The 72089-nt window shown below is 40.1% G+C and overlaps 1 pseudogene; it reads right to left on the bottom strand.

Annotated features, from left to right (window-relative positions):
• Positions 1-34914: 34914 nt before the first annotated feature.
• LOC145099664 (bifunctional protein FolD 1, mitochondrial-like) lies at positions 34915-56613 on the bottom strand (annotated as a pseudogene).
• Positions 56614-72089: the final 15476 nt, after the last annotated feature.

The raw sequence follows: 72089 nt of genomic DNA, 5'->3' as shown, positions 1-72089 counted from the left end.
CTTTGCCTTGCCACGATCCCCTGAAGTACCTGAAACAATAAACTGAAACTGTAAGCCTGAAAGCTTAGTGAGTTACCCTCAAAATACCGATACACATACAGTCCACATAACGATATCAACAATATCATAACATTACAAACTGAACAGAACAACATGCACTGGGTCCACAGCTCTTCAAGCTGGACTACCCCCTGGGCCCTCAGTACGAGTCTGGAATGCCTACCGGGCCCTCAGCTCGTATCTGGAATGCCATCGAGCCCTCAGTACGAGTCTGTAATGCCTACCGGGCCCTCAGCTCGTATCTAGAATGCTCCCGAGTCCTCAGTATGAGTCTGGAATGCGTACCAGGCCCTCAGCTCATATCTGGAATACTCTAGGGTTTGTTGGCTACCGCACGGAGCAGTACAACCACAACCCATCCCACATAACATGTCGACATGTATGATGACTAATGCACATACACATAATCATACAGTATCACAGGTAGTCCTACAGATCTACCTGACTAGCATATCAACTGGCATTCGTCACTAACTCAACTCAACATATCAATAACTACCAGGATGTCAAATCCAATGGGCCGGCCTTGGTACCTTAGACCCCTTAGTATAGTGAGGATAACTCACCTTGCAACTGCCGAACCGAATCACAAGAGCACAATCCCAAAGCACCGCCTCAAACTCCAATACCTATATCCGTCAATAACCATTGACATAAATATCCAAATTACCATAATACCCCTGAAGGTCAAAGTCAAAGTTCTCAATCAAAGTCAACCTTCCTGATTAACTCTACTCGCCGAGTCAACCCGTCGACTCACCGAGTTCTCATATCCAGAAAACTCTCATAGCACGACTTAATTCGCCGAGTCGCCCCAAGACTCGTCGAGTCCAACGATCTCTGAGTTCCATCCTGACCAACTAACCGAGTCCCCAACCGAATCACTAATCCAAGGCTTTAACTGAAAGAGGTTAGGTTCTACGAGCAGACTCGCTAAGTCCAAGAACAGACTCGCCGAGTTCACTACAATCTTCAATAGATTCGCCGAGTTGTTCTTCCAACTCGTCGAGTCCAAGCTCATCATCATAAGACTCACCGAGTCGCCCATGCGACTCGTCGAGTTACTACGCGACTAAATGTCTGATCTCTAGGCCGACTCGCCGAGTCATCTCCCAGACTCGCCGAGTCTATACATGCATTCTCATAATATCGAGTCATCGAGCTACTCCTTTGCTCCAAACAATAGATCTGGGTCTCTAGAATCCATTAGCAACATAAAGTTGCCACCTTTACGTGCTTCTTGCCCCAAAATACCAAAAAGCAAGATAGAAAGGGACTTAACTCTTGGGGAAGGGCTTTTACATAACAACTAGAAAGGCTTTATGCATCAATGATCCATATAGAACTCAGATCTGGAGTTTCAACTCCAGATCTAACTCATGCTTCAAGATCTCATCAATATTTCTCCAACCAAACCCTAAAACTCCATGAAAATGGAACTAGAAAGGAGAAGGCCAAGGATAATGATTCCTTACCTCCAAAATGATCTCCCATTGAAGTATAATCTGGATCTCTTCAAGTCTCCTTGATCCAAGCTTCTTGATCTTCAAGATTCCTTCACAAATCACACTAAATTGCTTCCAAGTCTTCTCACAAACGAAATTAGGGCTTCTGGATCTCAAAGGGTAGCAAAGAGGCTGAGGGTGGTTTATAATGTGCTTTATATAAGGCACAACCCTCAGGATTAGGGTTTTCTCCCTTCAGCACCAACTCGTTGAGTACAAGCTGTCGACTCGGCGAGTTGGCCACTTAAACCCGCGACAAATCCCACTCCGACTCGGCGAATAAGCATGCCTACTCGTCGAGTCCTTTTCCTTAATTTGCAATTTAAGCCCTTCAACAACACCTCTGGAATTTGGGGTGTTACAAATTCCTTCTTGGTCGTTGTTATGAGGTCATGCTTGAATTATGAGCTTTCTAGAGTTGGGAAATGGAATGTTATGGGTCTTAGTGACTTATCGAGCCATGCAAAGGATTAAAGTCACCAACTTTATAGATTAAGAGGCTTAGAAATGGTCAGATCTAGAAGTTAGACGTGGATCTTAACTGTTTAAAACCTCAAGAGCTTAGAGTCTGAAACTGGGAGTTACGCGGGACGTAATCCTAGTACGTGCGGCGTAAGGGGTCACGCACCCCGTTTCTGTGAGGACGTCGGGTACGCCTAACGTACATGTTTTGTACGCGCATCGTAACCTGGAGAGTTGACTTTTTTTTGAATTTAAGGGTTTTGTCAACTTTAGGGTCTTTGAGCCATGAGAAGGGGTAAAATGGTATTTTACCCTTTTGAGAATACTAAGAGAGGGATTAGTCTAGCCTTGATAGATGTATTGATTTAGAGTGTTTATTTCATTTGATTAGGCGGAGGCTAGACCGAATTTTTACAGAGTTGGAGATTACCGAGTTACCCGAGGTGAGTCTTCTCACAATACTTTACCTAGAGTGGTAATTAGAGTTATGTGACAGAGTAATTTGTATGTTTTTGCAAGATGTGATTTCTATGTGATTTATGCTATGTACGTTACAAAGTTTACAGAGTTAGGACCGGAAGGTCCACAGAGTTAGGGCTAGAGAGTCCACAGAGTTATGGGACTGGAGGGTCCCACTGAGATACATTGACTAGAGGGTCAAACAGAGTTATAGCCTCGAGTGGCTAATATGTGTTGTGTGTGGTATTTTGGGGAACTCACTAAGCATTTATGCTTACAGTGTTGTGTTATGTGTTTCAGGTACCAGTGAGGATCGCGGGAAGGCGCCGACATGATCAATACACACACGAGGAGTTTTTATGCATTATGATCTTGGGTTGTGTTTCTTTGGTTGTTATATGATATAATGAAAGTTTTATAATATATATGAATGAAAGTATGTTTTTGGAAATTGTAAAAATTGTTTTGAAAATTTGGGGGTTACAAGTTGGTATCAGAGCCTTGGTTCGAGGGATTCGGGTGCACCTTCGGGCGTATCTGAACTCAAACTAAGGATTTGAGAGATTTTCAAAATAAATTCCCAAAAATTTTCTCAAGAGTAAAAAGTTTTTGAAAGAGCAGAGCAGAGCAGTGTGTACGATCAGCCAGCGCCCGAACGGTGGTTTGCCAAAATAACCTTACATTATGAGTTATGAGATATGTTATGATATGATATGCATGGTAGAGTAGGCTAGGTATTCTTATTAGGACTAGAGTGGCCTGATTTGTGATGCCTTAGCCTAGGGATTTTGCTGCTAGGAGATGCTTGAGAGTGAATAGATAGCAGCGAGGAGCTTATGAGAGATCTGCTAGAGAGTAGACTATGTATAGAGAGAGTAGAGTACTTGGGGCTTGGGATCCTAGGAGGAGGACTTGGGGTGAATATTGATGCGGTGTGGATGGTAGTATTGGGCCCGTACTACTGAAGACACCGGAGCAGTGCGCAGCCCAAGTAAGAATCCTTGGGGTACCATGGAACGAGTAGGTTCAAGTTATCGAGTGCATGTATGTTCGAGCGAGTCTCTGATATGTTTTATGTTGTATTTCAGAGACATCATGGTTGGGACACGCCACAGACCAGGGACCAACAAAGTGAGTGATGAGGAGCTCTGCCAGATGATTCATGAGGAGGTGGCTGCGGCCATCCATGCGGAGATTCCAGAGATGTTTGGGTCTATCAAGACCACTATGATTGAGACTTTCGATGAGAGATACACGACGGTTACTGAGGCTGCAGCCGCTGCAGCTACCGTAGCTGTTGCTGCTGCCAGACCTCATGGTGGCGATTCGTTGCTGTTCTGGGAGTTCAGCAACACGAAGCCACCAGAGTTTGATGGGACGCAAGATCCGATTGTTGTGATGAGATTGGGTTTCTGATATTGAGGGATGCTTCTATACGTGTTCATGTCCAGAGCATCTGAGGGTCCGGTTCGCGCTGAACCAGCTTCGCTTGGGAGCGAAGGACTGGTGGAAGTTTGTGACGATGCACTTTTCGTCTGCTGAGCTTGTCACGGTGACCTGGGAGAGGTTCACTGCTATGTTTTGTGATGAGTACGTTCCCCTGGTGGAGAGGGAACGTTTGGCCCAGTAGTTTCTAATCCTCAAGCAGGGTACCGAGTCTATTACAGTGATCACCAGGATGTTTCATGAGAGGGCGATGTTCTGCCCTAAGCACGTGTCTTCGAGCACGCACGCATGAGTAGATATTTGAGTATTTTGTGGAGAGACATCTTCGAGCTCGTGGCGAACTCGACATACCGGACATTTGCCGAGCTTAAGGAAAATGCCCAGAAGAGTGAGATTGAGCTAGAGACTCAGGCTAGGGAGGAGGCGGAGTCTCAAGGGAGGAATCGGCGACCGACACAATCCCGGCCGGCTGCCAAGCGGGCTAAGACCGCCGATTCGAGATTAGGGAACCAGAAGGGCCACACTTGTGGCAAGTGCTGTAAGAGTCATGAGGGGGTGTGTAGAGCAGGGTCTTACTACAAATGTGGCAAGGAGGGGCACAAGGCTAAGGATTGCCCCAAGGGGTTTGCAGTTTGTTTTCACTGCAACCAGACCGGACACCGGATGGCTGAGTGTCCGCAGCTACGAGGGTCAGCTCAGGGAGCTTCTCAGGGATCTGTCCCTGCTGCTGTTCGAGCTACGGAGAGTCAGCCGGTGAAGGCCGAGGCATTGAAGGCTCGCAGGAGAGCTTTCTAGTTGACAGCGGAGGAGGTCCGCGCAGCACCTGATGTTGTGGCTGGTATGTATTCTTTCATCTGTTATTTTGAGTTTGTGGTGTTATGCTTATATTGTGATATGCGTAGGTACATTTCTTGTGTGTTCTGTACCCACTTTGGTGTTGTTTGACTCGGGTGCGAGTCGGTATTTTGTGTTGTTAGCCTTTAGTCAGCACATCAGTATTCGTCGAGAGGCGTTGAGTCAACCTCTGCGAGTTTCCGTAGCTAATGAGAGAGCAGTGTATGCCACCGATGTGATTCGAGGATGTGTACTCGAGATCTTCAACATTGAGTTTCCGATTGATTTGGTCCCGATTACTATGGAGATGTCTGTGTCATCGTGGGCATGGACTGGTTGAGCAGATTGGGAGCGATTATCGACTGCGAGCGACAGCTGATGACCATACGAGACCCTAGTGGGGGAGTTCTTACGGTTTATGGCCGACGAATCGAACAAATCGCCGATCCTCGGCAAGGGGTAACGGTTCTTGACCGTCAACTTGTTCAACTCCTAGTAATCAATGCACATCCGGTGTGAACCATCCTTTTTTTTTTTGAAAAAAAGGATCGGTGCTCCCCACGGCGAGCTACTCGGCCGAATAAACCCCTTCCCCAGTAGCTCCTAAAGCTGCGAGGATAACTCCTGCATTTCTGGAGGTGCAAGGCGATAGGGCGCCTTGACGATGGGCGCTGCCCCCGGAACCAAATCGATACGGAACTCTACCTGCCTCTTGGGAGGCACACCCGGCAACTCCTCAGGGAAAACATCCGGGAACTCCCGCACTATCGGAACCTCGTCAACTGAACTCGGTCTCTTTGAATCAACCCTCCTATCCATCACATACGCCACAAACCCACTGCAGCCCCGCTGTAGACTCTGCCTCGCTCTAGCGGCCGAACAAAATGCCGACCCAGAACGCGTACCCTCACCGTATACCGTAAGAAATCCCCCACTAGGGTCTCGTATGGTCACCAGCTGCTGCCCGCAGTCGATAACTGCTCTAAATCTGCTCAACCAGTCCATGCCCACGATGACACAGACATCCCCCATAGCAATCGGGACCAAATCAATCGGAAACCCTATGCCGAAACTCTCGAGTACACATCCTCGAATCACATTTGTGGCATACACTGCTCTCTCATCAGCTATGGAGACTCGCAAAGTTCGACTCAACGCCTCACGACAAATATTGATGTGCTGACTAAAGGCTAATGACACAAAAGACCGACTCGCACCCGAGTCAAATAACACCAAAGCAGGCATAGAACATACAAGAAATATACCTACGCATATCATAATATAAGCATATCACCACAAAATCAAAATAAACATAAGAAAGAATACATACCAGCCACAACATCGGGCGCAGCGCAGACCTCCTCTGCGGTCAACTGGAAGGCTCTCCCTCGTGCCTTCGGTGCCTCGGTCTTCACCGGACGACTCTCTAGAACTCTAACAGCAGCAGGGGCAGATCCCTGAGAAGCTCCCTGCGCTGACCCTCGCACCTGCGGACACTCGGCCTTCCGGTGTCCGGTCTGGTTGCAACGAAAACATACTGCAAACCCCTTGGGGCAGTCCTTAGCCATATGTCCCTCCTTGCCACATTTGTAGCAAGACCCTGCCCTAAAAACCCCATCATGACCCATGCCGCACTTGCCACAAGTCCGGCCCTTCTGGTTTCCCGTCTTCGGATCGGTGGGCTTGGCCCGATTGGCTGCCGGTTGGGACTTTGCCGGTCGACGATCCCTCCCTTGAGACTCCGCCTCCTCCCTGGCCTGAGTCTGTAGCTTTATCTCTCTCTTCCGAGCATTTTCCTGAAGCTCGGCAAATGTCTGGTATGATGAGTTCGCCACACACTCCCGTATGTCCCTCCTCAGAATACTTAGATATCGGCTCATACGTGCCTGATCGGTAGACTCGTGCTCAGGGCAGAACATTACCCTCTCGTGGAACATCCTGGTAATCACTGTAACGGACTCAGTACCTTGCTTGAGGGTCAGAAACTCCTGTGCTAAACGCTCCCTCTCCACCGGGGGAACGCACTCCTCACGGAACATAGCGGTGAACCTCTCCCTGGTCACCACAACAAGCTTAGCAGACGAAAAATGCGCAGTCACAAACTTCCACCAATCCTTCGCTCCCAAGTGAAGCTGGTTCAGCGCGAACCTGACCCTCAAATGCTCTGGACACGAACACGTGTAAAAACACCCCTCAATATCAGAAACCCATCTCATCGCAACAATCGGATCCTGCGTGCCATCAAACTCTGGTGGCTTCATGTTGCTGAACTCCCAAAACAGCAACGAGTCACCCCCTTGTGGCCTAGCAGCAGCGACGGCTGCGGTGGCCACAGCAACAACAACATCAGAAAGAGCAGCATAACGCTCATCAAAAGTCTCAATCAAAGTGGTCTTGATAGACCCAAATATCTCCGGTATCTCTGCCATGATGGCCGCAACCACCTCCTCGTGAATGATCCTACGGATCTCCTTATCACTAGCACGACTGCTCTCCGGTGTGTGGCGTGTCCTAAGCATGATGTCCCTGAAATACAACATACGAAATATCAGGGACTCGCTCGAGTATACCGACACTCGATAACTCAACCCTACTTGACCTCTGGTACCCCGAAAATTCTTACTTGGACTGCGTACTGATCGGGTCCCTTCAGTAGTACGGGCCCAATACTATTGTCCACACCGCATTAGCATTCACCCCAAGTCCTCCTCCTCAGGTCCCAAATCCCAAGTACTCTATTCTAAATAATCATAGGCTTTTCTCTAGCAGATCTCTCATAAAATCCTCGCTTCCATCTAATCACTCTCAAGCTTCCCTATCAGCAAGACTCCTAGACTAAGGCATCACAAATCAGGCCACTCTAGTCCTAAAAAGAATACCTAGTCTACTCTATCATGCATAACATAACTCATCATATATCATAGCATAACATATCTCATAATACTTATTGTAAGGGTATTTTGGGAAATCACCGTTCGGGCGCTGGCTGATCGTACACACGACTCTCCTCTGTTTGTTTCAAAACTCTCTTACTCTTTGAAAATTGTTTTATTATCAAAAAAAATTTCCTCATGTCCTTAGTTTGAGTTCAGATACGCCCGAAGGTGCATCCGAGTCACTCAAACCAAGGCTCTGATACCAATTTGTAACACCATAAAAGTTTAAACAATTTTTTCGCAATTTTAAAACACATTCCCATTCATATTTATTATAAAATGTCAATGTATCACATCTCAATTCATAAAACATATCCCAAGATCAAAAGAACATATAAAACTCCGCGTGTGTGTACGAATCATGCCGACGCCTTCCCGCGATCGTCACTAGTACCTGAAACACATAACACAAAACACTATAAGCATAAATGCTTAGTGAGTTCCCTAAAATACCACGTATAACACATAGTAGCCACTCGAGGCTATAGCTCTGTGGGCCCTTGGGCCCTAACTCTGTGGACCCTCTGGTCCTAGCTCTGTGGACCTTCCGGTCCTAACCCTGATATACACACAACATAAGTCACATAGAAATAATGTAGTGCAACACATCACATAGATAGCATACAAGATACTCTATCACATAACTCTGGTTACCTACTCAAGGTAAAGTATAGTGAGAAGACTCACCTCGGGTGTCTCGGTAAATCTCTGACTCGGTAAAATCTGGTCTAGCCTCCGCCTAATCACATGGATAAACACTCTAATCAATATCACTCATAACGGGTAGACTAAACTCTCTCTTGGCACTCTCAGAAGGGCAAAAGACCATTATACCCCTCCGATGGCTCAATGACCCAAATATTGACCAAACCCTAAAAGTCAACAAAAGTCAACCCTCTCCGGGTTACGCTGCGCGTACCAGACATGTACGCTAGGGGTACCTGGCAACCTCACAGAAACGGTGGAACGCGACTCCTACGCCCCGTGTACTGGGATTACGCCTGACGTAACTCCCAGTTTCAGTCTTCTTTGATTTTGGGGTCTTAATCAGTTAAGAATTGCGTCCAAATTCCAGATTTGACTTCTCTAATACGACTTAATCCATAAAGTCGGTGACTTTAAGCCTTTGCATGGCTGTGGAGGTCACCAACACCCAAATCACCCCATTTCCAACCTTTAAAGGTCCATATCTCATGGATGAACAATTTTTGACAACCAAGACTGGATTTTTATCACATAACAACCATAAATGGGCTAGCATGGGACAGATCTCAGCTTCTAAGAGCTCATTAACTCATAAAGCTATCAACTTAGGGACAAAAACCCTAAAACTTCTCTTACAAGGCATGAACAGAATAGATGTAAAGCTTCAAGCTTTTTACCTGAAAATGAAGCTTCTTTCACTGCTAATCTTAGATCTACAAGATTGAGCTCTAACTCTTCCTTTTCCCAGGCTTTCACTTTGCTCCAAATGGCCAAGAACACACTACAAGGCTCTCCTAGACACTCCCTTGCTATATGAACGAGATTTAGGGTTTAGAAATGATAATGCTCTGGGAAGGGTGGCCAACAAAAGGGCCATAAGCTTTCTTAAATAGGGAGGCTCAAGGAATTAAGGTTTCTCTTCTGGGCTGGGTACGCCCCGTGTACACATTGGTATGCCCCGCGTACTTGGAAATCCTTCACGATCAGAACGCGGACAAGTACGCTGAGCGTACACCCCAGTACGCCCCGTGTACCTGCCAACCAAACATCTTCTTATCAAGGGCTAAATATGAAAATCATTCAAAGAAGAAGGTTCACAAGGTATACCTGATTTTTGAGATGTTACAGGTTCACCATAGGGATGACTGTCACTAGTAGGAGATGCTTTATCTTTCCTTCCTTGTTATAAGGAATCATTTTTCTGTCTATGACCTATGTAGCACTTTTCTATGTAACTACCCGAGTACCGTAAGTACTTTTGGTTAGGTCTTTATGCTGTCAAAACTTTTCTACACCGGATATGATGTAAGACCCTATACAAGGTCAATTTTCCCAAATCTATTACATCTTAAATATCAATGATATTGACAGTCGGCTAATTTTCTGTGTCACTCTTTGTTTAAATACTTTCATCATAGTATCGTTGGAGTCTATCTGAAACTCACTCTAGTCAAGTTATTAGACTATGGTAATTTAGCTCCGGGATCATTTCCAATCCTCTTTCAAAGGTTGGAGCATGTTATCCACCAACCAATGGTACCCTGTTTTGGACGAAAAACGTCTTGTGACCATTCTATGAACTTACTTTTACTCTTTACTAGGACTGCATCATAGGGATGTAGGTCAAACCCTCGAGAACATACTTCTACTATTCACATGAATGATTGGAATACATCTAGGTCCAACCAGAATCACTCACGAACTCCTTTCTTTCGTATAGCAAAATCATGTCGTCATACGGAAATAGTCAACCGAGCAACGAAACCCCTATCCTTCATATCGACGCCGCTACATTCCAAGCCGCGGTAACAGCTGTCCTTGCATACCTCAACTCTGGCAACACAAACAAAACTAGAAAAGGGGTTGACAACTCCGATCGTTGTATCAATCCGGGAAGCCAACAAATGATAACAGTCACAGACTTGCAAAGCCGTAAAACCGAGGAAAGGAAACAAAAGCGTCAAGCCCAAAAGTAGCGCAAGCGATCCCAAAGACTTGCCATGCAATAGCAACAAGTGGCAACCCCTGCCATTTCAGCACCGATTAGACCATACGAGGGGAAGCTCCCGAAGTGTAACAAGTGTAACTTTCATCATAAGGGGGGTTGCCATGAAATGCAATGCCGACATTGCCACAAAATAGGGCACCATGCTCATAGCTGTGGAGCACCGACACGACCCATCACTCAAGTCCTTGACATTGGGGTCAGCCCGGCATGCTATGGCTGCGGTGAAATCGGACACTTTAAAAGGAGTTGTCCAAAAGGGAAGAACAACGAAAGCACTCGCGTCCACATAACTCCGACCCGACACATCACCTCCACCACCGATGATGGTGCAAGCCAAATATGTCACCAATGCGGTGAGATAGGACACCTCGAGAAGGATTGTCCAATAACAAAGAACTCTGGCGCAGACGGGAAGATACTAAGGATCACTGCCACAGGAGAGACTACTCCGAACCCACGATTAAAATACTAGGGCGTTTCGTTTTAGTGGACTTATATACCGTTAAACACTAGTGCAACTAGAGTCTTATCTTTTGCGAGATTCCGCCAGCCAAGGGGCTCTTGTGCAACATATACTTACTTTTTGTAGTATATCTTGTTCGCAGCAGTAGTCAACTAATAAACCTAAAGTACTGACACTCTATTAAAGGTTGCACTGTTGTGTTTTATCTGTAATGCCTTTATGATCTAAGTCTAATGCCTCTTATTCCGAGTAGTCCAGTGTTATCATACGACTTGAGTCAATTCTGTCACACCCCAAAACCGGAACGACGGAAACGTTCTGGGGTGGATGACGTCGTGTCAAGTATCACAACATATGCAGTATAGTAATCAAAGTACAACAACCATTGCATTAATTGTAATAATTTTACATAGTTTACATTGCATAGGAACAGCAAAGTAATACAGAAACCAATATAGTTGCAGCTCGGTACTAAACTGTCTTCAACAAAAGCTCCTGGGATGTACCTGTCTATTGCTGACCTGAGAATACAAGTTATTTTGAAAGCGAGTATCAGTATTTTTTAAAATTTTGGTGAGTTCATAAGTATTTAGTGTCATTTGTGTAAGTAAGCATTTTATTCAAAATAACTTTATAAAAAGTAGTTGTTTAGAGTCTACGGTGTACTAGCGTCCTTTCCAGAAAATCCTATATTTTCTAATTAAAAGCAATCTTCTACCAAGACTCGACAGTGTTATGTTTTTGAAGAGAAATTTTTCCTGAAATGCTATCATTACTAAAATACGGTATTTGCCATTAAAGAAAGTAGGAGAATATCACTAGTAAAAATACCAAGGGAAAATAACATATGCCTCAGCAGAAATACTGCTGACTAAGGCAAAAGAAATCATCGACTCCAGGAGAGTATCGAATGAATGATACGCCTGGCTCAGTCTAACAAAAGGGAACACAGACCCCAGACGGTATCGAATGAACGATACGGCTAGTAAGGTCTAAAACAATGAAAACACAGACCCCAGACAGTATCAAATGAACGATACAGCTAGCAAGGTCTAGAACAAAGAAACACAGAACCCAAACAGTATCAAATTAAAGATAGAGCTAGCAAGGTCTAAAACAAGAAACACAGACCCCAGACAGTATCAAATGAAAGATACAGCTAGCAAGGTCTAAAACAAAGAAGTAATCCTAAGAGTGTTGTTTCAAGAATACAGTGTTAAATTCTCGTTACCTTAAGGCCATGAATTATAAGGTAAACATGGAGATACTCGTAACCATACTGATTGACACTAGAGTACTTGACGCCCTACAAGCGTCGGAATAAATATGACATTTGTCACCCCTTGGCTTGGTAGGCCATGGACTGTAGCTAGTAGTCAGGGTGCGGGAGTGTCAGTCTCGTATAGATCTATACACACAATGCCCGCTCTCCCTATAGGAGACTCTGGTTACCAACTCGACGACGGGGAGATCCGTGTCTTGAAGATGCATCTCATATTCTGAATTCTATTAGAGGCGCTGGAGAAATGATATAGACTCGCGTATGAACTGACTCTTATGGAATTCTCGTACTAGAAAGAGTGAATAGAACCTCCTAACTATTCCTATAATAGTTACTAGTGTCTCTGATCTATGAATGATGAATGGAAGGATGCCCTTGCTACCCAAGGGAAATAAACCGGCTGATGTAAACCTTTATGTCTATACGTGTATACATGATATATAATTAATGTTTAAACGACCTTCGGACGGATATCCGATACCCACCAGACCACATCCCAACGAGGAAAAGGAAATAGGGCGAACTAGCCTTCCTAAGTCTTTTAAACATTATTTATATAACTATACAAGTACAGGCATGCATTTAACGAAACAGAAGTATAGAAGTATAGAAGAAAACATTGGTAAAACCTTTTGGAAAACCTTTAAAGATAAGAATTTACGACTTGATATAGTTATGTAAAACAAGCTTTGAAAACCGTTCATAAACACATTTATAATTTGATAACACAATATAAGTAAAGAAAACCTTTGTTTAAAACACTGCTGTAACTGGTTTAGAAGTAAAACATACAGCACGAGAGATAATTTGAGAAAAGATTTAAACAAGTAAAAACGTTTTGGAAAACCATCTACAGTATTATACTTGGTAAAACAACTGAAAGTGTGATAAATCCTTGTGCATGCGGGTTATTAATCACATATGATTGATAGCTAACTGGCATGTTTTAACTTGTATCCCCCCCCCCCCCCCGCATAAAAGCATGTAAAAACATTTAAAAGGTTAATTCAGGGGTATGAACTCACCTGTTGTAAGTGGATCGGGTGAAGGTGCCGGTTGGGTGCTTGGTGTCAAGTGAAGACTTGAACACACTTAGTGACCTATTAACATATGATGACATATGTTTACATACTCTTAGTAATTATAATACTAATTAAACACATAAACACATCCTAATGTGCGTAAAACACTTTGGTCAAGTGCTAGAAGGCTATTGGTTTGCAAATAGGGGAGTGTATGGCCTAGATAGGGAGTTTACTCTTCAAGAGTAAACTCTTTATAGAGTTTACGAACCTAAGACCATATCCCCATGAGTTTATGGCCGTAAACTCATGGGTGGTGTGCTTTTGGATGCTAAAAGGTCTTATATCACTTGTGGAATTATGCTAGGCTGATATCTAGGGCTTATGAAGGGTTTAAGGCCTCAAAATGATCATTTTTGGGAGTTTATGGCCCTAAACAAGGAGTTTACGGCCGTAAGCTCTTATATGCTCATTTCTTTGGTGTATTAAGGTCTTAAATGGTAGAGAATAAAGTTCTATGCATTTTTCCAAGTCAAATGAAGAAGTTAGGGCATCATTTGGGCACTTTTTGGGAGTTTACGGCCCATGGACCAATCCTAGGGGGGTTTACGGCCGTAAACTCATAAGTCCATGGTTTAATTGATGTTTAAAGCCCCTACTTCATTTGTGGTTGATTCTAGACATTTTCCCAAGCCTTAGGAGGTGTTTGAGGGCAATTCTAACACCTAAAAGGGTGTTCACGGCCCTGGAAGAGGGGTTACGGTCCAAGAGTGTTCTTGGGCCGTAAACTCATGTTTACTCTCCAAAATGCAAGGTTTTAGCATTCTAAGCTCGAAGGTGTAAGTCCACAAGTCATATTTAAGCCCTAGGGGCAATTTGGAAGGGTTTTGGGGCTTCAAAACCCCACTTATGGGTGTTTATGGTCCAAGAGTGTTCTTGGGTCGTAAACACATGATTTGGCCCATATTTGATGTCTTAAACACGAATTTGCATGTTAACTAAGCTACATAACAAGTTAGGATAGATTACTTACTAGTTTGGGGCTCGAAATGGGCGTTTTTGGATCGAAAGCAAGTTGTATATAGAGAGAGAGTGTAGAGAGAGAGAGAGAGTGGAAAGAGTGTGAATGGAGTCCACTCCCCCTTATATAGGGGTTGAGCTTGTGGCTCAGTCGACATCTACCCGATACTGATGTTAAACGGGGCTTTTGGTCGCACCCGATTAAATGGTCATATTTCGACTTGTTTGTAACTAAAAATTTTCAAGGGATTAATGAGGGTGTTTCTAATGTGTTTCAACCCTTACAAAGTCATTATAAAAGTCCCAAATTAATTAACCTCTTCCAAAAAGGTTAATGGACAATTAATAAAGCTGGTTTTTATTAACGGAAGGTGTGGTGAAAATGATGGGATAAATTTCGGGTTGTCACATCATCCCCCCGTTAGAGGGAATTTCGTCCCGAAATTCAGGTTTAGGCAAGGAAGTAATCAAGAACAATCGGGTAGAGGTATGAGGGCACTTCCTATTCGGTTGGTCCTCGCACTCCCTAGTGAACTCTGGCCTATGCTTGGCGTTCTAACAACCTTCACTTACGGGATGCGAATTCTGATTTGATCAGTTAGTGATTCCTACCGGTATGTCTACGAAGTTAGGGTTCTCAATGGTTTCTATCAAGACGAGTGGGATACAAAGAGTGACGTTGGGAAAACACTTATCAAGTCTAAGAAGTGGATTGATTTGGGGTGAAACTTGTGGAATTTCCGGAAGTAGTAGTGGTCTAATGAGGGTTGGACCAATTTTTGTGAAGAATGTCGTATGGTCCTAAGCTCTCGGGAGGGTAGGGCTTTTTGGTACTTAGAATAGAGTGTACTTCTATGGCGAGATCATCACTGGCGTGATCGCCATTCTGAAGTTCCAAACGTTCTTTCCTACTGGGAGTCTAGTCCTTCAGGTTGGTTCTTAGAAAGCTCGGGTTGTCCTTGGATTAGTGTTTCCTATCAATTGGCTTTCAGAGGTTTTCTAGATCATCGGATGGATTGCATGTTTACGGTTATCTGTTTGCTGCAGGGTGGCTATCTCAATCTTGTGCAAAATGAACCTGCACTTCTGATTCTTGAGATGTTTCTAACGGAAACTCTCAGGGTCGGGGAGATAGGGTTTCACCAGACGAGTGCTTAGAAAGTTTTTAAACTTTACATTATCGTCTAGTTAGCGCTTTCACCATATGATTCCTAACGGGAAAGGATCATGCTCTTACTTTCCTTGCTATTTCATGAATAGCAGGCTCTGCTCAGGGCTAACTCAATCCTTAGAGATTTTCTGAAGTGTTGGACAATCTCAGGAGGTGGTTCTACTATTTCTGTGCGAGATAGTATTCTTGGAACACCTATTAGTCCAGTGAATCTCTAAGACATGCCCTATTCTCTAAGGCGTTGGTTTATTTTAGTTGTAGAAAGCGCGTGCTCTTGTATAACCCATCGACTAACACCTAGACTGGTGTCAAGTCTATAATCTCTTCGGGATCTGGGTTATAAGGCTTAACACAACCTACTTTCACACTTTATTCAAGTATTCTTGGCTGCGGAGGTTATCCTGTGGTCCTTGGTATTCTAGTGTTCACTTTGGAGAATGCAGTCTATCGTCTACAGGGCGACGGTGACTTCTTCCACGTAAGGGGGCAGAGTGTCCTAGGCACCACTTGTTAGTAACAGGGTGGACGAAGTGCCTGAGTAGTGTGAGCATCTTCTGCAACTACTCTTCCGGGGGTTCTGAGTTTTCTTGATTTAGGTTAAGTCTAGAGGTATAGGGTTTCGTCACTCGGAACGTCTAATCTCTTCATCCACTCTTCTCAAGGTTTAAAGTATCGCAACTTTTGGATTTCTGGGATATCCGCTGAGATGCTTAATTCTGGGGATTAAGCGTGAGTGGATGGTCGTAGTCAATGTACTTGACTCTTACGACTCAGATTTCCTTACCAACTGAGGGTGTTAGCTACTATGTTGTCTTAACCAGAATGACAACAATTTTTGGATTTGTGGTCATTATAGTAGCTCAACCTGTAGTGGTTCTCTTGACTCTAGCTCATATTCTATGGGATAGGATGAAGGGTTTTACTATGAGGTTCGGGGTAGAGCTCATACTCGGCTTAACCACTAATACTTGGTGTACGCAAGCCGTATATAATTGAGGTCGGCAGAATGTTCAGTTGTGCGACTCCACCCCAGACCCACAACCCAACGAGGAATAGGGAGTAGGGAGGAAGCACACATCTTAAATCTTTTTGATCTCAATTATATACCACCCTTATGCATATACTCAGTTATAGTAGTCAGTCCCATGAGTTCTATCCTCTTGATTCACGAACCTGATTATGAGGTGCGAAGGGTCTTTCTGGAGGATCTACGGAGTAGGCTTCGGGTGGTCATCGTCTTCTGGAATGCTTGTAGTGTCTTTCGCTTCGGGTTCTATCCGTCTAAGAAGGGGTTGGTTAACAACGTGCGGTACCCTTCTCCTGGGCACTTCGGAAGGATTGAAATGAGAGAGACGACTGACGGATCGCATTAGTGTTCATTATTTTTAGGTTCGGAAGGAACTTAATTTGCCGAAATGGCTATGGTGAAAGTTCTTTTTACACAACACTAGGTAATTATACATGGTTGCACTAAGTCGAACCATGATTTATAGAGGCGTCGAAGTTGGCATACATCGACATGATACAGAATGAGGGCCGATAGGGCCATGTTCCGAATGGTCACACAAGTTCTAGGCGTCTCGGGTTTCGTCCCATGTATCACTGCCGCGGATACTTGGACCGATAGAGTCGACGCGGAACTATAGAGGGTCATGAGTGTTTCTGAATAGGGTACCTTTCATTAATGAATTCTCACGAGGACTTTCTATAATCTCCTAACATATACTAGTCATGTATCATTAAGGTGGGGAGGACTGTTGACCGAGCGACTCCGCCTTAAATCCACAACCAAATGAGGAACATGAAATGAGGCGGCATCACTCACTCTAGGTCTGTCCATCTCAATTATACATGGTCGTAACATATATATCTAGCCATTATAGTGTTACCTGATGAATTTTTTTTTTTAAATTTTATAACAGTGCTGCGACTTTCGCCTTAACGGGGAAGTAATTACATTTAGAATTATCCTTTTAATGTTTTCGGTTAGTTATATGAGATTGAGAGACGTACCAAAAATCTACCGGGTTCCTTGATGCTTCTCCCCAAGCATTAGAGTTAGACTCCTCTTGTGTCCTTGTCTTTTCTTTCAGTTGGGCAATCTCGCTTTAGGTGCCCAATCTCACCACATAGGTGGCATACTGGATTGATCGTCACATTGGTGGTTGATGTAATAAACTCAACCGGGGTTCTGCAGACGCGAGCGGTATGCCCCTTCATGTTGCACCTAGTACAACAGAGTTCCCGGCATATACCATGATGATGGTAGCTGCGTTTTCCACAACAGGGAAGGTTTCCTCGGTATGGTCTCCTAGGTGTAGGGATGGAAGGGTTGGCAAGGGTTTTGACTGTCTCAACTCGTTGCCCTTCGAAAGGTCCTTGAGTCGAGGTACTTCCTTCCTCGTTCTTGAGCTTTCTCTTTAGTGGAGTTGGCTGAGTTTCTTGGGTGGTTGGGTATGCAGGTGTTGGTTGCTGTTGTCCATTGCTAGGATCAGGAGTCCCGATAGGGCTCTTGCTAACATTGGCATTGTTAGCATTCAGATGAGCCATGACAGCTGCTACGACTGCCGAGACTACAGCTTGGAACGTAGCTTCATCGAATAGGAGAGTAGGTTTCTTGTCAATGGATTGGTTACGCTTCTTCAGAGGCATGGTTTTCCGACACAGAAAGGGACACAAGCTGATAAGAGATGATGGTTAACCCTGGACGTATCTATCCTTACTATATTAGGCATAAATTTTTCCCGCGCATCGGATATTGGTTGTCTGAGTGTCGACCTACATCCCTATGATGTAGTCCGGGTATTCAAGGTAGGAGTATGAGTATCGGAAAAATCCATAAGATGGGAGTCGTTCTTACTAAGTTACCTTTATATTGGGAAAGGTTCACTCTCCGGCTTGGAAAGATCTGAGAACAGTTCCGAACGAAGACCGCGGGAAGAAAGGCTCATGAAGACTTATGGCTAAACAACCTCAATAGAGGTGTGGGGATCCGCTCTAATCGTATTACTTGCAACTGGAAAAGGCGATTTACCTAACACATAGCGTGAGTAGTGTGATCACTAACTCACTAAATTGTATTATTTTATGGGTGTATTAGCGTGACGAACACAAGGAAAAGAAACTTCTCGGGTTCCATGTACTGGATCCCTCTGTCTACCTCGTATCTTTGACTGGGACCGACGTTGGTTTCCTTTGGGTAGTTACCTAGGGTTCTCTTTTCCTATAGACATATTGAATTTCTACTCCGTCTTACTTCCGATTCCGACTCTGGGTGTCATCACTTCATGATGGATGACTGGAAATCCAGGAAGTTTAGGCGAATTTCCCACCATTTCCCTAAAAAGGTATAGGCACTTAGTGATTTCAATAGTGTCGACCTAGTTCATTTATTTCCGAACTGGAAATCTTCTCAATGAACCTCTTCTAGGTCTGAATCAAATCTTCTGTAGAATACTGAAGTGGATAGGGTTTTATACAGGGTTCATGCGAGAATGGAAATGTCTAAAGAATCCTAAGAGACTATTAACATTTCACTGGGTGATCCATATTGAGTCATGCTACAATTACATAGGGTACACAAATCGTATATAGCTTAGATCCGATAGGCCTTTGAATATGTGATACTACTCTCTATCCACATCCCAACGAGGAAAAGGAAGTAGAGCAAAACCACACATTCTTAGTCTATGGGATCCCTATTATATATAACCTTGGGAGTGCACCCTCTATAATTGTAGGTATATCAATAAGGGATCTTTTTAGTTTTTCACACAAGGTTATCTATGGATCCTAAAATACCCCTATGGTATTTTAATTTCTTGTTTGATTCTTAACTTCTGGATATGATTATGGGATTAATGTGAGTCTTTTAGTATTCCAAAATACTCCCATAGTAGTTTAAACTTTATGTTTGGCTCAAGCATTCCTAGTTGGTAAGTTTCAGACCTGTTGCAACACCACTATCACTCCCAAGCACACGTTCATCGCATCTCGAATAAATGTAGTTGATCAGGTTACATATATATTGCTTACGATTACATAACTGCCCAGGTTTGACGGTAATGCTCAACATCCAAAGACTTTTATTCTTGTTCTTCTTGTGATACTTGTGTTCGAGTGTTTAGATTCTGGATGTTCTTATACTTTGGTAAAATATGGTTATATTTTAAAGTATATTTTTTGGTCAGAGTGTTTTATCCCTATGTATTTATAGGTTGTATATCTTTTATGAATTGATATACTTAGCTCACTATAAACAATGCTCTGATACCAATCTGTCACACCCCAAAACCGGAACGGCAGAAACGTTCAGGGGTGGATGACGTCATGTCAAGTATCACAACATATGCAGTATAGTAATCAAAGTACAACAACCATTGCATTAATAGTAATAATTTTACATAGTTTACATTGCATAGAAACATCAAAGTAATACAGAAACTAATATAGTTGCAGCTTGGTACTAAACTGTCTTCAACAAAAGCTCCTGGGATGTACCTGTCTATTGCTGACCTGAGAATACAAGTTATTTTGAAAGCGAGTATCAGCATTTTTATAAATGCTTGTGAGTTAATAAGTATTTAGTGTAATTTGTTTAAGTAAGCATTTTATTCAAAATAACTTTATAAAAAGTAGTAGTTTAGAGTCTACGGTGTACTTGCGTCCTTTCCAGAAAATCCTATATTTTCTAATTAAAAGCAGTCTTCTACCAAGACTCGACAGTGTTATGTTTTTGTAGATAAATTTTCCCTGAAATGCTATCATTACCAAAATATGGTATTTGCCATTAAAGGAAGTAGGAGAATATCACTAGTAAAAATACCAAGGGAAAATAACATATGCCTCAGCAGAAATACTACTGACTAAGGCAAAAGAAATCATCGACTCCAGGAGAGTATCGAATGAATGATACATCTGGCTCAGTCTAACAAAAGGGAACACAGACCCCAGACGGTATCGAATGAACGATATGACTAGTAAGGTCTAAAACAATGAAAACACAGACCACAGATATTATCAAATGAACGATACAGCTAGCAAGGTTTAGAAAAAAGAAACACAGACCCCAGACAGTATCAAATGAAAGATACAGCTAGCAAGGTCTAAAACAAGAAACACAAACCCCAGACATTATCAAAAGAAAGATACAGCTAGCAAGGTCTAAAACAAAGAAGTAATCCTAAGAGTGTTGTTTCAAGAATACAGTGTTAAATTCTCTTTACCTTAAGGCCATGAATTATAAGGTAAACATGGAGATACTTGTTAGGCGAGTCACGCCGAACAAATAAAGGGGTAAAATAACTCCTTAAACACTACTACTTTGTACTAGAAATGTAATACAAGGTAAGCAGGGTCGATCCACAGAGACACGGAACAAATTTTTATACCTTTTTGCGGAAGGTACAATAATGGTCACATAAATGGGGGGTTGGTATGCAATGATTTGAGCAAAAGTCTAAAATAATAAGTGAATAATGGATTAAGTAAGATAAATTCAAGATTTGTGAGAGCTCCAACTCTATGCAAGACAAATTATCAATGTGATTCCAAGGATGAAATGATATTTGTTCAATTCTATCTAAATTGGTACATGGAAATGCTAACAAGATCTAGCACCTCCCATTCACCACATTGATTAACCAAAATAAGCTCTTTGATTAATCCTAAACTTACCAATCTAATCTAAACATGCTCTTAGAATTAGGTTGAAAGATTACATTAAACTTTATGTGAATGTTCCCAACAACACTCAATACTCCTCATAAGCTCGGGAGCATAAGAATGTGTGAAAAGATTTACACTAAATTTATTCAATAGAAATCAAATTAGTGCTTGTTACCTAGTCCAATTTACAAAACAATTACGGATTTTGCAATTAGATAACTTGAATGACCTAACCCTAATTCAAATGGCCAATAAGAATCACAATTAGAATCAAACATTTGATTGAAACAAAATCAAATTCACTAGATAGAAATTGAAAGCAAACATCAAGTCACATGATTGAAATCACAACTATGAAGTCAAGACATGAAGTTGGAGAAACTAGGGTTCTAGCCACTCATGGCTAGAACAAGATCACAAATCTAGAAAATGAAATTAAAGTTCTTACAAAATGAAATCAAATGTTCCCAAGTGTTAATCAACTTCAAAATCCTCAAGAAATTCGCCTTCTCTGCTCCAAAAGTCGACCCCCCCAAAGTAAAAAGTCGGTTCCCCCCTTTAAGAATGGTGAAAAACTGCTTTAAAACCCACGTTTACGTTTACACGGCCCGCGTAAATTAACATTGTCATTTACACGGCCCGTGTATATGCAAAAATATATTGCGCATAAATCTACGTTTACACGACCCGCATAAATGCAAGGCTTGCATTTACACGGCCGTGTAAATCTCTGTAAAGCCAAAATCTTCATTTTTTTGATATCTTGCTCCTCGGTGCTCCGCAAGTCCCGAAATTTTGTCTACAACTCTTATTTACCTCCTCCAACAATATCCTAGCTCCAAAAGTCCCTGAAATATCACAAAAGTATGTGAATGAAATTGCCTCATGAAAAATCCCGAAAAATATGCAAAATGCATGAGTTTAAACCTAAATGCAATGCACTTTTATGGAATAAAGCTACAAAATGGGTGCATAAAATGCACCTAACAAATCTCCCCAAGCTTGAACCTTTCTTGTCCTCAAGAAAGAACAAGACAAATTTAAACCGGAGAAAATAAAATAAAAGAGAAGAAAAGAAAATCAAATTCAAAACTTTTGAAACTTAATGCAATAACCAAAACAAATATGTAAAGGATCCAACCCAATTAACCTCGTTTTTGTAGCATAGTTGAGAATGTACCTGTCGTGCCTTGAGTCAACTTGGCATAAGTCTCAAAATATTATATTACAGCAAAAACAAGACTTTTGGCCACTCCGTAATGCAACTCAACAGAATCAAAGATCACAACACTTGTTTCCTCTTAATAGCATGAAGTTAAATCATGGAACAAATTATGGTCTTACTCTCATGAAATTTTATGTGACAAAACATGCTCAATCATCTTTGTTTCACAAAATATAACAATGACCGACTCCAGCTATTTGTTGATTAACAACAATCTTTTTCTAAAAAATATCTTCTAAAAATTCCCTAAAATTTACCCAGATTGGTTACAAACTTCAAACCACTTACTCCAGTCATAGTAATTAACATTCAGTCCCAATGTCATAAGTTCAAATCCAAGTCCAAAGGAATCTTTTGGCAGCCAATCATTTTTCCTAAATATATTATTCAATAAAACTATAAACACAAATATACACAAACTTCCTAATTACATTTTCCTACAAATAAAGCTCATGGCTTTCTTTGAAATCCGTGTAATGGGCTTTCAACCAACACATCCAGATCAAATGACCTTAGTGTGCTAGATTTAAAAGTATCCCTCGGGTTTACTTGCCTGAACCTCAAAGGCTACAGATTAGCTTTATTTGGTTATTAAGTTCATGACTTTCTATGAAACCCGTGTAGCGAACTTTCAACCCAATCAGTCCCAAACAATTTTGCTTTAGGCGATTAGGTGTAGAACACCCCTCGGAGTTTACTTATTCAAGTTCCAAAGGTCATAGATTAACTTAATAACATTTTTTTGTTTTTTTTGTATTTTTTATATTTTATTTTATTATTTTTATTATTAAGACATATTCACTAACTAAGATAATACATAACACTCCAGTTAATTTATTTGTTTGGCCTATTTCTTTATATTATCGTCATTGACTTTTCTTTTGTGGGACATCTCACGGTCTATTACCGTGAAGGGCTTCTAGACATTTTTTGGGGGACTGAAGTTAGCATGCAAACACCCGTAGGTATAGTTGGAAACTATGTCCCCAAGCAGGGTATATAAAAGGGAATGAGTAGAAAAGACTTTTTAGAGCGCTGGATGGCGGGACATTGAGATTTTGCATTCTTTTTATGAACTTTTGAATTTGGCATTTTAAGTTCAATTGAGCACTACTACTCATAAGACCGGTCATATGTCCCAAAGAAACGACTCATACCTGTTGTTATGCTCCAATGTTGACAATCTTTTCATTTTCTGTTTTGCACAAGTAGCTTCGGGAGGTGTGTTCGTGTGTGGTTAACTTGCTTTTAGATTTTTCAATAAAAAGAGCAAGCCAATTTCAAGGCACACGACTCACTTACCAGCTCAACAGTTTTGAGAAAATTTGGTTGCTTGGGATTGGGTTAATTTTTTTTTAAACAAATGAATACAATGCAAAAATTTAGATGCAAAATGCAAAGAATAAAAAAAAATTAGAAAGAAAATCTTTTTGGCTTTTGAAAAATTTTCTATGCAACAAAAATGAAAAAGGAAAATAATGATGAATAAAAAAAATATATGCGATGCAATATGCACAAAATTACATGCAACGGGATCAATGCATGGATGGATGCCCCTCCCCAAGCTTAAAATATAGCATCGTCCTCGATGCTTGGAGAAAGGCATAACCGGCCTATTGAGGGTCGGATGGTGGAGGATGGTAGTTGGGTTGGGATTGGGTCCAAAACAGTCACAAATGCACACCAATTGAATTTTAAGTAAAATATGAACGATTAAAGATATGGAAAGAATGTACCAAATCGTTCTTGGAGCTTTGCAATTATGTTGAGAACCTCCTCTTCATCCTCCCCAAGCTATCCATGAAATATTTTTGGAGCCCGAGATTCACTTTGTAGGCATAGAAAAACAAGTTTAGAACCATTTGGGACATAAAAAATTGAAATTTACGAAAGACTAAATTTTTTTAAAAGAAGGACAAAAATACCCCCGGTTTGCCTCCCGGTTAGCCGCCCTTTTTTAAAGTCATTGGCTCGACTAGGCCCTTGATTGTGCTTTGTTCTAAGTAGGTAGGCCTTTACAACACATTAACCTTCTCGCCACTTCCTTCAATTGAAAACTAATCTTCTACCTGACTTTTTTTTTCTTTTTTTTTCAAAGCACCTGCTCACAAAATGCTTGGCATAAACAATTAGTAACACCGTGTCCCAGGCAACGGCGCCAATTTGTTAGGCGAGTCAAGCCGAACAAATAAAGGGGTAAAATAACTCCTTAAACACTACTACTTTGTACTAGAAATGTAATACAAGGTAAGCAGGGTCGATCCACAGAGACACGGAACAAATGTTTATACCTTTTTGCGGAAGGTACAATAATGGTCACATAAATGGGGGGTTGGTATGCAATGATTTGAGCAAAAGTCTAAAATAATAAGTGAATAATGGATTAAGTAAGATAAATTCAAGATTTGTGAGAGCTCCAACTCTATGCAAGACAAATTATCAATGTGATTCCAAGGATGAAATGATATTTGTTCAATTCTATCTAAATTGGTACATGGAAATGCTAACAAGATCTAGCACCTCCCATTCACCACATTGATTAACCAAAATAAGCTCTTTGATTAATCCTAAACTTACCAATCTAATCTAAACATGCTCTTAGAATTAGGTTGAAAGATTACATTAAACTTTATGTGAATGTTCCCAACAACACTCAATACTCCTCATAAGCTCGGGAGCATAAGAATGTGTGAAAAGATTTACACTAAATTTATTCAATAGAAATCAAATTAGTGCTTGTTACCTAGTCCAATTTACAAAACAATTACGGATTTTGCAATTAGATAACTTGAATGACCTAACCCTAATTCAAATGGCCAATAAGAATCACAATTAGAATCAAACATTTGATTGAAACAAAATCAAATTCACTAGATAGAAATTGAAAGCAAACATCAAGTCACATGATTGAAATCACAACTAAGAAGTCAAGACATGAAGTTAGAGAAACTAGGGTTCTAGCCACTCATGGCTAGAACAAGATCACAAATCTAGAAAATGAAATTAAAGTTCTTACAAAATGAAATCAAATGTTCCCAAGTGTTAATAAACTTCAAAATCCTCAAGAAATTCGCCTTCTCTGCTCCAAAAGTCGACCCCCCCAAAGTAAAAAGTCGGTTCCCCCCTTTAAGAATGGTGAAAAACTGCTTTAAAACTCACGTTTACGTTTACACGGCCCGCGTAAATTAACATTGTTATTTACACGGCCCATGTAAATGCAAAAATATATTACGCATAAATCTACGTTTACACAGCCCGCGTAAACGCAAGGCTTGCATTTACACGGCCGTGTAAATCTCTGTAAAGACAAAATCTTCATTTTTTTGATATCTTGCTCCTCAGTGCTCCGCAAGTCCCGAAATTTTGTCTAAAACTCTTATTTATCTCCTCCAACAATATCCTACCTCCAAAAGTCCCTGAAATATCACAAAAGTATGTGAATGAAATTGCCTCATGAAAAATCCCGAAAAATATGCAAAATGCATGAGTTTAAACCTAAATGCAATGCACTTTTATGGAATAAAGCTACAAAATGGGTGCATAAAATGCACCTAACAATACTCGTAACCATACTGATTGACACTAGAGTACTTGACGCCCTGCAAGCGTCGAAATAAATATGACATTTATCACCCCTTGGCTTGGTAGGCCGTGGACTGTAGCTAGTAGTCAGGGTGTGGGAGTGTCAGTCCCATATAGATCTATACACACAATGCCCGCTCTCCCTACAGGACACTTTGGTTACCAACTCGACGACGAGGAGATCCATGTCTTGAAGATGCATCTCATATTCTGAATTCTATTAGAGGCACTGGAGAAATGATATAGACTCGCATATGAAGTGACTCATGTGGAATTCTCGTACTAGAAAGAGTGAATAGAACCTCCTAACTATTCCTATAATAGTTACTAGTGTCTCTGATCTATGAATGATGAATGGAAGGATGCCCTTGCTACCCAAGGGAAATAAACCGGCCGATGTAAACCTTTATGTCTATACGTGTATACATGATATATAATTAATGTTTAAACGACCTTCGGACGGATAACCGATACCCACCAGACCACATCCTAACGAGGAAAAGGAAATAGGGCGAACTAGCCTTCCCAAATCTTTTAAACATTATTTATATAACTATACAAGTACAGGCATGCATTTAACGAAACAGAAGTATAGAAGAAAACTTTTGTAAAACCTTTAAAGATAAGAATTTACGACTTGATATAGTTATGTAAAACAAGCTTTGAAAACCGTTCATAAACACGTTTATAATTTGATAACACAATATAAGTAAAGAAAACCTTTGTTTAAAACACTGTTGTAACTGGTTTAGAAGTAAAACATACAGCACGAGAGATAATTTGAGAAAAGATTTAAACAAGTAAAAACGTTTTGGAAAACCATCTACATTATTATACTTGGTAAAACAACTGAAAGTGTGATAAATCCTTGTGCATGCGGGTTATTAATCACATATGATTGATATGATAGCTAACATGTTTTAACTTGTATTCCCCCCCCCCCCCCCATAAAAGCATGTAAAAACATTTAAAAGGTTAATTTATGGGTATGAACTCACCTGTTGTAAGTGGATCGGGTGAAGGTGTTGGTTGGGTGCTTGGTGTCAAGTGAAGACTTGAACACACTTAGTGACCTATTAACATATGATGACATATGTTTACATACAATTAGTAATTATAATACTAATTAAACACATAAACGCATCCTAATGTGCGGAAAACACTTTGGTCAAGTGCTAGGAGGCTGTTGGTTTGCAAATAGGGGAGTGTATGGCCTAGATAGGGAGTTTACTCTTCAAGAGTAAACTCTTTATAGAGTTTACGGCCCTAAGACCATATCCCCATGAGTTTACGGCCATAAACTCATGGGTGGTGTGCTTTTGGATGCTAAAAGGTCTTATATCACTTGTGGAATTATGCTAGGCTCAAATCTAGGGCTTATGAAGGGTTTAAGGCCTCAAAATGACCATTTTAGGGAGTTTACGGCCCTAAACAAGGAGTTTACAGCCATAAGCTCTTATATGCTCATTCCTTTGGTGTATTAAGGTCTTAAATGGTAGAGAATAAAGTTCTATGCATTTTTCCAAGTCAAATGAAGAAGTTAGGGCATCATTTGGGCACTTTTTGGGAGTTTACGGCCCATGGACCAATCCTAGGGGGTTTACGGCCATAAACTCCTAAGTCCATGGTTTAATTGATGTTTAAAGCCCCTACTTAGTTTGTGGTTGATTCTAGACATTTTCCCAAGCCTTAGGAGGTGTTTGAGGGCAATTCTAACACCTAAAAGGGTGTTCACGGCCCTTGAAGAGGGGTTACGGTCCAAGAGTGTTCTTGGGCCGATAAACTCATGTTTACTCTTCAAAATGCAAGGTTTTAGTGTTTTAAGCTTGAAGGTTTAAGTCCACAAGTCATATCGAAGCCCTAGGGGTAATTTGGAAGGGTTTTGGGGCTTCAAAACCCCACTTATGGGTGTATACAGTCCAAGAGTTTTCTTGGGCCGTAAACACATGATTTGGCCCCTATTGGATGTCTTAAACACGAAATGGGCATTTTTGGATCGAAAGCAAGTTGTAGAGAGAGAGTGTGTAGAGAGAGAGTGGAAAGAGTGTGAATGGAGTCCACTCCCCCTTATATAGGGGTTGAGCTTGTGGCTCAGTGGAAATCTACCTGATACTGATGTTAAATGGGGCTTTTGGTCGCACCCGATTAAATGGTCATATTTCGACTTGTTTGTAACTAACACTTTTCTAGGGATTAATGAGGGTGTTTCTAATGTGTTTCAACCCTTAAAAAGTCATTATAAAAGTCCCAAATTAATTAACCTCTTCCAAAAGGTTAACGGACAATTAATAAAGCGGGTTTTTATTAACGGAAGGTGTGGTTAAAATGACGGGATAAATTTCGGGTTGTCACAAATTCGATCCTCACAATATCAGTTTCGTGTGTACATTTCTTTCTCCGTAATCGCCTTTATAGCAAAGCCGTCATTCCAGAACTCCGAGGTACTCATGCATAAAGTACCTTATAATTCGTGTCCTTCCCGAAGAAACCTCAGAAAACCTTCCCGGAATACCACTCGTACAGTACATCAAGTTCAATCCGAAGACCCATACGGTTGATCTATCGCTGAGGAATGTATACACAAGGGTGATATATAATCAAGGTTCTACAGGTTTAGAATTGATGATTCCGCTTTAACTTCTTTTCCTTGTTTGGATGTGAGCTTAAAGAAGAATCATTTATTCAACTGCCTTTTCAATCTTAATTATATATGACCCGTATACATAAAGTTGCGATTGATGAACCAAATATGACTTCTAATATGAACTTCAGGATGGAGACTGCTCAAGACTATGAGTGATCGTGCTGCTATGCGAATAAACTTAGAATCCACTCTAATGCTACCCCTATAACCAAATCTCCCTATAGTCTAGCACTTATAGAGATGCAAGAACTGTCCGGTCAACTTAGCGAACTGCTCAGCAAGAGCTCTGTAGGACCAAGCTCCTCACCCTGGGGAGCTCCGGTCTTGTTCTTCAAGAAGAAAGACAGATTGTTTCGTGTGTGCATCAACTAACGGAGACCTCGAAAAGATTTCCATTAGGGATCGTTACCCTCTGCTACGCATAGATGGATCGTGTGACCAACCGCAAGGAACAAATTACCTTTCGAATATGGATCTGAGATCTGAGTATCGCCAGCTACAAGTGTCAGAGGAAGATGTACCGAGGACAGCCTTCCGAACTCGATACGGACTCCACGAGCCCATAGTGATACCTCTCGGATAAGACCAATGCTCCCGCAATTTTCATGGACTTAATGAATAGGGTATGTCGTCCTTACTTGGATCAGTTCGTCATTATCCTTGTAAATGACCTACTTATCTACTCTCGTAGTAAGAAAGAGCATAGAAAGCATCTACGAAAGACCATGGAAACATTACGATCAGATAAGCTCTACGCGAAGTTCTCTAAATGCGAGTTTTGGATTCAAAGAGTCGAATTCCTAAGGCACACTGTTAAAAAGGTCGGAATTCATGTGGACCTTTCCAAAAATCAAAACCGTTAAGAGCTAGTCAGCACCAAAGACGCCTACAGAAATTCACAAATTTCTAAGTTGCGCTGACGAGTAAAGGAAACCTTTGGAATTCCAGGAAAGGACTACGTTCCTTTGAAAGTCCCACCCTAGAAAGGCTTGATACGCTTCAGAAAGCGTGGAAAGCTAAATCCAAGGTACATAGAGCCTTTCGAGATTCTTGCTAGAATCGGCCAAGTAACTTACAAATTCAACCTACCCCGCAAACTCTGTAACTTACATTCTACCATCCACGTCTCGAACTTGAAAAAGTGTCTGTCCGACGAGACTCTTCTAATCCCACTCAACGAAATCGAGTTCAACGAGAGCCTCACCTTCGTGGAAGAACCGTAGCAACCATGAACCGAGAGGTCAAGCAGACGAAACAAAGCCATATTTCATTAGTGAAGGTTCGCTGGAATGCCAAGTGAGGACCTGAATTCACTTGGGAGCACGAGGATCAATCGAATAGGAAGTATCATCATCTCTTTACTTGATTATTCATACCCACTCCTTTGCCTAAACTATAATTTCGGGACGAAATTCCCTCTAACGAGGGGATGATGTGACAACCCAAAAGTTTCTATTACTTTGAAAGCTCAGTCAGTCAACTCAATCTAGTGTCATTCTCATTCCTGCTATCATTTGGCATAAATTAGAGTCTATTTGAGCGTTCTTATAACATCCCGAAATCCAAGTAAAGCTATTTAACCCTTCCATTTTATTGAGTTGTCAAAATTGGTCCCTTGAGATAATTCTTGAAGCAAATGAGTACGTTGGGCATACTGGGGAGCACGTTGCGCATACTCATGCGCTTATTTTGGACGCGGACTCGCCTGAGTACGCTGGGTGTACCTAGGGTTACGCTGGGCGTAATGGGTCCAGATGTAAACCCTAAATTTTTGGCTTGTGCACTATTTAAAGGATGCTAAGGCGCATTTCCCAGCCTCCATCCAGAGAGTGAAATCCTAAGAGAGAGCCTCTATTTTCCATAGCTTGAGTGTGTGTATTTTGGAGCTAAACGTGTCTTGGTGTGCTTGTGAAGAAGAAGGAGAAGAGCTTGTGGAGGCTAGGGCTTGAAGTGCAAGGTTGGATCTGAGATCTTAAGAGAAAGGAGCTTCATTTAGAGGTATAAAGTTCAAAAATTTCCTCTTTATTTGGTTTGATGTTGCAAGGACCATTTCTAGGGTTAAAAGTCCCAAAGGTGGCAACTTTATGAGTGTAATGTGCTCCATGGACCTAGATATGTCACATTTAAGTGGTATTTGTGTTATAGATCCATAAAGTTTCCATCTTGGTCATTGATATGAGGTCATGCTTGAGTATTGAGCTTTCTAGAGTTGGGAAATGGAATATGAGTGTTGGTGACTTGTCCAGCCATGCAAAGGCTTAAAGTCACCAACTTTATGGATTAAGAGGTTTAGAAATGGTCAGATCTAGAAGTTGGACATGGGTCTTAACTCTTTAAGACCCTAAAAGCTTAGGGTCTGAAACTGGGAGTTATGCGGGGCGTAATCCCAGTACGCACGGCGTAAGGGGTTGCGCACCCCGTTGCTGTGAAGACACCAGGTACGCCCAGCGTAACCCGGAGAGTTGACTTTTGTTGACTTTTCGGGTTTGGTCAACTCTAGGGTCTTGGAGCCATGAGACGGGTAAAATGGTCTTTTACCCTTCTGAGAGTACTAAGTGAAGGAATAGTCTAGCCTTGAGCGATGTATTGATTTAGAGTATTTATTTCATATGATTAGGCGGAGGCTAGACCAGATTTTACAGAGTTCGTGATTACCGAGTTACTCGAGGTGAGTCTTCTCACTATACCTTACCTAGAGTGGTAATTAGAGCTATGTGATAGAGTATTTGTATGTTTTGCATGATGAGATTTCTATGTGCTTTATGCTATGTATGTTACAGAGTTTACAGAGTTAGGGCCAGAGGGCCCTCAGAGTTATGGGACTGGAAGGTCCCATAGCCTCGAGTGGCTAATATGTGTTGTGTGTGGTATTTTGGGGAACTCACTAAGCATTTATGCTTACAGTGTTATGTTATGTGTTTCAGGTACCAATGAGGATCGCGGGAAGGCGCCGACTTGATCAATACACACTTGAGGAGTTTTTACATATTATGATCTTGGGATGTGATGGTATGAACTGATTATGTGATACAATGATGTTTTTATAACAATTATGAATGAAAATGTGTTTTTGAAATGTGAAAAATTATTTGAAAATTTGGGCGTTATAGTTCTGAGCCTTGTACACTTAAGGGATAAGTGTTGGGGTTTATCTGCTGAGGCGATAGTACAAATATCAGGGCCATAAACTCAATAGCAATGCCTTACAACCCTTAGATGCAACCCTAAGTTCTTGTAACACTTGAATACAAGTGTTTTCCTTGTTCTAGGGTGTTAATACTTGTATAATTAGTGTTATAATCACTAATTATATACATATATATGTCTTTATATGTTATTAGGATCATTATGTGTGTTCAAGTCTTCACTTGACACCTAGCACCTTGTCTGACACTTCCATCAAATCCACTCACTACAGGTGAGTTCATACCCCTTAATCAACCTTTTAAATGTTTTTAAATGCTTTTATGGGGGGGGATACAAGTTGAATCAAACTAGTTATTATATCAATCATATGTGATTAATAACTAGCATACAAATGGATTTCACTATACTTTTAGCTGTTTTACTCAGTATACTACTTCAAAATGATTTCTCAAAATGTTTTTACATATTAAACTCTTTATCAAACTGTCTTACATACTATATCTTTCCTGTCAAACTCTGTTATAACTACGTTTCAAACAAAGGTTTTCATGTACTTCAAGCTGTGTTTCAAACAAAGGATTTCTTATACTTTAAACTGTTTATATCATTTAAACTGCTTTTAAGCCATTTTATGATTTGACATCAAGTCATCAATTCTTATTATTAAGCTGTTCAAATGTTTTACAAAACTTCTTTTAAACTTTTATATTGTCAAATGCATGCCTATATATGTATAGTTATATAAGTAATGTTTAAAGGACTTAGGACTGCTAGCTCGCTTTAATTCCTTTTCTTTGTTTGGATGTGGCCTTTGGGTAATGGTTATTTGTCCGAATTTCGTCTAAATATTAGTTATATATTATGTATACATATATAGACATAAAGGTTCTATCAGTCAATTCAATACCTTTGGGTAGCAAAGGCATACTTTCGGTTATACACGTACATTACTAGTAACTATAATAGGTATAGTTAGGAGATACTAATTTCTATTCCTAGTACAATGAATCACACTAAGATTCAGTTCATACATGATTCAATACATACACTACACTAATACATACATTACACTAATACACACTAAATGAAGAGATACTAATACACACTAAATGAGGAGACACTAATACATACTGTAGGAAGAGACACTAATACATACTGTAGGAAGAGACACTAATGCATACTGTAGGTAGGAAGAGACACTAATACATACTATAGGAAGAGGCACTAATACATACTATACGATGAAGTACTACTACACACTCCTGGACTGACCATCCTACACCTGGCTGCTCACTACAGAAGGTGTGTTCATCTACGGATGTTCTCGGTTGTACTGTTCGGCGATTTACCGCGCCATGTTTATCCTAGACAAATGGATACATTCTTAAGGATTATACAATTTTCCTTACTGCCTTTACTTTGTGACACATTCACATAAATGATGAGGTAGAATATATTTTGATATGATTTCAAATAAGTATATTATTTTCCTTATTACCTTTATTTTGTGATACATTCACTTAAACGATGAGGTAGACTATATTTTTATAATAATAGTTATATATGGGAAAAACCGTCATTCTTACAAAGAAGCATACATTCAAAACAGTCGGGTCTTGGTAGAAGACTACTTTTACTACTAATAGGAAATATAGGATTTTCTAGAGTTTTTCATACTTATACAAACTTTTCCTCAAACAATTACAAGTCTTTCATTACAGATTTTACAAATCAATGACACTAAAATACTTATGAACTCACCAACTTTATGCTAATAAACTCTTTCAAAATAACTTGTATTCTCAGGTCACCAGTAGACAGGTACGATGACCAGGTTTTGGGAAGACGGAGCAGTCAAGACTCGTCTTTTATTTTGATTACTTTTGTTCATGTATTATCCTATGAAAGAACACACCTGTATTAAAATTATAGTATTAATGCAATGGATGATGTTGTTGCTTATTTACTACTTTACACTGTTGTGATAGTTTACATGACGTCCTCTGCCCCAGAATGTTTCCGCCGTTCTTGGTTTTGGGATGTGACGTTATGAACCTATAAACAAGATTTATCAGTGATTCCAAGTTGTTATACTGATTGATCTACTTACGAATGATTTCTAGGTTGTGATTTAGTGAGGTGTTTAAAGTGGGATTTCCAAACAGTATACTTCGTATACTAAACGGACCCTACCTCCGATATGATCCTACATGGTTGTTCCTTACTTGATAGATCATGAAAGTAGACTTTGATTTAATAATGAATCTGGACTAATAATTAGTTGCAATAAATATTAGACTAAGACTTAGCGATAATAATGCTAGATTACGTTAAAGGAAAAGGCAATTGCTAGAAGCGAAACGCAGCTCGAATTTCGAGTCGTCACTTCAACAAGTGAATGCATAATTACTTTCATCTTACACATAAATATAAAGTATTTTGACAAAACTTCAAAAATGGTCCCTGTGGTTTTTAAAAATATCAAGTTTAATCCCTAAGTTCAAAAAACCTCATAGATGGTCCCTGTGGTTTCAAAACTTTTAACAAATGGTCCTTTTCGCTAACTCCGTTAGCTTTTGGTCGTTAACTGAAGGGTATTTCCGTCATTTCACAAAAGGGGGACCATTTATGAAGTTTTTTGTTATTTAAAAAAATATAATTATTTAATAAAGGGTCCCACCCCCTCTCTCTCTCTCTCAAAAGAACCCATCTTAATCTTAAACTGGATCTTCACTTCGTCGATGAACTCAAATGCAAAAGGGAGATGGTGCGTCTTCCTCATCTGATCGGGGAAGAACACGAATGGAAGCAATCAAAAATTGAGGGTACTAGTGAGGTTCAAGCGGATCACAAGGTGGGACTGAGAAAGGGACCTCGGTCCTCATCTTCGTCTTCATTAGATCGAGAAGGCATCAGGCGATCGAAGGCATTCAAAATGGTGGTCATGTGGCTGGCGATCATGAGAAAGGGGGGAGGGGGCATTGGCTATACAGGTCTGCTCCGGTGGTTTCCTTCTTTCATTTTGCCTCATTGCCGACCGTAACCCGACATAAGGGAGACAGTAGCAGCATTTGTCTGTCAAGGGAATGAGGGGGTGTTCGAGGCTGCTTTTGGTCGTCTAAGGGAGAGTTGTCGGTGCTTTTCTTGTGACAGTTTCTCAGCAATTTAAGCCTTGCTAGGAGGCTGTTTTGGGTGTTGAGTTAACTAAGCAAGGATGGAGATGGGGCTGGAACAGTCGAGAATCGGAGATGGAGAGGCCGACATCCTGTGGTTAAGCTAAACCAGCGTTGACCCCATATCAATTACCACAACCCCAGGCTTCAACCAATGACTTCTAATCAAATTTGGAACTCCAACATCTGAAACCAAAATGTCAGCTTCACATGTTATTTCCTCTGGATTCTTTGTGAATGAATGCACAACGCTTATTGTAGCATGATGTCTTTGAATGTAGAAAGACATGTGATTCAGACGAATAATAACATTAAAACAAGACAATTTGGATACAAATAAAATAAGTACCTGTAATAGCAAGGAAGTGGGTAATCCAATCATGCTTCTTCCAATTACCACTGCTTTCTTACCTAAAATTTCTACACTGCATTGATTAAGCACCCCAATACACCCCAAAGAGGCACAAGGAATAAACAAAGGCTCCCTTCCTCTCATTGCAAGGTTTCCATGTTCACAGGATGAAAACCATCCACATCTTTTTCAACTTTCACTACATTTATAATCTTCTCCTCACACAAATGCTTAATCAACAATTACATTGGGTGAATCGATTGAAATTGATTACAAAAGAAAGGGTAAAAGAGTAATTACATTGGGTAATGGAAGCTGGACAAGAATGCCATGGACTGATTCGTTGTGATTTAACATTGAAATAGCATCGAGAACTTCGCTTTCTGTACATCTTCAGGAAGCTCTGTTACTACTGAGGCAATTTCAACTTGTTCGCAAGCTTTTTTCTTGATGCATACAAATGTGAGTGAAGCTTTTCTTTTTCCCACCAATATTACGCCTAATCCAGGTACCATATTGATTGAATTCTTCATATTAGAAACTTCAGTCGCTAATGTAGCTTTAATTTCATTGGCGATTGATCTCCCATTGATTTCTGCTGTTGTATGTTTATTAAATAATTATATTTTTTTAAATAACAAAAAACTTCATAAATGGTCCATCTTTTGTGAAATGACAGAAATACCCTTCACTTAACGGCCAAAAGCTAACGGAGTTAGCGAAAAGGACCATTTGTTAAAAGTTTTGAAACCACAGGGACCATCTGTGAGGTTTTTTGAACTTAGGGACTAAACTTGATATTTTTGAAAACCACAGGGACCATTTTTGATGTTTTGTCAAGTATTTTATATAAATTACGTGGTATGTGTGCATATTATCTGTTTACTTGATATCTATGTTGGATGAACGTTTTATACTAGTTTTAAATGATTTAAACTGTATATATATATATTTTATATCTACAAATATGTTGAGGTAAAATATGGGTAGATGAAATAGTTGGTGTGTGATGAAATAAAATGATGAGAGGTCTCGATGTTGACGATGTTCCAGTCATCTAGCGGAGTATAGATGACGACCATAGACTATTCTAGACAGTCTAGCGGAACGCTAGCAGGCTCGCAACCTGTAGGTGTTTGTGAACGATGTGTTCACCTATATACTCCATCCCCCTCATGGTTTCCTTACAAACATTTATTGTTGAGGAAACCCCTTAGTAGTAATTTCTATCCCGATGAAAATCCTTAGGCTAGTTCCCTTGATTTAGATGCTTTAGGGACAAAAAGTAAGGATAACGGGAACGGGTAATCGGGTTGAATGATTTGATGAAATTACTAAACTTAATTATCGTGGGTTGAAAACCCTATGTGCTCAACAGGCTCCCAAGCCCGACCCACTCAATTTCTTGTATTATAGGTAGTGGCACAAGAGCATGGATGCGTTGACTTGATGAGGGATTATGGATTATAGGCCAGTAGATATAAATAAATGTTGTAAGGCCTATGTTGTTATGTTTATGTTTTTCATCTGTATTGACAATGACATCCCGATGTTTAATATAATGAAATAAATTTCTTCGGAAGTGCTTTGATAAAATCTTTATCATATTTTGTTTTAGGAAAAATTTTTGCAATATTTTTCTTTAAAAGGACCCCCTGATTTTCAAATAAAGCGTAGACAAATCGGTTTTTTCTGACCGTGAAAATGGGGATGTCACAAAGTTGAATACCGATCAATGGCAACTATAGTTAGTGAAATACTATGGATGAGATGGCTCTTAAAGGAATTAGATGTCACACAAAGTGGACCGAAACACCTGTTTTGTGACAACCAAGCTGCCCGACACATCACAAATAATACCGTCTTCTATGAGTGTACAAAACACGTAGAAATGGATTGTTATTTTGTATGCGAAAGAGTAGAATCAAAGGCAATACAACCACTAAACACCAACACCAAATTCCAAATTGCCAATTGTCCACCAAACCTTTAGGGGTTCAACAGTTCAACTCATTGCTTGGCAAATTGGGCGTTCACAATCTCCATGCTCCAACTTAAGGGGAAGTAATGGATTAGTTGATTCTCTCGTGTATATTTGTTTTCCTAATTTTCCTCCTATTTGTTATACTTTCCTTTCCTTATGTATATCATGTACTCCCTCCTTACCAAAATTATAGTCCATCTTTTCTTTTTGGTTTGTCCCAAAATAATAGTCCACTTCTAAAAATAAATGATATTTTTATCAAAATACTCCCTCATTATTACTTAACCAACTAAGCTTTCAATGGAACATTAAATGCAAAGGAAGGATAAAATTATCATTTTATTATATAAAGTTAGTGGTAATTAATGATTTTCTTAATCTGTGTGTTTTTTGTCTGTGGACAATAATATTGGGACAGAGGGAGTATATATTTTTGATCGTGGTTAATGAAAAAATATAGAAGTATGTTCTACCAATTCTTTAATAACATCTTCACTTAAATTCTCGAACTTCAATGTTAGTATTATAAACAAAACATATACATTATGCAATTACATGTACAAACCTATACCACAGATAAACTAAAACTTATTCAAAACATTGGAGGTAAGATTTCTTCAAATGGCCAACTTAAATTGGGAAAAGAAAAGGCTGATCTTCATTGTTTCTCATTGATGATAAATAAAATTTTAGAGCAAAAAGGTTGCCACAAATAAACATGATATGTAGCAATTCACAAAGTGATTCAACACAATAATTTCATTAAAAAAATACAAAATAATTACAATAGTAGTTACCATGAATGTGAAACAATGACTTATTATTTTTCAAAACATCAATGAATGCGGTTCTCACCAAAATATAAAAATAATTTGCATGTGTATAGGTGTAGGAATAGAGAGAAGAACTGAATGGGGATTAGATAATAGCTATACACGAGAGATAACTTGGAATAGGAGATTAGAAGAGTCGACGCACCAAAGCACATTAAAAGTGTTTTCCTCTATTCTGTCAAGTTGTCTCTCCTATATTAAATCAAAATTATCATTTTCTATTTTTACCTTTGAAATCATGAGGAAAAGATTATATTTGAACGAATTATTAAAATTACTTGTATTTTGTATGAGAAAAAAGTTGAATATTAATCTGGATATGTTGATTTAAAGTATAAAAAATGAATTCTTAAAAATATTTGACTTTTTATTTCTTGAAAGACCCAAATCACATTGAAATTAAGCTTCCTTTCTCCACCCATTGGGTCTTTAAAAATGGGTGATACTAAAATAATATTCTTATAATGATTATTTTTATGCAATAAAAACTCTACATTGTCATTGTTTGCTTCTTTCAATTACTGAAAAATGGGTTGTTTGCAAGATTTTATATTTTCTTAAAAGATTCAAATTACATCAAAATTTTGCATTCCTCCACCCCCTTTGAGACGATGGGTGTTTGTTTAATGTGAGGTTTTAATAAGACAATTTATGTTTATAATTAAATTAATAATGCTATCTTTTATATCATTTGTCATCATGGGAACAATCCAATTAGGTGAAATTTTGACATTGATGAAGCCAAACTGGCTGGTTGTATTATCTAACTACTCTATCAAAGCGCATAATTGACTATGATTTGAGGAAAAGTTAAGACAAACTATTTTGATAATTGCATAGAAATTTATGGGTTACTCCTCAACTAATATAGTTGTCAAATGGTCCCATTTACTTATTGATCAATGTATATATCTAGTTTTGACATAAATCTTAATATCCATGTGTGTATAATTCATGTGTGTATGTGAAAGGACGAACCACTTAGTTGCATCTATTATCATGTCAAAGTTAATGTATTAAATTTCGGATGAAAAACATTTAGATATCAATTACTTGAAGGAGCTCATTTCTCAAATGTGTTTGTGGGTGGGTGGGTGGGTAGGGGTGTGTGTGTGTGTGTGTGTGTGTGTGGGGGGGGGGGGGGGGGGGGGGGTTCAAATCTCTTAAGACAATCACACTATAATACCAAATGCCTTGCAATTCTCTTTTGATCATATTAAGACCATTTGATCATATCATGCATTATTATTGTAAAGTACTAGTTACTATAAATTATTATTCTTGATATATCAATTATTACAAAGTTGAAAATTGGTTTTTACTCAAAGAAGTAAATATCATGGAAGTCGTGTGAAGCATAATGGTTGGACACCAGCTGGGGCTTGGTGTTTGAGAAGGTGGAATAGTATGCAATTTTAGAGAAATGGTTATTGCCTTTGAATAGTTAAAGTACAACTTTAGATGCACACTCCAAAATTGGAAAAACTCCAAAGGATAGGTATCATGAAAAAGCAAAGAAGGTTTTCTTCATTGAACATAGTGGTCGCAATGTCAAATATACAACCATATAATGCACAAAAACAAAATGAAACTCTTTGCCCTTTTTCCTATAACTCACATTGACATGTCAATTTCATAACCTAACATTTTTATGTAAAATGATCTGATTATATAAAAATACGTCATTGGAGAAAATAGCTACTGATAATTAATAAGGTTCTTTTTTTTTTTGTTAAATACATGAGACATATAAAATTTGTATCTTCCAAGTTATATGTCACCATTTTATCATAATACATTTTTTAGCCAAAAGTAAACTTTTTCCATGATAGTTTTAGGGATTTGGTCGATTTAAATGGGGTGGATGGGAAACATTAAAAAAACAAAAAATAATAATTGCAATTGTGTTGTTTTCGTGTTGGCGGGTTGCGTTTTGGCAGGTCAGAAAGTTCAACCAAAATACGATCCATACAAATAATTGTGCCGTATTTTAAACCTTAAATTGGATCTGATAAACTCAGACACGACCAATGTAACTCGTTTAATTAAATTGGTTCGCAGGTCAAAATCAAGTTTTTCTGTCATAAACAGTCAGTCACGTCCGTTTAATTAGGGAAAATTCTAGAAACAAATAAACTAATAAACACATCAAAAAAAAGTTAAATCTCACATCGTTAATTAGAGAAAGACAACGAGACTTACCATCCTACTGTGAAGATGATATGGTGAAGTGTGTTGTTTGTGTATAGTCGTATTGTGTAAAATCATGTTCAAGATTCAGAATAAAATACAAATAGGTCAAATCTTATAAATGAATTACAGAAATATTTTTTTTTTAATTCTTTTATAATATTTAGACAAAATTTCACAACTGGTCCCTATGATTTACAGAATATCACACTTTGAGGACTTTCTAGCAAAAAGTCACGCGGCTAGTCCCTGTGGTTGTAAAATTACATGAAAGGTCCTCCTGCCGTTAAATCTAACATTTCAGCTGTTAGATTTTAATGGAAAAAATTATTTTGTCATTGTACCAATATTGCGATACACTACAAACCTCAAGGGCCATTTGTGTAATTTTATAAATTTGAAATTTTATGTATATATATAAATTATAAATTTCATATTTTGTATTTATATAAATTATAAATATAAATTATATATTTTTATATATATTTATATATATATATATATATATATATATATATATATATATATATATATATATATATATATATAATTTCAACAATTTGATAAGTTTTTTTTTAATTTTTTTTACATTTTTTTTTCTATTTTTATTTTATAGTTTTAGTTATTTATGATTTTTTGTTATATTTTTATTTATTTTGAATCAAGTAAATAGACTTAAATTCGATAAACCATGTCGGAATTATTTTTCCTTTAATTTTTCTTATTTGCGAATTGAAGCGATAATGTTTTATTATTTTTTGTTTTTTATTTTTAATTTTATGTCCTTACTGCTCATGTTTTTTGATACTACACAGTTAATATCGTTAGCAACTTTATGTTTAAATTTATTATTATCATTATTTAACCTTTTGTTTTCTATTTTTGTTATAATTTTAATTATTTATTATTCTTCTATTGTTTTTATTTATGTTGATTCAATTAAGAAAAATAGAAAAACAAAAAATAAAAACTCAAACACCAAATTCTAATATACTCTAATATATTAATACATTTTACATTTTCATCTATTCTTGGTTTTTTCCTATTTGTTTTTTAATTTTTTAGTATTATTTTTTTTTAATTTTTTTCATATTACTTTTTAATTATTTCATATTTTTATTTTTAATTATTTCCTTTTTTTTATTTTTTCGTTGTTTTGTTTTATTTTTCATCAATTTGATAACTTTTTTGACCTTTTCCAAAAAGTGTAAAATATATGAATATATTAGAGTATATTACATTTTTGATGTTTAAGTTTTTTGGTTTTTTCTTTTATAATTTTGTTTATTTAGGGTTTTTGTAACTTTTTTTATTTTGATTCATGTAAATAAAATAGTTATATTTACAAATATAAATAAAGAAAATAAACATAACTTTTTTATTTACACAAATCAAGATAAAAAAAAAGATACGAAAACCATACATAACCAAAATTAATAAAAAAATGTGAAAACACCAAAAAATATGTAAAATGTAAAATGTATTAATATATTAGAGTATTTAACAATTTTGGGGTTTGATTTTTTTATTTTTTTTATTTTTCATTACTTGAATCAAAATAAATAAAAACAATAGAAGATTAATAAATAACTAAATATATATAAAAAAAACAAAAGGTGAAATAATGATAATAATAAATGCAAACATAAAGTTGCTAATGATATTAACTATAGAACATCAAAGTAAAAAAAATAAAAATAAAAAAATAAACCGTAATAACAAAAAATTAAAAAAAATCATAAAATTGTTACAAGGGCAAAATAGTCTTTTCCATTAAAATCTAATAGCTGAAAAGTTAGATTTAATGGCAGGGGGACCTTTCATGTAATTTTACAAACCACAAGGACCAGTCGCATGATTTTTTTGCTAGGAAGTCTTCAAAGTGCGATATTTTGAAACCACATGGACCAATTGTGAAATTTTGTCTAATATTTAAGATGATGGGTTGACTTGTGAACTCAAGTACTAACCCGAACATAACCCATATAATAAATTAGTTCCGGAGGTTCTTGATTCATGAGTTAGAATGTGAGAAGACTCAACACAAACTTTTTTATTTGTGTCAAGTTTGTATCTTGCGTCGTGTCGTTTCAAAAATAATACCCTTACAAAATATAAGATAATATGATAACATAGTCAGTTAACTTTTACAAATTACTTCATGGACTAAACTTTACCGAGCTTTAGGTTTTTTATTTGGTTAAAATGATATTATATTAAAAAAAATTGAAAAAGGAATTGCAAAATAAACGGTTGATAAAAATTTAAAAGATGCTTCTTTTTGTAAACTTCACCGATCTTTATTTTTTTTTATTTTCCTTATTTTTTTTCTTTCTTTTGCTTTTTATTTTTTTTCTTTTATGTCACAACCCGATATTTCAAGTCAATATAATGATCTGTATTGTAGTTTATTTTTGAATTAATAAATAAAAATACCGTTAGAAATGAAATATTCAAAAGTCTCAATTGGGATACATAAAATGATAGATATCGTGTCAAAGTTTTCAGAAATATAAAGAACACTCAAATCCAAGTTATAACGAAGAAGTTATGACCAATCAAATATACGCATCAAAACCGGTAAAACACTGTTAAGTTTGAAAAGTGAAATTTCAATAAAATACTTTTTAGCCTTAGAAATCTAAACGAAAGTCTTAGATTAGGTTAAACCATGAACGTACATAAAAAGAACGTCCAAATCTGACTTCGTATGAGAAGATTATGGTTTTTCTAAGTTTCAGACTAGCAATAGACAGCTAAAAACTCGGAATAAAGATCGAGCGATATTTAGCCGACACAACCTAAACGAGAATTAAGGATCTCGATAATAGTAGTACAATGGTAAAAAGACAGACGAAAATGGACGTCACATGAAGAAGTTATAAATTTTTAACGGACTTTTCCTGTCCCGACCAATTAAACATATATAATTAAAAATAAATTCAAAATATGCCGACGAAGTCTAAACAAAAGTTGAAGAGCATAATCTCACCTAAGCGGGGATATAAAGAATGTCAAAAACGAAGGTCATACGCGAAAGTTACGGAATTTCAAAGATCAGGGCACAAACTACGAGGTTGGTCCAAAGGGAATGCCCTGCGTTTTGAAGGGGACGACTCGCGTTCGCAGCACAGGGCCTCGGATTGACCACATCTCCCATATAGCCTTCTAGCCCGTCCTATCCGAATTCCGGTATCCGCAAAGACGTCATGCCTGACGAACGCGCCGCGTACGAGGGAACACCCTGCGTTGCGGAACACCCCGCGTTCGAGGTCAGTTCCCACCCCTATAAATAAGATGCGAGGCTTCCGAACTTCTTTTCCAATTTCCAACTTCTCTCCCATATTTCTCACTCTCGAGCCTCCCAAAAACTACCCCAACGCCCCGGTTACATATCCAAGCTCCGACGAAGGTTCGAAGCTCCGAAACTCCCGAGAAATTTTCCACTTTCCGGTCGAAGTGCTGCCCGAGAAAAGTCTCGTTTTCTTCAAATCATCACACTTACCAGGTGAATTCATACCCCTATATTTTCACGTTTTTACTATATTTTAGGGGGAAAAATACAAGTGAAACGCAAGAAAACTTATGTTAAAATGCAAATCGTTACATACAGTTTCTAACGCTTTATCTACGTTTGGTGTATAAATGTTAAATAAGTAAAATAACGTTATTACAAATGTTATACTTTTCGTGCAAAGTTGGTAATACACCAAGGTTTATCATTCAAATGAGACACACTTTTTGAAAAATATAATAGGTATAGTTTACAAGATATTCATGATATTTTTGAAAAAATATAATAGGTATAGTTTACAAGATATTCATGATATTTTACATATTATAAACACTATAAAGAGGAAATACTTACATTTACAAGAAAAATGGACTTCTCATACGTAAATCTATTTGATACTAACTTTAGTGAGACATTTGACTTCACGTACTTTCAAGTACGCATTTCAAGTCCTTTGTTATAAACCATAATCTCTTGTAGGGAGAGCATGATACTTGTGTATAGATCTATACAGGATTGACAATCTCGAACCTAAACTGTTAGCTACAGTTAGATCGGTAGGTTTAACCTACTTACACTATATTAGGTATGGAAAATACTTATGCATTCCGATTTTTGGAACTTTTAAAACTACCATTTATTTATGGAAAATATTGGATTTTCTAGAAACAAACTCAATCACTTTATACAAAAAGGCATACAATTTTTATACAAAAACGCTTATGAACTCACCAACTTAATTGTTAACACTTTTTCAAAACTACTTGTATTTCTCAGGGATTCAGTAATACAGGTAAATAACAACTTTTGGGGAAGGGATGCTAAGGCGTCAATTTTCAAACTTATTATATCATCATAATGTAATTTCTTTTGATACATGTATTACAAGCAAGAATGTAACTTTTTAAATTATAATTATGGTGGTTGTGTTTGCTTTCTTTACTATTTACTCAACTGTTATGATACTACATGAAGTCATCCGCCCTCGAACGATTCCGCCGTTCTGGTTTGGGGGTGTGACAGATTGGTATCAGAACATTGTTTATAGTGAACTAACTATATCGGACCACATAAGATATACAAACTATAAATGCAAAGGGACTAAAACTCTCTGACAAAACGCTTTCACACTAACCATACTTCATTAAATTAAAATGTTCGTTTCATAAAGGTACAAATACATGCATGCAATAGTTTAATGTCATGGTTAGAACTATACAAAAGTATTAAGACAAGTTGGACACTATGACTAGGCCCCAAAATATGTAATCAGATCTAGGATGAATATAGCCTGATCAACTATATTTATCCGAGATATGACCAACGTATGTCGGGGAATAGTCGTAGTGAGCAACAAGTAAAAAATTTACCAAAGTAACACTGGAATCAAACTTACAAATTTAAATAATATAGGAGTATTTATGACACTATAAAAATTATAATAAGTGAGTAAACCTCGAAATTTCGTTAGAACTAGGAATCGTCAATTAAATAGAATTATGCCTATAAAAAAACTAAAAAACCTTCATTGACAGGTCTATAATCGCAAAGTGCATACTTTAAGGTTACACATCCAACGATCTATTCGATCTCAATTGTATGTAATTTGTATACACTAGGTAACTATACGAGGACTCGGTGAAGGTCTTATCAAAGAATTATCTTTTTTTACCCTTAAGTTATATATATAATTCTCTTATCTCTATTCTCGATCAGATGAAATGGCAGGATTTTATATCCCCCGGGATCCCTACTACCCTAACCAGGGCAATGGAGGTTGGGTCGACGAAGATCCAAAAGAGGATCCCGAAGAGATTCCTAAGGAAGATTGAGAAGAGGAAGAGGAAGAAGAGGAAGAGGAAGAAGAAGAGGAAGCAGGTGATGAGGGCACTGACTCGGGACCCGAGGTCTACAATCCTCCCCAGGTAGTACCAAATCTCCGACAGAACTTTCAGGGCTCGGCTCCCCGCTGGGCTGTAGATATAAAACGATCGAGCAGGGAACAAGGACAACGTCCGCCCTATGGCATGGGACAAAGTTTTCATAACCTCAGTAATGGAGGTTTGGCTGATAGGGCACTTATTGTCATGATTCGTCGCATCGCCAACAAAGGCGAGCAAACAAGGGAGTACGCCAACCAGATCATGGACGTTGGTGCCACCGCCCAAATCATGGCGGAACGTCTTCATCGCCTGGACGAAGAACATGAACGAACAATAGAGCTGTAACATCCCAAAAATCCGTACCAAAATTTTTTCTTTAAATCATTACCAAAGCCATATTCATAAAAACATATCATAAGTCATAACATAAATTCAGAGTATCATTTCCTAAACATATTTTCATGATCAGAGTAAAACATCCTAGGCCGACTAATCAATGGTGTGTGCCATGCGATCACCCTGAGCTCTTCCCTCCGCTACCAGAAGTACCTGAAACCAAAACTGAAAATTGTAAGCACGAAGCTTAGTGAGTTCCGCCAACCTACCACATACCCTGCATTAACACATACTGTGCATACTGGGCCACGCCCGCTATTCCGGGCCTCGCCCACAACAACGACCCCGCCGCTCCAAGCCCCGCCTGGCTTCGAGCCCCGCTCGGATACAAATCTGTTTCTTTTAGGCCCCGCCTGTCTTCGGGCCCCGCCCGCTAACCACATAATACAAAATACCATATAACACATAACTGGACATACCCTACTGTATTCCTGTCCTAAGGCCCCGCCTGTCTTGGGCCTCGCCCCTATCCTGTTACTAGCGAGTCATGGAACCCCGTCCAAGCTCCTACTGTAAGTGAGATACGGGCCCCCGCCCACACTCACTCCATACATATCTCGGGCCTTGCCCCTGCTCTGCTACTAATGAGATATGGAACACCGTCCATACTCTGCTATTGGTGAGATATGGGACCTCGCCCATACTCACCTCCCTACCAGGCACATACATGCATCACACAGACACCAAGTATACTCTATCATGCAAACCATTCCTTGGACACCCGCCCGACATTGGACCTTGGTCCTGAATATCATACAAGCAAACAATGCCTAGGGCTAACCCCCAGGTCTTCCTACTCATAACTACAAGGGCCGACACTGTGGCCGTAGACCCATTCACACAAAGGGAAACTCACCTGCACTGCTGAACTTTTGCTGATAACCCTCTGACTGCTGACCGACAATTCTCTGAACCGCTGCTCCACTAGCTCCTCGAGCTACCAATATCAATATACATAACACTTAGATCCAAACAGAACACTAGAAGCCAACTAAGTCCACTCTTGTCAAATCAAAGTCCTGGTCAAAGTCAAACTTCTTGAATGACTCCACTCGCCGAGTCAACCTGTTGACTCGCCGAGTCCTTATGCTCTGAAACTCTCACAATACACCTCAACTCGCCGAGTCACCCAGCCGACTCGTCGAGTTTAACGATCTCTGAGTCCTATCTTGTCCAACTCACTGAGTCACCACTCAACTCACCGATCTAAGTCTTAACCAAAAAAGGTTGAGGTTCTGCGATCCAACTCGTCGAGTCCAAGAACAGACTCGCCGAGTTGTTCTTCCAACTCGTCGAGTTCCTACCTATCTTCATCCAACTCGCCGAGTAGCTTAAGTTCTTAATCCAAACAGTGGCTTTTCAAGCCATGCAGGGGCTCCATCTTGTAGATCCACTCTTCCAAAGTCTCTTCCTCACGTAAAGTTGCAAACTTTACGTGAAACCAAGGAGCTATAGGCTTAAAACACTCTAGGGCTAGGGTTTGGGGCAAACATGCTTTACCAACACACCAAAAACTGATACTTTATGGATCTCTGGGCCAAGACACACCTAGATCTGAAGTAGCAACCTCAGATCTGGACTTCTACCTCGAAAAGGCTCCTTATCATACCAAAATGGCCCCAAAACATCATCCATGAGAAGATCTAGAAGCAAAAAAGGCAAGGTGACAGATTGTTACCTTCAAACTGATGCTCACAACAAAAGGGTTGGATCCTCCAACTCCTTAGTGGTCAAATCCTCCAAATCTTCCTCTTCCAAAAGCCCCAAACTCACTTTCTTCCTTCTCTCACTCAACTTAGGGTTTGGAATCGTGTATAGAAGCTTCTGGCCGACAAGGGGGACTAAGGAGAGGACATAAGGTCCTTTAAATAGGGTGCAAACCCTCGGATTAGGGCTTTCCTCGATCAGACCAGACTCGCCGAGTCCACTTGCCTACTCGTCAAGTCGGTCACTTATTCCATAACCCGGATCCCACTCCGACTCGTCAAGTTCACCTATGGACTCGACGAGTTGACCCCTTGACTTAGGGTTTTCCTTTCCTTTCGTAGTCTTTCTGATTCTGGGTGTTACAAGAGCACACCTTTTCCCTTCAGAACGACATTACCGCTGGTAGAGCCGAGGTGAGGGAGTTCCGGAAAAACCAATCCGCGAGGGAGAGGCGCGTCATCGAGGCTGAACGTCAAGTAACTCGAGCTCAGACTTCCACGACCACATACCATGGTCCGCAATGTACCACCCGCTCAGAGTAGAGCATGTACTTCTTGCGCTAAGTATAGACTTATTGAGTGAGCGTTGGTGCTACTCTTTACTTTATGTATGTAAACCCGACGGATTGTGAGTACACAATTCGTGGGTCTGAATGTTGTCAAATTTTCCCATTTTCATTGATGTACTCTAGACCTGTGTTAAGGTCAAATTTTCCTGATCGATGTATCGAATATTAATATCAATGAGATTGACATGCATTTATTATTTCATTGGATATTTCATTAAGTTCTTAAAATACTAAGGAAATCATGTACTTATTGTTCTAAGTTTCTATTTGGCAATTAACTTACAAATTCGATAATGTTCGGAACGTAAAGCATATAATTACTAAGAAGTCTTATCAAGAATTCGTCTTTAAACTTATGGCAGAATCATGCCGCCAAGAAGGAATCCCCGACGCATCAATACCACAGGAACACCACCTCCACCCCCACCGCCCCCATCAATGGACAATGCTATTTTTCAGGTTGCCGTAACAGCTGTTGTGATAGCAGAGATGACACAAATGAGTAACAACGGCCCAGGAGGAGGAATAAATAGTTCTACAAATGGCCAACACCAGGGTCGTTCCGGGGAATGCACTTACAAGGACTTCACCAACAGCAAACCTATATCCTTTAATGGGACTGGAGGAGTAATGGCTCTATAGTGACATCCCCAATTTCACGGCCAGAAAAGACCAATTTGTTTATGCTTTGTTTTCAAAATCAGAGTAATCTTTTAATGAAAAACAATTGCGGAATTTGTTCCCAAAACAAAAATATGATAAGAATTTATCAAAACATTCCTTTAAAGAAATGTATTTTCATTATATAACAAAATCTTGGGATGTCATGGTCAATACAGACCAAAAGCATAAACAGAACAAAATAGACCTTACAACAGTTATTCATAACTACTGGCCTATAAATCAAAATCTATCGTTATGTCAGCCAACTTATGCTCTCGTGCCATAACCTCCAATTACCCACCCCATTATCTTCATTTATTTCTTAAAGATTTACCCTAAGAACCGATTACCCTTGTCCCATTCATTCCTAAGAATTGCCCTAAGGAATTGGCACAAAGTCTAGTGCTGCCATGGTTCTTAGATCACCTCTGGTGAACACGTAGTTCAAAATAATTAATGAACACATAGTTCAAGAACACCCATTGAACACACTCCGTTCAATAATACCTAATGAACACCTAGTTCAAAAACACCTAATGAATACTTAGTTCAAAAACACCTAATGAACGATTAGTTCAAAAACATCTAGTGAAGACTTAGTTCAAATATCCCTGGTGAACTCAATCACCTAAGGAACACATAGTACAAAAGCTCTTAGTTCAAACCATGTGATAATAATGTATATATCGATCCTGCAAAACCACTAATATTATTAACACATATAAATCATAATTCTAAAATAATCTATCCCATCCCGTCAATCCCCACACACTGACCCTATACAACGATCTTACGAGATCTAGCCTAAGGAATCGATATGAACAACAACTGACGAAGCTGCTTCGGAAATTCCCTGGCAGCAAACGGGGATCAATAAAGACATCAAATGAGGGGATTGGAATAAGTTCCACCACGAACCTTCGTTCGTAAAAGAAAGAACCACAAGACAATTAAGTCAGTGGTAGTTATCTAGATAACAATGCCTAGGCATGGTCCGACTATCATGAGGTATTATACCCCAAATTCTACATATCCCAACATCGAACTTTGCCTAGCAGTGGCCTAAATACATGAGGTATTTCACCCCCAGACGCACCCTATCCAACAATATAACACCAGACATACCTAGCAGTGGTCTATTACCGACACACTTTATTAGGCAGTCTACGAAGTTCCCTTAATTACTTCGTGAAAGAAAACGCTGACATATGAAGCTCGGTCGATCACTTCATAAAAGAAACGCTGACTCCAAATCTCTCTCAAAATAAAAGTATGGGGAAATACTACTAGAGTACTCCCGTACTCTCCCGTAGCAGACACACAAAATTGTCAAAAGATTTTCTACATGATAGTACTTCTGGCACATTATAGTACCCTGGTATGCGAAGGACTCGGACCCGAGAAGATAATAGTACCCTGGCACAAGCAGCACCCAAGATACAGAGCTTTGAAAAGGACTTCGTACATAAAATATACTTCTGTACGTAGGACGTACTCCACCGATCATCAATCTCACCCCACACGTATTCTTAATAAGAGACTACCCAAAGTCCAATCTTAATTAAACTAAACATCCCTATTTAAGTCTTAACCCATCACTAGGCAAGCCTACAATGCCTATAATCAATTTTTGATACTATCCCCGTTTAGGCTACGCCAACTAGTGTATACTTAACACAATGATTTAAGTAATAATATCATATATACACATCTTAACACATATTGAACCATATCTGATTCGCATGTTGTATATCATCAAATATATCTAACACGTATTTTGGACAATAACAAATACTTCACATACATATGTATATTTCATACTTTAATCAATACTCTTATTAAAATCACGTTCCTAAAAAGGACTATACACATGATACCTTATCGGATGAACACATAGTTCAAAAATACATAATCCGTACTCCCGGATCTTAAATTTGTCTCATTACCTAATCCATATTCCCGGATCTAAAACTAACATCTTGATCTGATCCATACTCTCGGATCTAAAACTAACCTGTTGATCTGATCCATACTCTCGGATCTAAAACTAACCTCCTGATCTGATCCATACATCCAGATCTAAAACAAGTTTATCTATTTATCCTTTTATCTCATGGTCCAACCCATCTTTTATCACCTACCAACAACCTCATCTACCCATGTTCTACCCAACATATTTTTAGATACAAAATACATATATAGTTTAACTCATTAAAACTTATAGAATTCATCCATTCCACAATCATCTCAAATAAACAACAATATATTATACATATAGCACGTATTTCATAGAAAATACTTAATATTTATGTGTTAGAAGAAAGTGACTACACACTCACTTGATCAGAAGATGATCGGGCAGCACTACGGCTTGTAGAAATAGTATTCTTCGGTGAGAACTGTGATCTCTTCACACACCGGACTTCTCGCGGGCAGAGCTTCGGCTCGGAAACTCTTTTCTTCTCGGGATCTTCAGACTTCGGGACTTGTTTCAGGTCTCGGGGTTGATATCGAGGCTTCGGGGGGTTAAAATAGGGCTTAGAGAGAGTATCGGGAGTGAGAGAGAAGAGACGGAGCAACCAAAATCGGATGACCCTTGATTTCTATTTATAGGGTGAAATTTCTGCACTCACATCGTGAGTTTTAAGTGTTCACGTCATGAGCACAGTAGGTCACTGCGTTCGTCACTCGTCCACTTACTCTGGAGGCTCCAGAAGGCGTCAGAAGTCAGTTCATGTCGTGAACACTGTTTTCATGTCGTGAACCCTGATAGTTTTGGGGTTTCGCGCCCGAACTTCAGAAATTCATAACATTCGCATACGAACTCCATTTTCGACATTCTTTATGTCGACGCGAAGGTGAGATTATGATCTAAAACTCTCGTTTAGACTCCGTTGGCTAATTTTGACTTTAATTTTTATATATTATTAATATATTATTTGTAGTAGGCCAGGACAGGAAAACTCCATTCGAAATTCATAACTCCTTCATCTGAACTCCGGTTTCGTCTGTCTTTTTATCGTTGGACTACTATTGATGAGATCTTCAATTCTCGTTTAGAAAGTTTTGGATAAATATCACTCGACCTCAATCTCGAGTTTCGGGTTGCATACTACTAATGCTGAAACTTCGAAAAATCATAACTTCCTCATACGAAGTCAGATTTAGACGTTCTTTTTATGCATGCTCTCGTTTTAACGTATTCTACGACTTTCATTTAGATTGCTAAGGCCAAATATCACTCTAACGTAAATTCACTATTTACGTCGCGCTGTGTCGTGCCAGTTCTGTCACGAAACTTCGACAGGTTATAACTTCTTCGTTATAACTTGGATTTCGGCGTTCTTTATATGTACGGAATCCTTGTAACATATACAATACCTTAGTTAAGATTAATCCTTCTAAACAATCATCCATCAAAAAGTCATTTTTGATGCTTATCGTCTCTAAATTGACTAGCCCAGATCTACGGGCGTTACAATTATCTCCCCCTTAGGATGATTATGTCCCGGAATCATCAACGAAAATAGGACTTGTATAATGATTCCATACGCTATCTCTTCATCCTAGGTAATAACCGTAACTTCTATGTTTCCTCGAATGGGTATTTAACTCTATGGCTTTCTTGACCACAGACGATGCCCAATCTTGCATCTGCTTATCGTACTATGTTGTACTTTCAATCGTAACCTTCGAGTTACCAAATAATTACTTATTGTGGACTCCTTCTTCTTTTTAGGATAAATACTTTCCTTTATCTATTGTAACAGACCGATGGGTCGTGCTCTATTGACCTCTCATCGCATGATGCGACGCTTAGACTCGGTCTTTTTAAAGTTAAATTCAAAAATGGAAAATACCTTCCTTCATATTCTAATGTGATATAATCACATTTCAGCATGTAGCATTTCTACCTACAAACTTCTTTCAACAACGAGCGCGATACTATCGATCGCATTAATTTCAACGTTCTGACTTAAGTCAGATGTTACATTTAACTTGGTCCTCTAGACCACGTAACATACTCATCGCAGGCGAACTCAAATTTATATGACCACTAGGGTTGGAATAACAACCATCTCAATAATCATTACCGAAACAAGGGTAATGACATACTCGAATAAAACGAAATCAATCACCAGCTTCTTGGTAACCTTTGTGACTTTCCTTGATCCAAGTGCGAGTCCTGTGCTTCCGGTAGTATATGCATCTACTACCTTTCACACCTACTCATACTCGTCCCAAGTATTGTCTCGCAGTCGACAAAGTCACCATACAAGAAAATCACAAAACAATTTAACACATACGTATGTGTCCAAATAATCATAAAAATTTCCCTAGACTCTACTAGGACTTCTTCATTGCATATCTTCAATCATCAATTCCACTTCAACTCGATTGCTGATGGAAATGCCGGGTGATGAGACAACCTCAAGAATTACACCAATCTCTCCATCATCCTACCAATCTAAGGTGTACTTCAGACGTACCGTACTCCTCTAAACGTACTGTTATTTCATAAGACATACTCTAAAGGCAAGATACAACTCTTACGATATCTTCTGATAGGTGTCATCCACTATCATAAGCCTTCTTCTTTTCCTCTATTTGCTCAATTTCTCTACGAGTCTTCACCATGACCTTTTGTGCACCTAAGCAGACATTCGGTGTACCAAGCGAGAATTTTAAGATAAGAAAGCTTTAATTACGATAAACGTATAAATCTCCTTGTCACTCCGAAACGTTTAGATGCAAGTTCTAATATCATAGTCATACGCTTAGAATCCTAAACACATAAGGTTTCCAGATCCGGTCGGCAACAGACCATAAATCTGAACAAATAATAGCATCAATATAGCTATCACACAAAACATTTAGCACATAAAAGCATTTTAGGCATCATTCCTAAAATGAACTAGTGATTGTGTCAATTTAGGTGTACTACCTAACATATTTTAGACACACTCCTCACAATCATTACTTAGCATTCTAAGTTTAAGTCTAGAAATTTCCTACAAATTCCTAGTTCGCTTAAACTAATGCTCTGATACCAACTGTGACATCCCCAATTTCACTGCCAGAAAAGACCGATTTGTTTATGCTTTGTTTTCAACATCAGAGTAATCTTTTAAAGAAAACAATTGCGGAATTTGTTCCCAAAGCAAAAATATGATTAGAATTTATCAAAGCATTCCTTTAAAGAAATGCATTTTCATTATATAACAAAATCTCGGGATGTCATGTTCAATACAGACCAAAAGCATAAACAGAACAAAATAGACATTACAACAGTTATTCATAACTACTGGCCTATAATCCAAACTCTCTCGTTATGTCAGCCAACTTATGCTCTCGTGCCATAACCTGTAATATAAAGAAAACTGAGAGGGTCAGGCTTGGGAGCCTGGTGAGCATATAGGGTTTTCAACCCACAATAATATAATTATTATATTCATTTATCAAACAATCAATCTGATTACCCACCCCATTATCTTCAGTTATTTCTGAAAGATTTACCCTAAGAACCGATTACCCATGTCCCATTCATTCCTAATAATTGCCCTAAGGAATTGGCACAAAGTCTAGTGCTGCCATGGTTCTTAGATCACCTCTGGTGAACACGTAGTTCAAAATAATTAATGAACACCTAGTTCAAGAACACCCATTGAACACACTCTGTTAAATAATACCTAATGAACACCTAGTTCAAAAACACCTATTGAACACTTAGTTCAAAAACACCTAATGAACAATTAGTTCAAAAACATCTAGTGAACACTTAGTTCAAATATCCCTGGTGAACTCAATCACCTAAGGAACACAGAGTACAAAAGCTCTTAGTTCAAACCACGTGATAATAATGTATATCTCGATCCTGCAAAACCACTAATATTATTAACACATATAAATCATATTTCTAAAATAATCTATCCCATCCCGTCGATCCCCACACACTGACCCTATACAATGATCTTACGAGATCTAGCCTAAGGAGTCGATATGAACAACAACTGACGAAGCTGCTTCGGAAATTCCCTGGCAGCAAACGAGGATCAATAAAGAAATCAAATGAGGGGATTGGAATAAGTTCCACCATGAACCTTCATTTGTAAAAGAAAGAACCACAAGACAATTAAGTCAGGGGTAGTTATCTAGATAACAATGCCTAGGCATGGTCCGACTATCATGAGGTATTATACCCCCAGACTCTACCTATCCCAACATCGAACTTTGCCTAGCAGTGGCCTGAATACATGAGGTATTTCACCCCCAGATGCACCCTATCCAGCAATATAAGACCAGACATACCTAGCAGTGGTCTATTACCAACACACTTTATTAGGCAGTCTACGAAGTTCCCTTAATTACTTCGTGAAAGAAAACGCTGACATATGAAGCTCGGTCGATCACTTCATAAAAGAAACGCTGACTCCAAAGCTCTCTCAAAATAAAAGTATGGGGAAATACTACTAGAGTACTCCCGTACGCTCCCGTAGCCGACACACAAAATTGTCAAAAGACTTTGTACATGATAGTACTTCTGGTACATTATAGTACTCTGGTATGCGAAAGACTCGTACCCGAGAAGATAATAGTACCCTGGCACAAGCAGCACCCAAGATACAGAGCTTTGAAAATGACTTCGTACATAAAATATACTTCTGTACGTAGGACGTACTCCACCGATCATCAATCTCACCCCACACGTACTCTTAATAAGAGACTACCCAAAGTCCAATCTTAATTGAACTAAACATCCCTATTTAAGTCTTAACCCATCACTTGGCAAGCCTACAATGCCTATAATCAAATTTTGATACTATCCCTGTTTAAGCAACGCCAACTAGTGTATACTTAACACAAGGTTTTAAGTAATAATATCATATATACACATCTTAACACATATTGAACCGTATCTGAATCGCACGTTGTATATCATCAAATATATCTAACATGTATTTTGGACAATAACAAATACTTCACATACATATGTATATTTCATACTTTAATTAATACTCTTATTAAAACGACGTTCCTAAAAGGGACTATACATATGATACCTTATCAAATAAACACGTAGTTCAAAAATACATAATCCGTACTCCCGGATCTTAAATTTGCCTCATTACCTAGTCCATATTCTCAGATCTAAAACTAACCTCTTGATTTGATCCATACTCTCGGATCGAAAACTAACCTTTTGATCTAATCCATACTCTCGGATCTAAAACTAACCTCCTGATCTGATCCATACATCCAGATCTAAAACAAGTTTATCTATTTATCCTTTTATCTCACGGTCCACCCCATCTTCTATCACCTACCAACAACATCATCTACCCATGTTCTACCCAACGTATTTTTAGATTCAAAATACATATATAGTTTAACTCATTAAAACTTATATAATTCATCCATTCCAGAATCATCTCAAATAAACAACAATATATTATACTGATGGAACATGTACCTCCGACGGCGCTTCTGGTCTTCTGTTGCGATGGAGATCTGCAAGTCACCATCAGAGAGACGCGTTAGAGCCGCCCCAGGGACTGTGCCCCGGGAGCGGGCTCCGACGGTCAAGTTAGATTAGCTAGAAGATCTGAGATGGACATCCATAGCTGGAGAGAACCATCTTGGTGCTGGTGGTGGCTGACGGCGGCGGGTGGCGTCTGAGCCACCCGACCGGAGTGTAGCGACGGCTGAGCCATGGGGAAGTCTAGTGGTGGCTGAGCCACTTGGGGGAGAGTCTAGGGGGAAGGTCCTCCTCCATGGAGGAGGTACTGTTCATTATATAGGGGACAATTAGGTCAGGCCTTGGGCCTGCCCAAATCAGGCCCAACTAGCAAGGAGTTGGGCAAGCCGCCCGGAGGCGCCGGGCGGGGCTGGTGGGCGCGCACTAGGAGAGGATGGCAAGGGAGTGCCAGGCGGGGGAGCGCCTGGCCGAGCCGACAGGAGAGTCCCCAGCAGGGCTGGCAAGGGAGTCCCCAGCAAGGGCTGGCAAAGGAGTCCCCAGCAAGGGCTGGCAAGGGAACGCCAGGCAGGGGCGTGCCAGGCCAAGCTGGCGTGCTAGAGCAGGCTTGGCCACGCTAGTGGACCATTCCTCATCAAGTCCCCCCAGTCTGGTGTTATTGGTACGCGGACAATAACATCGGACTGGAACTAGTCATATAAACCAACAGGAGAGTCCCCAACGAGGCTGGCAAGGGAGTCCCCAACAAGGTTGGCAGGAGAACGCCATGCAAGGATGGCGGGAGCGCACCAAGCTAGGCTAGCACGCTAGAGCAGTCTGGGCCGTGCTAATTGACCATTCCTCATCAAGTCCCCCAAGTCTGGTGTTATTGGTATGCAACCAATGACATCGGACTGGACTTAGTCATATAAACTGTGTGTCATCAAGTCCCCCTAGTCTGATGCGATTGGGTTGCTGACAATCGGATCGGACTAGTTAAAGCACCAAAGCAATAAACAATAAAGAGAATGACCGAACCTCTCCCACGGGAGCCATGGGGTTATGCGATGAGCCAAACACTGCTTGAGCTGACTTGATACTCCTTCATTAAGAGGAGTGCGATCTGGTCGGTGAGATGCAACGTAACTGTTGTTGTGATCATGCGGACCGAGGCTGCTACAGAGTGTTACACGACACTGATGTCAGTGGAATGTCAGAACGGGGTAGCTAAGAAGCGAAAGCTTGCCATTCAGTCCCTGAGACTATTATCCGACGTGATTGTTGTGGTAGCCATGTGAGATGAGATGCCACCAGTAACCATCTACATAGTCTGCATTGCGGCATACCAACCCTATCCCCCCCTTTCTTAGGGGAGGCAAGGAATAGATTCCGAGAGCTTGGCGACTAGGTTGCTTAGCGAGGGTCATGTAGTAAGACTATTGTCGATAGCCAGACAATAGAATTTTTGAGGAACATGTATTGAGGCTATAGGTAGGAAACATGCAGTGAGACTGTTGCCGAGAGCTAGGCAGCAGAAATGTTGCGGGGTACGCGACAAGGCTACAGGTAGGGTTACACAGCGAGACCATTTCCGAAAGCTAGGAAACTGAGATGTTGTGGGGTACGCAACGAGGCTACAGGTGGGGTTCACAACGGGACTGTTTCCGAGAGCCAGGAAACAGAGATGTTGTGGGGTACGTAGGTAGTAGGGCCGCTGTCGGGATGACCTTCTTGCTGGAGTGTATCCTCACTATAGCAGGTTGTAATGTGGGTAACACTTCATCGATCGTCCAAGCACAAAAGAACTATGATGACTGTGAGGGAGGAAGCATCAAGATCATGGTATTAGTCGTGGAATAAGCTTGTGATGCGCAACTTACGGTGCGCGACAATGCGCGACTTAGGAGGATAGCTTGGGCTTAGCAGCCGACGGTCAGGGAGATGTTAAGCAGGAGAGCATCGTGCGGAATGGATCGGGCTTGGCTTCCTGCGATCACGTGGGAAAGCATCATGCAGAATGCATCGGGCTTGGCTGCCAGCGATCGTAGATAAATCACGCGGAAGAGCATCGCGTGGAATGTCGGAACGGGGCATGTTGCTTTAATGGAGTCGGGCTGAGAAGCCAGGCAACTCGAGGCAAGGGTGCTGAACCTTGCATGCGGGGCGTGCCGCTATAATGGAGTCGGGCTAAGAAGCCAGGCGACTCAAGGCAAGGGTGCTGAACCTTGCATGCGGGGCTTGCCGCTACAATGGAGTCGGGTTGAGAAGCCAGGCGACTCGAGGCGAGGGTGTTGAACCTCGCATGCGGAGCTTGCCGCTATAATGGAGTCGGGCTGAGAAGCCAGGCGACTCGAGGCGAGGGTACTAAACCTCGCATGCGGAGCTTGCCGCTACAATGGAGTCGGGCTGAGAAGCCAGGCGACTCGAGGCGAGGGTGCTGAACCTCGCATGCGGAGCTTGCCGCTATAATGGAGTCGGGCTGAGAAGCCAGGCGAATAGAGGCGAGGGTACTAAACCTCGCATGCGGAGCTTGCCGCTATAATGGAGTCGAGCTAAGAAGCCAGGCGACTCGAGGTGAGGGTACTAGACCTCGCATGCGGAGCTTGCCGCTACAATGGAGTCGGGCTCAGAAGCCAAGCGACTCGAGGTGAGGGTGATGAACCTCGCATGATTGGCCATAGCACCCCACAATCTATACATCTAATGACCAGTCTGGGTTAAAGCGGAATGGTACCTGATGCTTTGCTGCCTCGCTAGTCGTACTAATAAATGATGCCTCGCTGTCTTGGCTGTTTGTGGAGAGCCATGTGGCGGTGCTACTTAGGGCTTGACAGTGTAGCTATTGTCAAGTGGTGCGTGGTGAGACTGCTGTCAGGAACTGGCCAACAGGGCCGTTGAGGCCCGGGCAGCGAGCTGCTAGCGATAGGTGAGTAACACGACTATTAAGAGTTGGGCAACAGTACTACCGAGAGTTGGACCACGCGACTACTCTTTCCATCCGGAATACCAACATCACCTCTGGGATACACCATCATTCATGGTGTCAACTTTTATTGTACTTTAACTCTTCCCCTTGGTAATAAAAATCGCTTCTACATAGTGTCGTACCAACACTATTCCACCCCCCCCCCCCCCCCCCTTTTCTTAGAGAAGGCAAAGGCGGATGTATAGTCGCTGAAAGGCGAGATACGTAGCTATTGGAAAGAGCTAGGCGACCCAAGTACTAACCAAAACTGGTTGGCGCGGCTGCCGAGAGCTAGGCAGCACGACTGCTAGTCCAACGACGTAACTATTGATGGCTAGGCTTCGCAGTTGCTGGGCTGGGTCGCATGGCCGGGCTGCGTGACTGCTGAGGGCTGAACCGCAAGACTAGCGAGGGTCGGTCAACATGAATGTGAGAGTTGATTATCAAGACTTCCCGGGATTGGTCAACACGGCTGTTGATGACCGCGCAACGCAGTTATTGATGGCTATTTCGAAATGGCTCACTAGTAGTAGTATCATACTACTCTTCCCCCTCCTCTTTTTCTTTTCTTTTCTTTTTTTTTTGAAAATGCTGAACTAGCCGGACTGCATCTTTAGAATTGGATCTAGCTTGATTGAATTAGGGCCAACGAACATTAAGTTGTTGATTTGTTTTGTAGAAGTAGCCCAAGCTAGGAGTCCGCTTATCATTGGCGCACCAAAAATAAATAATGACAGCCCACATATATTAGCCCAATTGCTAATTCCTTTCTTTCCTTTTTTTTTTGAAATGTTGGGTGAATCGGACAGCAAGGCGCCTTCTATAATTGGATTTTGTTAGGCTGAAACGCCACACAAGGAATCGGACGACTGGTTGGACGAATCTGTTTTGCAAAAACAAACTCATTCTTTCCTTTTGGTCCCTTAGAATTAAAAACTGAGCCCAAAATGCTAAAATGTATTCAGCAGCCCATACGCAAATGTGAGAGAAGCTCAAGTCAATACTAGCCCAATTACGAGCTTTGAGTCAAGTTAGGAATTTGTAGGGTCCGCCCTTTTTCCCTATTGATTAAGAGAATACATTTTGCAGTCGCATTCCTTTCTCCTTCTCGCTATCTGCCGTGATGATATCACAGAGAAGAAAACGACAATTAGCGATCGGTGGTCACGGTGTCGACGCAGAAATAGCCGGCGGCGGCCATATGAGTGTTTGATTGGCGATCCTTGGTTCCAGTTGGCGGCAACATTGGCTTGGAGAATGAGGTTGACCGGTGATATAGGTGGATCGATGGGATTACAGGGCAGCCGCTTATGATCGGAAATCGAGGGTTACAATTGAGGCTCTCTCGTCGACACTGGAGGCAACTGGCGATTCGAGCTTTCCGGTGGGTGGTGTTAGGACTATTGTGCGATCGGAGGTTGCCCGGCAGGGGAGCAGCTTTAAGTGACTAAATTTCTTCAACCGGTCGTACGATGTTGTAGCTTTAGTGAGGGTGACTCAAAAAATGGAGGCGACCCTACACCAGGTACTCCGCCAAAGTCGAATCGACTGGCGGTCCCTTGGATTTGGTCTCAGTCACCGCCGGACTACTTGGTCAGGGCTGGAGGTTGTTGGCCTGAAGATGTTGTTGAGCAATTAGGGATGACCGGAGGTGGTTGGGTTCTTCAAGGTCCGTGGTGTTCAACTGTTGGTGACTCGGGCCAGCGATGATGGCGTTTTGCGCTGGAGCTGCTGTTGTTTCCAACCGTCGACAGGTGGTGATCAGGTCCTGGTGTTTCAAGGAGGAGGTGACCATGTGGGTCCACACGGGTTTTTTTATTTTATTGACAGCACTGTCTCTGGTGCATTGAGCACCCTTATCCCCCTCTTTTTTTTTCTTTTTATCGATTGTAGGATTAGAATTGACTGTTCATTGTTGTACTATTTTGTACAATCTTCTGTAAATATCTCCCTTTTCTTTTTACGAACTCTTTGCTTTTACATGAATCTCTTTTACAGATCTACTCTTAGTAGAACTTCTCTCCATTTTTTTGTTTGTTTCTGAAAACCATCAGCTAAAATGGTGAAACCATGAAGTAAAAGTAACTTTTACCAATGTTTTGGAATATACAACACAACTTAAACAAAGCTGTTCACAAAAAATTTACAAGCCATATAGCTGCGTGTACAACTTAAACAACTCAAAGTGGGTTAAGACCCATCAAATCTTCTCCTCCCCTCTCTCTCTTTTTGCTTTTGAAGGTTTTGTACAAGCCATACAGAAAGTAAAAACACACACGAAAATGCACAACTTGGAAAGGGGTTTTCTGATAATATGTGAACAAATGATGAGATAAAACACATAAGAAGCCTCTTTCCTTCTCATCTTTCTGAAAAAACCTCAAAATAAAAAGCAAAAAACGGATTTAATGAATTATTTTTCTCAGAAAACTTTTTTGCTTCTCTTCACTCTTCAGCGTGCTTAACAAACTATCAAAGTATGAACAAAGAAAAGATCTGGAAGTTTTTTTGTTTTCCTTCTTTAAATTTGTAAGGGAAAACACCAGAAAAATCAACAAAAATGAGTAAGAACTCGATTTTTTTTTGAAATGTACAAGCATCTCAGCTTTGTTTACAAACAAATGTTACTGGGAGTAAGGTTATACACAAAAAATCTTAACTAAAAAACGAGTTTCTAGTAATATAAACTTGATAAAAGGATAAACTTATAAAAATTTCTCTTATTCTCAAGTTGTTTGATGAAACACAAAAATAAAAACGAAAATGGGTTAAGGAACTCATAAGAGATTCTGTCTTCACTACTTGCTGAAGAACACACCCAAACATAGACGAAAATGAGATCTGATAAAGTCTTTTAAGACTTGAGAGTCGCTCAGATGAACTAAAATAAAACATATCTAGACATCTGAGCAAAAACAAGACAGATCTGAAGAGCTAAACTAGAAAACTCAAACATATCAAAGGATCTGAGCGAAAAAACCAACCAAATCAAAAGATCTGTGCATAAAACTAAGTAGATCAAGAGATCTGAACGATGGTTAGACAGATCTGAAAAGATCTTGTCAAGAAACAAATCGATTTGAACAGATCTTGGCCAAAGCCAAACGGATCTGAACAAATTTATGCCAAACATGAACAGATCGGAGCAAATGATACTAGATATTAACAAATCTGAAAAACCTGAGATGAAAACCCATCAGATCTGAGGAAAAAATGAGCTTGAAAGCAACTGAGGTTTTTGCTACTTGCTCGAGTCCGGGATGGCACCAAATGATGGAACATGTACCTCTGGCGGCGCTTCTGGTCTTCTGCTGCGGCGGAGATCTGCATGTCACCATCAGAGAGGCGCGTTAGAGCCGCCCAGGGATTGTGCCCCGGGAGCGGGCTCCGACGGTCAAGTTAGATCAGATAGAAGATCTGAGATGGTCCTCCATAGCTGGAGAGAACCATCTTGGTGTTGGTGGTGGTTGACGGCGGCGGGTGGCGGCTGAGCCACCCGACCGGAGTGTAGCGGCGGCTGAGCCATGGGGAAGTCTAGTGGCGGCTGAGCCACTTGGTGGAGAGTCTAAGGGGAAGGTCCTCCTCCATGGAGGAGGTACTGTTCATTATATAGGGGACAATTAGGTCAGGCCTTGGGCCTTCCCAAATCAGGCCCAACTAGCAAGGAGTTGGACGAGCCGCCCGGAGGCACCAGGCGGGGCTGGTGGGCGCGCCCCAGGCAGGGCTGGCGGGCACGCACCAGGAGAGGATGGCAAGGGAGTGCCAGACGGGGGAGCGCCTGGCCGAGCCGACAGGAGAGTCCCCAGCAGGGCTGGCAAGGGAGTCCCCAGCAAGGGCTGGCAAGGGAACGCTAGGCAGGGCTGGCAGGGGCACGCCAGGCCAAGCTGGCGCGCTAGAGCAGTCTAGGCCATGCTAGTGGACCATTCCTCATCATATACACATAACACGTATTTCATAGCAAATACTTAATATTTATGTGTTAGAAGAAAGTGACTACACACTCACTTGATCAGAAGATGATCGGGCAACACTACGGCTTGTAGAAGTAGTATTCTTCGGTGAAACTGTGATCTCTTCACACACCTGACTTCTCGCGGGCAGAGCTTCGGCTCGGAAACTTTTTTCTTCTCGGGGTCTTCGAGCTTCGGGACTTTCTTCGGGTCTCGGGGTTGATATCAGGGCTTCGGGGGGTTAAAATAGGGCTTAGAGAGAGTATCGGGAGTGAGAGAGAAGAGACGGAGCAACCAAAATCGGCTGACCCTTGATTTCTATTTATAGGGTGAAATTTATGCACTCACGTCGTGAGTTTTAAGTGTTCACGTCATGAGCACAGTAGGTCACTGCGTTCGTCACTCGTCCATTTGCTCTGGAGGCTTCAGAAGGCGTCAGAAGTCAGTTCACGTCGTGAACACTGTTTTCACGTCGTGAACCCTGACAGTTTTGGGGTTTCGCGCCCGAACATAAAAAATTCATAACTTTCGCATACGAACTCCGTTTTCGACGTTCTTTATATTGACGCGAAGGTGAGATTATGATCTACATCTCTCGTTTAGACTCCGTTGGCTAATTTTGATTTTAATTTTAATATATTATTAATATATTATTTTTAGTAGGTCGGGACAGGAAAACTCCGTTCGAAATTCATAACTCCTTCATCTGAACTCCGTTTTGGTCTGTCTTTTTATCGTTGAACTACTATTGATGAGATCGTCAATTCTCATTTAGAAATTTTTGGATAAATATCACTCGACCTCAATCTCGAGTTTCGGGCTGCATACTGCTAATGCTGAAACTTCGAAAATTCATAACTTCCTCATACGAAGTCAGATTTAGACGTTCTTTTTATGCACACTCTCGGTTTAACATATTCTATGACTTTCATTTAGATTGCTAAGGCCAAATATCACTCTATCATAAATTCACTATTTACGTCGCGTTGTGGCGTGCCGATTCTGTCGCAAAACTTCGACAGTTTATAACTTCTTCGTTATAACTTGGATTTCAGCGTTCTGTATATGTATGGAATCCTTGTAACATATACTATACCTTAGTTAAGATTAATCCTTCTAAATAATCTTCCATCAAAAAGTCATTTTTGATGCTTATCGTCTCTAAATTGACTAGCCCGGATCTACGGGCGTTACATCTATCCCAATGGATAGAGAAAATGGAAGCAGTATTCGAGATCTGCTCATGCCAGGAAGGGAGCAAAGTAAAATTTGCTTCCTGTACTTTCTCCGAACGAGCCCTAACATGGTGGAATTGCCATGTTAAGTCACTAACACTAGTAGCAGCTAACTCCATGAGTTAGGAGAACCTGAATCAAATACTAATGCAAGAGTACTGTCCAAGAGGAGTGGTACAAAAGCTCGAGCAAGAGATTTGGGGCCTTACTATGGTGGGATAGGACATCACGACCTGTACCAATAGGTTCAGTGACTTAGCAATACTTTTCCTGGGAATGGTTGCTCTAGAGAGCAAGAAGATCGAGAGGTATATCTGGGGACAGTCACCCCAGGTTCAAGAAGTGTACTAGCTTCCAAGCCAGTTACTTTCGATAACGCTAAACAGTTGGCACAGGCCCTCGTTGACCATGGAGTCTGCCAAGGATTCTTGATTGTTGTTCCGGAGCAACCCAGAGGAAGCAACAAGAAAAAAAAACAATACCAACAACAACAACAACAACAACAAGAAGTTTTGGAATAAGAGGAAGGGTCAATTTTCATAGGAACCTTCCAAGAAACAACAGATAGTAGCAGTCCATGCCGCTACTGCTCCCACTGTTGTTCCTGTTACCCCTACACCAGCAAAGCAATATGCTGGAAACCTACCAAAGTGCGGCAAATGCAATTTTCATCACAATGGAAATTGTCAGGAGATGCAGTGTAATAACTGCAACAGGAAAGGGCACACTGCCCGTTTCTGTAAGGCACCGGTACGTCCAATCACCCAAGTTCCTGTAGTCGGTGTGGGCCAGGCATGTTATGGGTGTGGTGAAGCTGGGAACTACAAGAGAGATTTCCCTAAGGCAAGGAATGCTGGCGGCGTAGGAAGAGTGCTGGCAATAGGGAAGAACGAAGTAATAGTTGATCCCACGGTGGTTACGGGTACGTTTCTCCTCAATAACGCTTATGCATGCATACTCTTTGATTATGGTGCGGAGATGAGTTTCGTGAGCCATGAATTCAAACACTTACTTAAGCAAAACTCCCAATCACTTAATAAGATATTTACAGTAGAAATGGAAAACGGTAAAACATAAAGCATAAACGATATGTACGTAGGTTGCACGCTAGATTTAAATGAGCACTTGTTCCAAATCGATCTAATGTCGATCACTATAAGAAGCTTTTATGTCATCATCAGTATGGATTGGTTAAGCCTTCACCATGCTGGTATACTTTGTCACGAAAGGGTCGTTCGCCTTAATCTGCCAAATGGCAAAACTCTTATCATTTATGGTGACAAACCCGGAACCAATTTACAAATCATCTCTTGCGTCAAAGCGCAAAAATACCTGCGCAAGGAATACAATGCTTTCCTAGACCACATAGTAGATATGGAAAAAGAAACAAAAAATATAAAATACATTCCAAAAGTCTGCGATTTCCCTGACATCTTCCCTGAAGATCTTCCAGGAGTTCCACCAGAACGTCAAGTCGAGTTCAGAATCGACTTGATTCCCAGAGCTACCTTAGTAGCAAAATCGTTGTACCATCTAGCACCGCCAGAAATGCAGGAATTATCCAGCCAACTAAACAAGCTACTCAACAAGGGATTCATCAGGCCGAGCTTCTCACCTTGGGGAGTACCAATCCTATTCGTAAAGAAGAAGGATGGATCTTTTTGCATGTGCACCGATTACCAGGAACTAAACAAGCTCACAATCAAGAATCGATATCCTCTACTGCACATAGACGATCTGTTTGACCAACTCCAAGAAGCAAGCTACTTCTTAAAGGTCGATTTTGATGGGGTTTGATCATTCTAACACCCCTAAGTGTGCATGCAACCCTAGAAAACCTTGGATCTATGTTTGTCTAAAATACATGCAAAATATGATTTCCAAGGTTCATAATCCTATCTAGCATACATGGGGAAATTTTAACATAAAAGATGGCTAGAATTACATACCTTGTAGTTGATTTGATTCCTTGAAAACCTAGCACCCCAAGTGTGATGCCTTAAATGTTTCACACAACACCAAGTGCTTTGGAATAACTTTGAGAGAATGTATAACACTTCTAAAATCGGCTTGCCCTCTTCTTTTCTTAGTGTAGCCGATTTTGGATGAAAACATGTTTTTTATATAGTGTGTCACATCTAGGGTTACACCATGTAAACCCCAATGTGAAATGACTCTTCATTGCCATGATCCATGGGTTTGTAACTCCCATGGAGCATCCTATGGGTTTTAACCCAACTTGATAATCCATGGAGCATTTGCCCACTATACAAGTTATGGATGATTTACATAATCAACCCATATATTAATTAGTCATCTTTTGATCACTTAATTAATTCTAGATTAATTCTTAATCAATACTAATTAAATAATATTATTAATATATTAGAACTTATAATATATTAATACACCATAAGTGTTATTTCTCTCATTTTAGTTTATCCAAATGCATGATGCCATGCAACCCAAATGGACCATGCCGGGTCGGGTCAAGTACATACCAAATATAGTTATGGACTTAGACACCTTATCCAACAGTCTCCCACTTGGATAAGTCTAATAACTATAACTGCAAGTATGAGTTCAGGAACCGATCAGCAATCGTAGCTCTTTCAAGGTCTCTCGGAACTGAGAAGATGATGTTACACCATTTAAGATAAGTGATCATATAATCCTATGTTCTAGATATCATCCGAAAAAATACATGGAACAATATCTTACTTATTGTCCAACAGTTTGTTTCTCGATTTCCGATTTGTTTGACAAAGAACTTAATTGAACACATCAACTTAGTTCTGACCGGGCCCAATACATAGGTCAAAACAAAATCATCGAGGGGCCCAGATATCTACTTCCAATCTAAGAAGGAACATATAAACTTTGACTCATATGCTTGTTCTACTACTTGTTGAATCACACACAAAAGTACGTTTTATAACATCGAGTTACCAATGCGGTTTCGTACAATCAATGCATAACCAACTCATAGGCAACAAGACATATCTCTAGGTTTGAAGACTTATATGATATTACCATCTCACGATCACTCGAGATAAATTCCATGAAGTGATACCAGTGAGTGTGGGTTGAATACAATGCTCAAAACTTATGAGCACTCATGAGTGTTGTAGCCATGTCCAACAACTTAGACCTCTGCAACCAACTCATGACAGTCTTGATTAATACCTACTTCCAACATATGACCAACTGTGGAGAATTTGAATAATATGATATACCAAACATAATTATTCTGGAAGTCAAAACATGCAAAAGAAATATAGTAAACGATTGAAAAAAGATAGCAACACTTTACTCATAAAAAACACAATTTTTATTCATCATCAAATGTCAATTACACTTTATAAATCTCAAAATTATCTAACTACTAAAACTAATATCATCCTTTAACCCTATGCTCCAAGCATGCTGGAGATGGTTAACCCGACTCAGTCCCTTCGTGAGGGGATCTGCTGGGTTCTCATCCGATGATACCCTCTTTTCCACGAGGAGTCCTTCTTCTATTCGATGTATGATGAAATGGTATTTTGTGTCGATGTGTCTAGATCTACCGTGATCCCTTGGTTACTTGGCTAAGGCAACTCCACTTTCACTATCACAAAAAATTTCCATTGGCTCCTTTAAAGCTGGTACAACTCTAAGGTCTCCAATGAAGTTCTTCAGCCATATCGCCTCCTTTTCTGCCTCACTTGCTGCTATATACTCTGATTCGCAAGTTAAATTAGCCACTGTCTCCTGCTTGGAACTCTTCCAAGTGATTGCTCCTCCGTTTAAGGTAAAAACCTAGCCTGACTGAGAGCGGAAATTATCCCTATCAGTCTGAAAGCTAGCATCACTATACCCTACAACTCTCAATTCATCACTCCCACCGAGGGTAAGGACCCAGTCCTTAGTCCTCCGCAGGTACTTGAGGATATTCTTTACCGCAATCCAGTGAGCCTTGCCAGGGTTCCCCAGATATCTGCTGATCATGCTCAAGGCAAAGGTCACATCTGGACGATTGTAGGTCATAGCATACATGATCGAGCCTACTGCAGAAGTATAAGATACTCGACTCATTTCTTCTATCTCAGCCTCAGTACTCGGGCTCTGAGTTTTAATCAGTGTGGTGTTACTCTAGATGGGTAACTCTCCTTTCTTGGAATCTTGCATGCTGAACCTCTTCAGCACCTTATCCAAGTAGGTACTCTAACTAAGTCCAACTAGTCTTTTACTCCGGTCTCTCAGAATCCTTATCCCTAGAATATAGGCAGCTTCTCCTAGGTATTTCATAGAGAAACACTTCCCAAGCCAGGACCTCACTTCTTGCAAGGTCGGGATGTCATTTCCTATGAGTAGTATCTCATCCACATATAGTACCAAAAAGCTAACTATACTCCCACTAGCCTTGACATAGACACAAGATTCATCATCACTCCTCGAAAAGCCAAACTCTTTGACTTTCTCATCGAAGCAAAGATTCCATCTGCGAGGTGCCTGTTTCAATCCATAAATGGATTTCTCGAGCTTACACACTCTATTAGGGTATTCTGTATTGAGAAAACCCTCTGGCTGACTCATGTAAACATCCTCAGCCAAGCTTCCATTAAGGAAGGCGGTTTTGACATCCATTTGCCATATTTCATAATCATGAAATGTAGCGATGGCTAACAGAACCCTAATGACTTAATCTTTGCAACTGGTGAAAAGGTCTCATCATAATAAACTCCCGGAGTTTGAAAAAAGCCCATTGCAACCAGTCGCCCCTTATAATTGTGTACATTACCATCCATGTCGGTCTTCTTCTTGAAGATGCATTTGCACCCAACTGTCTTACGACCTGGTACATTGTCAACCAAGTTCCAAACTTGATTGTCATACATGGACTGTATATCGCTGTCCATTGCCTCTTTCCATTTGGCAGACTCGGGGCCTGCGATGGCTTCCGCGTAGCTGTTAGGTTCATCCATACTTACCAATGTCTCATCACTGATAAGTGTCTCACCTTCCGCAGTAATATGGAAACCATAGTAGTGCTCAGGTGCATTCCTAACCCTTGTTGAACGCCTCAGAGGTACAAATTTGTCAATTGGCTCAACAAGAGTTTCCTCCTCAGGTTGAGTGCTAGGGTTTGAACTTCCTTCACCACTTGACTCTTGAATTTCTTCAAGGTCAATTTGCCTCCCACTATTTCCTTGGCTTATGAACTCTCTATCTCTCTCGAAAGACACCCCTCCATGCTACAAAGACCACATTGTCACTAGATCTGTAGAAGAGGTAACCAATGGATTTCTGTGGGTAGCCGGTGAAAATACACCTCTCACTTCAAGGTTTGAGCTTATCACGAGTCTCACGTCTCACGAAAGCCTCGAAACCCCAAATCCTGATGTGGTCTAGTTTAGGAACTTTACCAATCCACATCTCATGAGGAGTTTTGGCAACTTTCTTTGTAGGGACCAAATTAAGGATATGGGTGGCAGTCTTTAAGGCATACCTCCAAAATGAGATTGGTAGCGAAGCTCGACTCATCATGGAACAAACCATATCCAACAAGGTTCGATTACGCCTCTTAGCCACACCATTCAACTGTGGTGTCCTGGGAGGTGTCAATTGTGAGATAATCCCAGATTCCTTAAGATAGTCGAGAAACTCTGTACTAAGATACTCACCACCACGATCAAATCGAAGCATCTTAATGTTCCTACCCAATTGATTCTCAACTTCCTGTTTAAACTCTTTAAACATTTCAAAAGTCTCTGACTTACGCTTGATTAAATAGACATATCCATATCTACTATAATCATCAGTAAAAGTCAAATAATAACGATTAGCATCCCTTGTGGCAGATTTGAAGGGTCCATACATCTGTGTGTACCAGATCCAACGAACCTTAACCCCTAGCACAAGAACCAGTGAAGGGTGACTTTGTCATTTTTGCAAGTAAGCATGATTCACAACTGTCGTCTGACTTTAGGTCAAATGACTCCAAGACTCCATCATTTTGGAGTTGGCCTATGCGTTTCTTGCTCACATGTCCAAGACGACAATGCCATAACGATGCTTTATCCAAGTTATTATTACTAGAAGAATCAATACACAACACATTATTTCCTAGATTATCTACAACAGATACAACTTTATACACACCATCACAAGGCAATGCTTTAAAATAAAGAACATTATTAAAGAAATCATTTATTCCACCAATTTCATTATCAAAAGAAAAGGTAAACCCTTGTTTGTACAAAGCATGAAAGGAAATAATATTTCTTGCCATTTCTGGAAAATAACAACATTTATTCAAATCTAAAGTAAACCCACTACTTAGCAACAAAGAATAAACTCCAATCTTGGTGACAGATGAAGCTTTCCTATTCCCCATGATCAAGTTTATCTTTCTATGCTCCACATTCTCGCTTCTTCTTAGTCCCTGCAAATTAGAACAGATATGAATACCACAACCGGTATCTAGGACCCAAGAGTTAGAATAGGGTGAGTTATTAGATAGAATAGTGTAAATACCTGCAGGACTAGGTTTGACTTTCCCATCCTTCACATCTTGCTGGTACTTTGGGCAGTTCTACTTCCAATATGATTTTTCATGGCAATAGAAGCATTCAAACTCTTTTGGGTCAGAAGAAGGAGTGACGAAACCTTTCTTGGTTCCACTTGAAGAAGAGCCATCAAGGTTCTTACCCTTTGTACCCTTCAAAGGTCTCTTCCTCTTCTTCCCTCTACCTTTCCTGATTGCGAGGACAGGGGCGGAGTTTGGAGTAGGTGTAGGAGTGGTAACAACCGACTTACGTTTAAGACCTATTTTTGCGGTCTTTAGGAGTCCCTGAAGTTTTTTGAGTGTGACTTCTTCCTTGTTCATGTGGTATGTCATGAAGAATTGATCATAACACGAGGGTAAGGAGTGCAAAATAATATCTATTGCAAGCTCCTCAGGGAAGTTCACATTAAGCATCAGTAAACGATCAACATACCTTTGCATTTTCTGCATGTGGCTCGTGACGGATTCTCCATCCTTCATCCTGGTTGTTATCATGGAGGAGATTATTTCATACCGCTCTTGATGAGCACTCTGATGGTATCTTTCCATCATATCTTGGTGCATCTCAAAAGGGTAGTAGTCCTCATAGGATTTTTGGAGTTCAACTGTCATGGTGGTCATCATGATGCATGCCACTTTGGTGGCATCTCTTTCATGAGTCCGAAAGTCAGCGATCTCTTGGGGAGTAGCAGTGGACTCATCGATCTCCTTTAGCTCCTTATCAAGGACATATTCCTTGTCCTCGTAGCGAGTCACCATCCTGATGTTCCGGATCCAACCCATGAAGTTGGAACCATCAAAGATGATCCTCCCACATAGGTTCATGAGGGAAAATGAGCCAGTAGGGTTTGAGCCAGAAGCAGTGTTGTTGGAAGACATCTGAAAAAGAAGAGAACAAGTTTAGTTTAGATATAAAGATAGTCCTTAATAAAACACCCAAATGTAATATTAAGGCTAGGATCCAATCATAATACATTATAACTTAGAAGACTGATGTCGTAATCTAAGCTATAACATATTTAAAAGGTAGGTGAA

This window comes from Lactuca serriola, chromosome 4, assembly GCF_051521515.1.
Source record: "Lactuca serriola cultivar US96UC23 chromosome 4, Lser_US96UC23_V15, whole genome shotgun sequence".
NCBI lineage: Eukaryota > Viridiplantae > Streptophyta > Magnoliopsida > Asterales > Asteraceae > Lactuca > Lactuca serriola.
This window is presented reverse-complemented; position numbering and strand designations above follow the sequence as displayed.